This window comes from Staurois parvus, unplaced genomic scaffold (genome assembly GCF_062004578.1).
Source record: "Staurois parvus isolate SC_StPar_1 unplaced genomic scaffold, SC_StPar_1.0 ptg000985l, whole genome shotgun sequence".
Taxonomy (NCBI): Eukaryota; Metazoa; Chordata; class Amphibia; order Anura; family Ranidae; genus Staurois; species Staurois parvus.
Genome location: NW_028318781.1, coordinates 2,059,148 through 2,131,236, shown reverse-complemented (window position 1 = coordinate 2,131,236; position 72,089 = coordinate 2,059,148). Strand labels below are relative to the sequence as shown.

Here is a 72,089-nt window from a genome sequence, read left to right as displayed (position 1 = left end):
AAAAAATTAGTCGCAAAAAACAGGCTGATCTGTAAAGGAAACCAATGCTGAGAAACATCGGTTGCCACCAAACATCTCAAAATGCACATTGCCTGGCCACCCTACATTACTTTCTGAGTCACTAAGTCAGAGCTCCAAGTGCATCCCAGCTGTTGATCAGTCTCGGGATTGAAGAGTTCAAAACAGAATGACGGCCAGGCAACTAGCATTGTCAGAGGGCAATGGCAGCTTCTATATTCTCTCAGCACAGGCTTCCTTACAAAAGACAGAAGGGCGCAGAATCCGAGGTCCCTCCTAAGCAGGTTTTAGCAAACAGCAGTGTGCCAATTACTGGTGAACTACAAGTCCCAAGTGTCCTGCCACTTATAGTTCCACAGGAACAGATACACTGCAAGCCGCCAAGCCTGCTCAATAGAATATTTATTTATTTATATATGTACAAGTCTATATACAGTTCAGGAGACCGCCCCTGTTAACCCTGAAGAGGACAGTTGCTTGTGAGCAAACCAGTAACACATTGCACAGCAACACACTACTGGGGACACGAGCAATAGAGGGGCCAACGGCACAAAGCATTGCTACCCCATCTCAAGATGGACCACCACAATTATAAACATAACATGCAAAGACCTTGGGAGTCCCCTGGATAAGAAGGTAGTGTCATTCAGGTCACTAAAGAGGGGTGGACCCCCTCCCCTGGCACAATAGAGAGGCTCAGTCTATCTATACAGGGGGAATACTGCTTGACAGGGTGCAGCACTATTGTGGGGTAAACAGCAGTCAGTCATGGAGGGAGGGAGAGATGTGACCTCCAGGATGGGAGACCCCCCAATCTCCTGAGCATTGGCAGTCCTCGGTTCACAGAAGGGGGCTTGGGTGATCCCCCAATCTCCTGATGAATGTAGTTCTCCAATCATGATGGGCTTAGACCCTAATGTGAGGAACGCAGTTTTCAAATTGGGGGGGAACCAAAAGGTGGTAATGTCCCAAGCATCAGAAAAAGTCTAGTCTTCAAGTGATACAATGGGGGGCTTGGGTGACCTCTAAGATGGGAGACCCCCAACCTCCAGATGAATACAGGTCTCAAGTCACAAAGTGGAGGTACCATGATGGTAAAGTCTAGTGCATCAGGAAGAAATCAGTCCTTGGGTCACACAACAGTGGGCTTGGATGACCTTCAGGATGAGAAACCCCAATCTGATGAATGCAGCTCTTAGGTCACAGTGGAGGATGGGGGGGGGGGGGGGCAAGGTGACCACCAATGCCCAAAGCATCAGAATGAATGCCATCTTCAGGTGCCACAAGGGGGTGGGAGTGTTCTTCGGTGACCTGTAGAATGGGACACCCAAATCTTTAGATGAATGGCCCTCAGATGACAAGACTTGGTGAGCTCTAGGAGATCCCCCAATCTACAGCTGAATGCAGCACTTAGGTGAAACAATGGGGGGCCTCTAGGATGAGGCACCTCAATCTGGCAAATTTAGCTCTCAAATGGGGGCGCCAAGGTAGTAATGTCCCAAGCATCAGGAAAGGTGTAGCCATCAGGTGACACAATGGGGGGGGGGCCTGGGTGACCTCTAGGACGAGATACCTCAATCTCTAGATGGATGCAGTCCTCAGATGACCCTATGATGGAGACCCCAATCTCATGATGCAGTTCTTAGGTCATGGTGGATGGACCAAGGTGACCACCAAGGTCTCAAGCATCAGAATGAATGCAGAAGGGTGTTGGGATGGACGAAACCACCCCAAGTTTGGTGCATCAGGATTACTACAGTTCTCCAGCTGATCTGTGACCAGAATAAAGACGCCACCACATCAGATGCCCTCCGCTCCTGAGTGGCCCCTGGTGGTAGCACCAGACTCAGGGGCCCCGTTAGCACCATCCAGTCCATCAGACACAGGGTGGGGTGGGAGGCTCATAGCAGCTTGCAGCAACTGATGCACTCCCCGCTGGGGCCGTGCCTCTTCTGTAGCGCCGCCCTGGTGGCAGTCTCGAACACCTCCCTGACGCCATCCTTGGTCTTGGCGGAGCACTCCAGGTACTCGTAGGCGGAGATGCGGATGGCCATGGCGCGGCCATCGTCGGTGCGGACGGGCTCCTGCTTCATGCGGGCCAGTTCGTTGCGGATGTGCTCGTCGTTGCGCAGGTCCTTCTTGTTGGCCACCAGGATGATGGGCACGTTGGGACAGAAGTGTTTGACCTCCGGCACCCACTTCTCCGGGATGTTCTCCAGCGAGTCCGGGCTGTCCACCGAGAAGCACATGAGGATGACGTCGGTGTCCGGGTAGGAGAGGGGCCGGAGGCGGTCATAGTCCTCCTGGCCCGCCGTGTCCCACAGGGCCAGCTCCACCTGCTTGCCGTCCACCTCGATGTCGGCCACGTAGTTCTCGAACACGGTGGGCACATAGACCTCGGGGAACTCGTCCTTACTGAAGACGATCAGCAGGCACGTCTTCCCGCATGCCCCGTCCCCGACCACCACCAGCTTCTTCCGGATCGCTGCCATCGCCACTCCGCTACTGCCGGCCGCCCGGCGCTTCCTCAGCTTGCCTATGGTTCTAATGGTGACGGGAGGAGGAGGGGCCGGCTCTCCGCTACGATACCAGACACAGCGTAACTCCCAAGCGCAACTCTCCGGGATCCTTCACTGCCGGCCACGCTGCGCCCAGGCTATATAAAGGCTCAGGCTGCCTTCTTAATATAGCTGGCCAATGGCACGGCCGCTGGTGACGTTATGCTACGGGAAGCCGCGCTCTGATTGGCGGAGGCGGGGAGGGCGGGGTCTCCTGCGGCTGACACAGACTGATTCCTTCCTTAGTTGCAGCAGCCTGGGAAAGCTGGGGGAGAGGGAGGGGCTGCATGGAGGAGGCAGAGGGAGACAGGGCTGCATGGAGGAGGCAGGATGAGACGGGGCTCCATGGAGGAGGCATGATAAGACGGGACTGCATGGAGGAGGAAGAGGGAGACGGGGCTCCATGGAGGAGGCAGGATGAGACGGGGCTGCATAGAGTAGGCAGGGGGAGACGAGACTGCATGGATGGGACAGGGCTGCATGGAGGAGGCAGGGGAAGATGGGGGCTGCATAGAGGAGGCAGGATAAGACAGAGCTCCATGGAGAAGACAGGGCTGCATGGAGGAGGAAGGGGGAGACAGGGCCGTATGGAGGAGGCAGGGGGAAATGGGTCTGCATGGGGGAGGCAGGATAAAATGGCTACATGAAGGAGGCAGGGGGATACAGGGCTGTATGGAAGAGGCAGGGAGAGATGGGGCTGCATGGAGGAGGCAGGATAAGACGAAGCTGTATGGAGGAGGCAAAATGAGAAAGGGCTGCATGGAGTGGACAGGCAGGCTGGGGGGTAAAGCTGCACTCTGTATGGAATGTGTCTGCAGTAGAGGAGAATGGAAGTCCTGGAGCTAAAGTAGAACTCTAGATGAAACGTTTTGTTCCATTTTGGATATATTAAGGGAGTTATAACCCTGGTCATCTTTTTTTGTTTTGCCATCTGTGTCCCATTGCTGAGATTTCCCTTCACTTCCAGTCCCATGGCCAAAATAGGAAGTGAGAGGAAATCCCGGGGTGTCACCGGAACTGTTGTCCCCATTGGAACATCTCCCCTCTCTCCCTGTTCTGGGGACAACCCAACATTTAGGATTTTCTTTCACATGTGGGGGTAACAGTAAACAGGGCAGACAGAGCGGGTGACTTTCCCTAACGGGGGCACAGAGGGAGATAATGGTCTGATGGGTTCTAATCCCTTTCCTCTGTCCAAAGCTAAGACAAATACCTTTAGTTATACTTTAAAGAAGAACTCCAGAGTCATTTTTTTATTGTACTCTTTTTTTTTTTCCTAATCCACCTCAACCAAGAAGTAGGAGAATGAAGTGTCCTTCTGAAGTTTCCTGGGACGTGCAGGTGACACATCCCAGGGGCTGCAGGAGCAGAGTGACACAGCACCCGGTGTACAGCAGAGGGGTAAGAGGAGTCCTTTAAAGAGGAACTCCACTGCTCATGTACATTTTTCTTTTTCATTGCCCTCTTGTCTTGTCCACTGGTTTGTTGTCAGAAAAGGTTATCCTGCTGTGATCCACTGAACCACTGCTGCACGCCACATCCCTCACCTCCATCTTCTTTTATGACATCATCAGGAGCCATCTGTCTTGGTTTCAGGCTGATGACCCCTTGCTTACCTGCCACCAGGTCCACCCTCCTGCTGTGTGGAAGCCAAGGCCCTGGCACAGGAGGAGGACTCTACACATGTCCCAGGTACAGACACCAGTGTAAGCAGCCAACTTCCCAATGACATCCAATTGGAGGGGTCACTTCTACACTGACCACCAATGTAAAGGGGCCTTTCCCCAATGACCACCAATGTAAAGGGGCCTTTCCCCAATGACCACCAATGTAAAGGGGCCTTTCCCCAATGACCACCAATGTAAAGGGGCCTTTCCCCAATGACCACCAATGTAAAGGGGCTTTTCTCCAATGACCACCAATGAAAAAGGAATTTTCTCCAATGATCACCAATAAAATGGGCTCTTCTTGAATGACCACCAATGAAAAGTTGCTTTTCTCCAATGACCACCAATGAAAAGTCACTTTTATCCAATGACCACCAATGAAAAGGGGCTTTTATCCATTGACAACCAATGAAAAGGGGCTTTTATCCATTGACCACCAATGAAAAAGGGCTTTTATCCATTGACCACCAATGAAGGGGGGCTTGTATCCATTGACCACCAATGAAGAGGGGCTTTTATCCATTGACCACCAATGAAGAGGGGCTTTTATCCATTGACCACCAATGAAGAGGGGCTTTTATCCATTGACCACCAATGAAAAGGAGCTACACCACCAAAAAGGATATTTCACCTCATAGGCTAACAACGGCAGTATTTATTCTGGATGTAAAAAATATACTACAAACGTATCAATGCATGTCCCCAAGCCCAGTCCACCCCTTCCCCAACCAATCCCTCCAGCTGAACCCTACATCTACCTCCCCCTGGATAGACCAACTCTAGGGCACCTGGGGTCACCACTACTCACACCTCCCTTTTCTTCCCCAAGCGGGGTGACATCTGGTACAATTTAACATTAGGACATTCACTGCGTTCTCATTACCTGTGTACATAAGCCGGGCATTATTATCTATATGGACTTTTACCATTCTACACCAGTATTGGCACTGCTCCAGAGGGATCCTATGGAAGACATTGCCCAGCTTTCTTATGATAGGGGGACCAGGGGAATGCAGGGAGGAGTAGGTGGTGGGTCTGGGAGCCCTAGAGATAGGTAGGGGTCTATCCGGGTGGTTCAGGTGGAGGGATCAATTGGGGGTGAAGGGGTGGATTGGGCTTGGGGACATGCATTGATATGTTTGTAGTACATTTTTTATGTCCCGAATAAATACTGCCGTTGTTAGCCTATGAGGTGCAATATCCTTTTTGGTGGTTTTTGTTGTACATGTTTTTTGGATGCATTTCCCTGATGTAGAGTCAGGCACTGCCAGGTATACCATTCCCAGGACAATTCATTTGCTGTGGGGTTTATATATATTTTATGCATTGGCCACCAATGAAAAGGGGCTTTTCTCCAATGACCGCCAATGAAAACAGGCTTTTTTTTTCCAATGCCCACCAATGAAAAATGGCTTTATTTTCCAATGCCCACCAATGAAAAATGGCTTTTTTCCCAATGCCCACCAATGAAAAGGGGCTTTTCTCCATTGATCAGGTGCTGGTGATACTTGTGAGCTAATATGGTGATGATCAAAAAAAGTGCTTAAATAAATCAATCAAAAATCCCTGCACATGTGGTTCACTAGCTCCTTACACTAACTGATAAATAGTGTTAAAAACCTCAATCCAAATATTAGTGCTGCGCTCCCGTGCTATTATTAATGTTTACCCTTGATATAATGTGATCATAAAATGAATACAAAATGAACTTATATATATCTGTGACTAGTATTCATATGCAAATAATAAACCTGATTATTAATCTAAACCAAGAAATACATGATTTGTGATAAAGAAAAAAAATATATATATATATAATTCAATAAAAATCCAATAAACCAAATAAACAATTATAGCTCAAAAAATGTCCATATTAGGTGAGTAGTCCTCTCAATCTATTGAACAATCTTGTGACATCCAATGAGTGAAAGACCAATGAATACTGATATATTATGCGCTCACCTCCTTTTTAGCCCAATAAATTTAGGCTAAAATCGCTTTTTGTCCTGGGAGGACAGATGTAACTATTCCTGCTCCAAAAATCCTTTACAGGTGATTCCTCCTGGTGATATATTGGTAATCCACCTGGTGATTCTCCAAAAAGAGACTCCCTGTACTGGATATGGATGGATATCTCACTTCCAGGGGTCTATCTCTCCTTATATCCCCTCCAGAGCTCCACTGTGGAACCTAAGGGGTCCCACTATAAGTCGCTAATTACTAGTGGAAAAAAACATCCCATTATATATACCGCCCTTTGTAAATGCTATAACTTTCACGGAAACCAATTCATTTAAACGCTTTGGGATTTTTTTTTAGCAAAGACATGTAGCAGAATATATTTTGGCCTAAATTTATGACGAAATTTGATTTTTTAATTTTTTTTTTACCGGACATGTTTAATAGCAAAAAGTCAAAAATGTGCTTTTTTTTCTCAAAACTGACGGTCTTTTTTTTTTTTTTAATAGCACAAAAAACAAAAACCGCACAGGTGATCAAATACCACTGAAATAAAGCTCAATTCGTGGGAAAAAAAAGACAAATTTCATTGGGTGCAGCGTTGCATGACCATGCAATTGTCAGTTAAAGTAACGCAGCGCCTTAACACAAAAAATGTCAGGAAGGGGGGTAAATCTTCTGGAGGGCAAACTGTAGTGCATTTCTGCAAAAAAACGCATAGGTATAAACCAAGGGTAAAACATTCTACAACTTACTAATTATTCTAATGAACAGGTACCTGTAGACAGGGGCGGAGTGACCATTTGGAAACTCGGGCACTGCCTGAGGGCCCGGGGTCAGTAGGGGGCCCCATGAGATGTCCCTGGTACCTTTTTCATAGGCTTTTTTGAGTTTGGGCAAGGACACAGGGGCCCCATGATCCCCAATTGCCCAGGGGCCCCATGAGTTGTCAGTCCACCCCTGCCTGTAGATATCATTTTTTAGTGGAGGCTCCCTGAGGCGTTAATTATTTGAAGGGTTCCTCTGCGGCAGGGGTAGGCAACCTGAGGCTCTCTAGCTGTTGTGGAACTACATTTCCCATGAGGCATTGCAACATTACAAAACTGACAGTTACAGCTATGACTTGCAGAGGCATGATGGAACTTGTAGTCCTGCAACAGCTGGAGAGCCGCAGGTTGCCTACCCCTGCTCTGGGGTAAAATGTTTGAAAAAAGCTTCAATGGGAAGCTTTCAGTTTCAACATTTTTGGGACATAATCTGACCACAGACAACTCTCTCACACTGACGATGATGGACAACGAGAGACCGGCTTCCTGGGTTCTAGGCAATATTTATTATTATTATACAGGATTTATATAGCGCCAACAGTTTGCTCAGCGCTTTACAATATAACGGGAGACAATACAGCAACAATACAGTTCAATACAAGAGGGTTAGGAGGGCCCTGCTCCTTGGAGCTTACAATCTAAGATTCGCCTGACCTGAGCCGTTCAGCAAAGGGTCACCTAGAGACTTTTGAAATGTTTCAGAAATTGTTTTTTAGTGCATGGAAATCTTTTTCAACATTCCTGCAGATGTGAGGGTGGCTACAGACATGGGTTGGTATTCTTTCTAGCTGGAGTTGCTCTTTAATCTCAGTCCAGCCTTGTCAGGATGTATAGTTTCTCCAGAGTGGGAGAAGACTAGTTTGGGTCTTGCTATATACAGTGTATATCTATTGCCTGATCCTCCCAAATCACGTGCTGTGTTCCACATTATTATTAGCAGAGATGTGACTGTTCTTTCCAGACCTTCTCCCATTTCCTGTACACTTCCCTGTTTTCTTGGCCTTCACTCCGAGCCGCAGTGAATCATCCCAGACAGTTGGGTTTGTTTCATGCTCTGGCTGCTGTGCAGAGAGTGTATGCTGTATCCAAACAGGGAGCCTCCCTTCCCACAGTTCACCCCGGCACCCCCTTTTATATGGTGTTACACCCGAATCACATGTCTGGGAGGAAGATTTCTAACCAATCTACAGAAATGAATGTTTCATTGGAAATGAAAGCAGAACTAAACTCATTTAAATGTTTACCAAAACAGTTACATTGAATGAAAACTGTCACAGTTGCTTGTGCAACCTATCATGCTGTCATATCAGACCACATGAGCAGCACCATGGCAACAGCAGATCAAACAGAGACTAAGATGGTAACTTCCTTGGTTGTAAAGGATAGAATGGTTTAATTCCAATGTAATCTGTATACCATAAACCAAAAGATGTGCAGCTCATGTAATCTGATTTGGAAAACATAGCTCACCTGCAAAAAGTCCTGATCTCTATACTGATGTATATTGAAGCAGCACACCCCTACTGCAAGGTCCAGATATGACTTTATTATAATAAAGATCATGGGGACAATGGAAAGCGTATCTAACATGTTTCGGGGTATCCAAAACCACCTCCTTCATCAGGACTTGAAAACAATATATAGAGCCTAGAAGTGGACAATTGAAAAAGTATGCAATGTGTTTCGCCGGGGAGGGGGGGTCCAAAACCACCTCCTTCATCAAGACTTGAACACAATAAGTATAGCCTAGAAGTGGACATGTTTCCAGGTATCCAAAACCACCTCCTTCATCAAGACTTGAACACAATATGTATAGCCTAGAAGTGGACATGTTTCGGGTATCCAAACACAGCTCCTTCATCAGGACTTGAAAACAATATGTATAGCCTAGAAGTAGACATGTTTCGGGGTATCCAAAACACCTCCTTCATCAAGACTTGAAACAATATGTATAGCCTGAAAGTGGACATGTTTTGGGGGTACCCAAAACCTCCTCCTTCATCAAGACTTGAAAACAATATGTATAGCCTAGAAGTGGACATGTTTCGGGGTATCCAAAACCACCTCCTTCATCAGGACTTGAAAGCAATATGTATAGCCTAGAAGTGGACATGTTTCGGGGTATCCAAAACCACCTCCTTCATCAAGACTTGAAAACAATATGTATAGCCTAGAAGTGGACATGTTTCGGGGTATCCAAAACCACCTCCTTCATCAAGACTTGAAAACAATATGTATAGCCTAGAAGTGGACATGTTTCGGGGTATCCAAAACCTCCTCCTTCATCAAGACTTGAAAACAATATGTATAGCCTAGAAGTGGACATGTTTCGGGGGCTCCAAAACCACCTTCTTCATCAGTACTTGAAAACAATATGTATAGCCTAGAAGTGGACAATCGATAAATTATGCAATGTGTTTCAGGGAGTCCAAAACCACCTCCTTCATCAGGCCTTGAGGCGTGCATACTTTTTCGATTGCCTCCCTGACCTTTATTGGAATAAAATTACAGTATAGCTGGACCTTTTTAGCAGTGGTGGGGAGCTTCAGTTTACATGTTCATTACGTTACACAAGGCAAAGTGATTGTGGAGATCCTCTGAGGTGTAGAGGCAGTTTGCCTGGGAACCAGATCATCTTCATCAACATCAACACTTTATGATAGATTCAACAGGAAGAAAGACACCGCTCAAACCAGCCCGAAGTTATGGTGTTGGCCTCAGCCACTGCTCTGGCCATGCTCCCTGCCCACTGTAGCTTGGCCACTGAAAAAGACCTCTGTAATCAAAGACCCAGTGCGTGGGGCTAAACGCGTTAGTGGCACAGCCGGAGCAGCAGCTGAGGTCAACACCGTAACGTTGGGCTGGTTTGAGCGGTGTCCTTCTTCCTAATGAATCTACACTTCTGAATTGGTGCATTGACACTCGCTCCCATGTTCTGAGCCCCGACGGGGAGATCTCACATCCTTGGCTTTGAGCGTTGGTACAAGTATCCCTGGATCACAATACTTCAGGATATCAATACTAATTAGATAACCTTATAGGCTCAACACTATTTTTCCACTTTGCTTAACTGATCTATGCATTGCATCCATTCACCGGTCCAGGTTGTCTTTTTGTTTATATGTTTGTGGTTGCTACCATCCTCATCTTCTACATGACCTCTGTCATTGCAGGTTCACTTGCTGGTTCCAGTTCCACTTTTACTCAATAAGACACCTACAGCCTTATCTAAACACACTTGAGCATGAGAGGGAGGTTGCACAACACAATCTTAATACTCCATAGACATCGGATGACAGTCTCCTGGCTAGACTGGGAGATGACCTAATGTGTGTGATCTACTGCCAGACACTATTGGTAATGGCTTATATGGGGAAATTGTGGTCAGATAGGATAACCTTTTCTGATTTGTTTAGCGTTTTCTTCTTGATAAACTTCCCGTGCAGGTGCAGTACTTCTCCATAGGCTTAAACACAAATGGCCAACGAGGGCCAACCATGTTTTTTGTTTAGGGACCAGTGCCGTGACAAGGTCCATTTGCACCCAAGGAACAAAGCATAGGTTGTAGGTATTTGCTATTTTTTCACCCCCCTCCTGTATATGCACCATAGGTAACATCCCTGTTTGGCAGGTAGCAGTTGGCAGAGATGCCAAAAAGCACCTTTATGTCATGTCTTGTGGTGTTGGCCAGTTAAGCTGTCCTGTCCAGAAGCAGTGTGAAAAGTCTACTTATTTTATCTGCAGCACAATATATCCGCAGCACTCTATCAGAGTATATTAGGAGGACTTAAAGTGTTACTAAACACAGGACCCTGCATTCACTATATCTGGTCTCCCACAGTACACACAACATGGAAATGAAATTATTTTAGTAAATATAAACTGCTAAATACCTTTTCTCATCAGCAGTTAGAGCAGTCTTGTGACTTCTATCAGTGTCCAGTCAAGCACTGGTTAAAGCTTGGATGAGGAGTTTTCTTTCTGCTCTAGGGGGATGCAGAACCCCTGACCTCTATTTGGACAGTGCTGATTGGCCCTGTACTGATCACATGCACTCTCCCAAGAAAAAGAAAAACCTCTCTAGCAATACACACCAAACTTAGCATGTGCAGAGTGTCCCCACACAATATGTCTTATCAAGAGATAAGAGGGGGACACTGGAAAGAGTATCAGAGAAGACAGAATCAAACAGCATTTTTACACAGTGCATAGGATTAACCCCTTAGATTCCACAGTGAGTATAACAAGCATGCTTTACTGTGTATACAGACTGATTTTACTGTTGTGGGTTTAGTATTAATTTAAGCCATTCTTGGCTCAGATTTGTTTTTTTTTTCAGCCAGCGGGCCGAACGAAAAAAACTGATTCAATTCCCCCATCCACAATTCGAGGTGGATGTGGGAGTGTTCCCCGCTGTGTCATTGTGTTCTGACAGCGGGACTCCCCTGCCATCAGAATACACTAATCAACGCTGCGGCCGATTGGCTGCATGCGCCGATTGAAGCAAAATTTTTCAGCTAGCCAGTTTATGAGCAGTCAATTAACAAACGAAACCAGCGCTCAAAGCTTCATGCAGACTAGAAGGAATTCATAATGCCAAACGGGGAGGTGCTGCCCTTCAAAGACCTGGAAATCTAGATATTGATGAACAAAAGTAAAGAAGGGCGCACTCTCATCGTGCATTACCGTGGTACACCACGTGTTTATTGTGAAATCAAATAGATATATACTCACAAACCAAAGGAGAATAAAAGCAGAATAGGTGGTCCGCAATGGCAGTCCAATAGAGTGCTGTGCCCTAATTAGGGATATGTGACGCGTTTCGGGAGACAAACCCCCTTTAGCTCTGAAGAAGGGGGTTCATCTCCCGAAACGCGTCAAACTATCCCTAAGCACTGTATTGGACTGCCATTGCGGACCACCTATTCTGCTTTTATTCTCCTTTGGTTTGTAAGTATATATCTATTTGATTTCACAATAAACACGTGGTGTACCACGGTAATGTATGATGAGAGTGCGCCCTTCTTTACTTTTGTTCATCAATGAGCAGTCAATTGTTTGATCAAGTTCTCATGAACAGGAGTAGCCATAGATGAATTGAAATTCAGCCAGTCTCTGCTGCACCGGTATGGCCAACTTTAAACTTACTATTTGATCTGGATAGCTTTAGAAGTTCATTGGGAGTTACTGTTGTCTTTTTACTTGTTTTTGCTGTGGTTGCTTCTCCTCTCCAGACCTGTTTTCCTAAAAATACTATACAGATTAATCTTAAAGTTGTCCATTCAGATACCCCCATATCCTCAAAATACTGAAATGAGTGATCCCAATGTTCACAATCTCTATCTGATGTTCATGAAACTTGTTCAATCATCTTGTCATTTCCTTTACTTGTGATAACTGGTTTATGGACTGAGGATTGTTGTGGTGTGTTGCCATCTAGTGTTCATAGACTCTACTTACCTTTTTGTGGCAGAGATGATGATTATTATTATACAGGATTTATATAGCGCCAACAGTTTGCTCAGCGCTTTACAATATAACTGGAGACAATACAGCAACAATACAGTTCAATACAAGAGGGATAGGAGGGCCCTGCTCCTTGGAGCTTGCAATATAGGATGAGTTTTTTATTTTAAAGGATATTAAATTAGGGGGATTACAGAGCAATTCATTGATTTTATGGGGTAATAATAAACAGTTTAAACCCTCTGTGGATTGAAAGTGTCAAAATGATGTTCTACTGTAAATATTATCATTGTTTTAACCGATTCAGAACCTACGGTACAACGTACATGTATTGACATTGAACAGAAATCGTTGGTTTTTAACACAATGAGATAATATGATGGAATGCTCATTATAAAGTGGTGTTTATATACAGACATTCTCTTACTCAAAATTATAGTAAAGGCAATTTTTTTTTAATTACAATAAAAAAAGGTTATACAATATTTCAGAGTGTCCCCTTAGTTTCTCTTTGGAGGTCCCCCACTGGCTCTGTCTGCTTCTGATTCCTCTGGGTTTCCCCTTAGCAAGCCATGTGTTATGGGGGCACCAGTGCAAGTGTGCTCCTGATGCAGTCTTCTGTGTGTGTCCATAGACACACACAGCGCCAGTAAGCTATACCCCCACCCCTTAGGAATGTACTCACTTTTGTTGCCAGCAGTTTAGACATTAATGGCTGTGTGTTGAGTTATTTTGAGGGGACAGCAAATTTACACTGTTATACAAGCTGTACACTCACTACGTCACATTGTAGCAAAGTGTCATTTCTGCAGTGTTGTCACATGAAAAGATATAAAAAAGTATTTACAAAAATGTGAGGGGTGTACTCACTTCTGTGAGATACTTTATAAAGAAATGCCATATTTGATGTCACGTTTCACGCAGAATGCCTAGTTCATTCTCATAGCTGAATATAAAGCCATAATAGTATACAATGGAAATGAGTGGACTGACCATTCGAGCACTCAGGCACTGCCCGAAGGGCCCAGGGTCAGTAGGGGGCCCCATGAGATGCCCCTGGTACCTTTCATTGGCTTTTTCATAGGCTTTTTTGGGTGTGTGTAAGGACACAGGGGCCCCATGATCCCCTATTGCCCGGGGACCCATGAGTTGTCAGTCTGCCCCTGAATGGAAAGCAGTTAGGAGCCCATGCAGCCTGCAAGGGAAGAGTTTTAAGTTTTATGGAGTTAGGCTGTAAAGGAGCTAGCTTGCGCACACACTGTAAAAGGGAGCTATGCACCCAAATCAAATGCACACGCATGCAAAGGATTTTATATTGTATGTTATCCAGAGTGACAAAAATATGGAGGTTGCCACTTCTGACCCTTGAAAATGCTTGTTGCCTGGTAGTCCAATGGTTTCAGTTAGGGATGCACTGAGAGTTCGGTGGCCGAAACGCTGAAAACACCCCTATTGGCCTTTGGCCGATATGAAAATAAGCACCGTTACACGTGCTGAAAATAACCCAGCCCGTCGCTGCTGCCGCCCCTTGCCACCGCTGCCGCCACCCGCCGCTGCTCGGTGGTTCTCAGCCTTTCCTGAGCAACCACTGAACAATCCTGGCACTGGGCATAGAGATAAGTGAAGGAAAGATGGCATCCACTCATCTCTATGCCTTTTTTTTTAAACAAGGCCTTTTTTAAAAAAACACTAGATCAATGCTTTTTTGATCTAATGCCTTACATTGTAGAGGAGAGATGTGGGGTCTTACTGACCCCATATCTCTCCATAAAGAGGACCTGTCACTACTTATTTCTATCACAAGGGATGCATGCATTCCTTGTGATAGGAATAAAAGTGATACTTTTTTTTATTTAAAGGGACAGTGTAAAAAAAAATTAAGTAAATAAAAAAAAAAAAGTTTAACGTTCCCCCGTGCTTTTGCATAGTGGTGAATGCATTCGTAGGCCACGCCCACATATGTAAGTGGTGTTCAAACCACACATGTGAGGTATCGCCATGAACGTTAGAGCAGGAGCAGTAATTCTCACACTAGACCTCCTCTGTAACTTTAAACTGGTAACCTGTAGAAATGTTTAAGGCCTCACCCATGGAGATTAAGTGCCGTAGTTTGTTGCCATTCCACAAGCGTGCGCAATTTTAAAGCTTGACATGTTGGGTATCTATTTACTCGGCGTAATGTCCTCTTTCATATTTTACAAATTGATAGGGATATACATTGTTTTTTTTTTTAATCTTTAACCGCATGCCGCCCAGCCACTGTACATATACGGTGGCAGGGCGGCACTCACAGGCAAAACAACGTTTTAAAACGTGCGTTTTGTAAACAAATAGGGGGCGCGCGCGAGGCGCGCTGCCGCCCTATTTGTCCTGTGGATCACCGCCGCAGATGTCAGTTGCCGGGTCACAGCCGCTCATTAGCGGCTATGTCCCGGCGATCAGCGGTAAACGGTGACAGAGAGCACAGCTGCAGTAGCTGTGCTGTCTGTCACCTCTCTGTCAGCTCGAGGATGAGCTGATCGAGAAAGAATAGTTTCACTTTCTCGATCAGCCCCGCCCCCTAGTAAAACACTCCCCTCACTCCTATAACCCTTCCCTGCAAAATAAAGTTAACCCCTTCCTCCCCATTGCCATTAGTACAGTGTCAGTTTTTTTTTTTTTTGCACTGATCACTGTATTAGTGTTTTTGGGGATGTCAGTGACCCCAAGTCAGTACCCCCCAATGTCAGAATGTCCGCCGCAGTCCCGCAGTCCCGCCATAAGTCGCTGGTCGCTGCCATAAGTCCCTGATCGCCGCCATTATTAGTATAAAAAAAACCCTAAAAATCCCAGTATCTTTCCCGCCATTTGTAAACGCTATAACTTTCACGTAAACCAATTAATTTACACGTATTGGGTTTTTTTTTAGCAAAGACATGTTGCAGAATACATTTTGGCAGAAATTTATGACTAAATTTGATTTTTGCATTTTTTTTTTACTGGACATGTTTTATAGCAAAAAGTCCAAAATATTGTTTTTTTTTCCTCAAAATTGTCAGTCTTTTTTTTTATAGAGCAAAAAATAAAAACCGCAAAGGCGATCAATTACCACCAAAAGAAAGCCCAATTTGTGGGGGGAAAAAGGATGTAAATTTCATTTATGTACCATATTGCATGACCGCGCAATTGTCCGTTAAACTAGCGCAGCACTGTATAGCAGAAAAATGGCGTAAATTGCAGTATTTATACCATAGTTTGTAGACGCTATAACTTCCACACAAAGCAATCAATATACACTTATTGGGATTTTTTTTATCAAAAACATGTAGCAGAATACATTTTGGCCTAAATTTATAACCAACTTTGAGTTTACTATATATTTTTTATAGCTGAAAATAAAAAATATTGTTTTTCTTCAAAATTTTTGGCGTTTTTTTGTTTATAGCGTGAAAAATAAAAAGCGCACAGGTGATCAAATTACACCGAAAGAAAGCTCTATTTGTGTGAAAAAAAGGACGTAAATTTCGTTTGGGTGCAGCATTGCATGACCGCGCAATTATCAGTTGAATTAGTGCAGCACCAAGTAGCAAAAAGAGGCCTGGTCATTAAGGGGGGTAAATCCTCAGGAGCTCAAGTGGTTAAAGTGTATTTTTTCCCCAAAAAAATTGCGTTCGAAAAATATATTAATTTTTAAAAACTGTCCATTTTGGTTTTGGTTTTTGACCAAGTGCATCCTGAATTTTCGGTAGCAGAATTTTCATTTCGGTGCACCACTAATTTCAATAACTTCCTAGGAACAGACCCAAGAGGAAGTATTTACAGGAGGAATTCTGACTTTCCAATCTAATCTGCTTGTTTGTTCCAGGCCAGTGTTTCTAAAAGCATTGAAGCCATTGGAGAAGCACAACAGCCTGGCAATCATCATTGTAAAAGGAGGTCCGTCCCGCATTTCCCACTTGTAAATGGCAACAGACAGTGAAGGAACCGCAATTTTACACGTTAAAAAAAAAAACAATTAAAACATTCTTTTGCTTGGATAATGCTTGAAGGGTGAATATGGCTTGGACAATGATTGAAGGGTGAATATGGCTTGGACAATGATTGAGAATGGTGAAAGCTTAGATAATGTTTGCTCAGCATTTGTCAAATCTCCATCACCATACTTCCCAGTTCCTCAATGGCCTTGTGAAGGTCAGTCCCCCGTCTAGTCATATTTCACATATAATTCCCACAGCTGAATGTAGCACTAATGATGTCTTAGGCTAAACGCTCGTTAGTTATAATTCCGTTGATAAATTATGTAATTGCGTGTAATTATCATGGGAACTCCAAGGCCACCATATTCCTCCCATCAAGGGACAGCTGTTTAAATAAGCCACTTACAATGACAAATGACATTCGCAGGCAACAGGAAAGTTCACTTCTTCTAGCAAGGTCCTATAAAGAGAACCGGTCATAAACAGGCTTATGGTAAAACTGTAATATTTAGTTGTAAAGGGGAAAAAAACAAATTTGTGCCGTTAGATTTGGGCTAATGTTTGTTACTTTTGTTTTAGCCTAGGTTCACACTTTGAAATGAGTTGTTCATTCCTGTGCAATTCAGTGCCATTCGATTTGAGCCCATTCAGCGCTGGTTCACACGTGGTGCAGGAAACGCAGCAATCCCTGCGCATCTCCTTCACCTCATTGCAATCGCACTGTGTTTGCAATCTGCTGTGGGTGTCAAGCCAAAGTTAACCACACCCCAAATGCATCACAATGTGGTTCGCCCGCACCAGATCGCTTTTTAAAAGAAAAAAATCCAAAAAAATGGTGCCTGCACTTCTATTGTGCGATGCGGTGCAATTTCAGCCATTTAAATGAATGGACTCAAATTACACCACGCATCAATTAATTGCATGTGAATTGCACAGAAATGTGGTGTGGTGTGACCTGAGCTCTTTCAAATGAATGGGATCAAATCACACCGTACAGAATTGCATGAGAATTGCACAGAATGCGGTGTGGTTCCAGTGGGATTCACATCCGAGCTATAGTGTGAATCCTGGTGTATTCTGAATGGGCTCAAATGGCACCGCACCAAAGTAGTGCATGCATTCATTTTAGAAACGCACTGCAACTGGTTCGCATGGTCTTTTTTGCACCGTGCAATCCGGTGCAGGCAAAGGCAACCTGCATTTGGGGCGTTGTTCACATTGCACTGACTCCCGCTGTAGATTGCAAGGGCAGTGCGATTTAAATGCGGTGCATAGATCGTGTGTTTCCAACAACGCATTCTAGTGTGAACCGGGGCTCAGTGTTAGATAGAGCAGGAAAAGGTTTCAGCAAAACTCCAGCCAGGTTGCAGAACACAGAGAGAGAATGCAGCTTCACAGTGGGGACATAGCAATAAGAATCAGACAGGGATTTTAAATACTTAAAAAAATAGATAAAGGTTTACTTACAGAACATTTTACATTTTAATAACAAAAACAGGTAAACAAATACCATTTCCATACTAAACCTAGACCATCCAGAATCTGTTGCAGCTCTGCATAGAAACCAATCAGCTTCCAGGTTTTAGGCTGGATTCACACTTGAGTGTAGCATCTTTGAGCGATTTTTGCAAATTTTTTGCATAACTTTATTGCATTTATGCTCGTCTTCATATAGCATTTTTCAGCTGTTTTTGAGCTTTGGCATTTTTTATTAGTCAGTAGAGAAAAATATCGTCTGTTACATCATTTGTTGCTATGTTTTTCAGCTTCTTTAGCTTTTACGTCAGCTTTTCTTTCTTTTTTTGTTTTTTAATTATTATTCATTTATTATAATTTTTTGTTGGTAGAGTAGAGTAGAGCGAGATTAATATTTTATGTCTTGTCTCATTATTATTTAATTTATTCTTGTAAGGTTTGGGTGGTAATAATAATAATGAATAAATAAATGTAAAATAAGTAAAAATAATCATAAAGAAATACAATAAATGAATAATATGTAATAATAAATAATAATTAACCCCCTAACCCTTAAAACCCTTACTATTATTATTATTATTATTATTATTATTAATAATAATAATAATAATAATAATAAAACACCCTAACACAAATAAATCAATAATATTAACAATACATTATTATTATTATTATTAATAATAATAATAATAATAATAATAATAATAATAATAATTTTTTAGTTTTGTCTTTTTTTAGGGTTAGGGGGTTAAGTTTAGGGATTAATAACCATTTATTTATTTATTATTACATATTCTTAATGTATTTAATTTATTATTTATTTATGATTATTTTAATTTATTTTTGTATTTATTTTACATTTATTTATGCATATATTATTACTATTTAAAAAAAAAGTTTTTTCATTTGAGCAGAAAATCGCACATAAATGCGCCAATCCAGCATTTCCATTCATTCCTATGGAATTAAAAACACTCAAAAGCACGAAAATCTTCCCAAATTGAGCGACAAATAAAGATCCAGAACATGTTTAAGCTTCGGGCGTTTGGCTTCAGGCGACATGGAGTGGAGATGTGAACCATCTCCATGGAGAATAATTGATTTTTTTCTCTCCAGGCATTTTTGAGCTTCAAGCTAAAAATCGCTCAATTGTGAATCCAGCCTTATTGTCAAAGTTTAAGTGAACAAGCTGAGGTTAGATGCTAATTGGTTACCATGCACATCTGCACCAGATTCTGTCAGCACCATTTTAGTAAATCCCCCCCAATATGTCTGGAAATGTTTAAAGCTGAAGTTTAGGTATGGCAATGTTTACATATTTACATAGGTCCAATGTAAATAGGTAAGTTCCATACCTGTGGGATCCCCCTGGAAGCTGGAAATCATCGTGGTAGACACCGCTATTACAGTGATTGCCACTAGCTTCCAGATCGCATGCTGAGTGGCTCCCTAGCTACATTGTGAACACAGGAGGTCACTTCCTCGACACAGGTGCCAATCAGAAAACATTTTCCATTATTGCAATGGATTGAAGTAATTTTCTGATTGGATGAGGTGGTGAGAAAGGGGCAGTGACATCACAATCATCCAATCAGAGAAAGCTTTGTGTTTATTGAGAAAATGCAAAGTGTTCTCTGACCCTAGGTTCACATCTAAGCATTTTCCGCAGCGTTTTGCAGAAACGCACTACAATCCATTTAACATGATTTCCTATGGGACACGTTCACATCTTCGCGTTTTCACTCAGTGTGTTTTTTTGTTAAAGGGGCAGGAACTTTTTTGAACTCAAAAAGTTGCGTTTTTGGTTCTATAGAGTTCAATGGAAATGCTGCAGAAAAGTATGTAGTGCATTTTTTCTGCGTTTTATATCTACCTAGCAACAAGAAAAAAATCAAATAAAAACGCGTAAAAAATGCAGGTGCAAAAACACTACGCAAAACACAATGCAGAAATGGGTCAAACGCAAACTGCATAGGTGTGACCCTAGCCTTAATGGCACCCCTGCTAAGCGACCTCCTATTTTCCCAAGGAGAGAGGCAGCAGGCAGCACTGGGACCCAGAAGCTAGTGGTAAATGCTGTAGTAGCGGCATCTACTACAGTGATTTCCAGCTTCCAGGGGGATCCCACAGGTATGGCTCAGACATACTCCATGACATGCTCCAAGCTGGACCAATGTAACTATGTAAAACCTGCCATACCTAATCTCCAGCTTGAAAGTTACAGCTAGTGACCTGCATCATTTTAAACATTTTAAGACCCCTAAATATTTTCCAGTCCCGTATTTTAAAGCGATCCACCACCATGTGTGTCATTGCATATTATAATCAAATGTTCTAGTCTAATAATCTGGGACACAGAGAAGCCTTGTTCCCTGCCTGAGAACCTATACTATAGCCAGTGTGTGAAATCTCACATGGCGGAATATGTGGGCAGGCCATAGAAGAGGGCAGAATGTCAGTGACAGCGGGGCACACTGCTATATACAGGCTTTGTCCTGGACCAGGCTGAGACTTCGCCAGTGACAGAGATGACTGTGTGCTATGTGTTGCCTGACATGAGAACTGGGGAATTGTCCCACACTGGCTTCTGAATTACTGCTGGCTTTCCTGTGTATTTACCAGTATGTTGCTGATAGGAAAACTATACAAAATCAGTAAGAACATATTACTTTTTCAACACGCTAAGGCAATCCATAGACAGATCAGTTTTTTCCTTCAACCATAAATAAAAAGATTTGATTTCCCCATCCACACTTTCAATGGAATCCCTTCCTGCAGAGCTATTGTGTTCTGACAGTGGGGAGACTTCCCCGCCATCAGAATATACTGGTCAAGGTTGCAGTGTTGATCAAGCAGGTAAAACCCAAAAGGTCGACTGTACAGAAGTAGTTTAGTAGATTGAAAAAAAAAAAGTCCCGCACTATTAGTACTCACAACAATAAATAAGTTCATAAAAGAAAACGTCAAATTAAGATAACTTGAATCAGGAAAGCAGTTGCCACCATATGGGACGCTCACATCGGGCTATAGGTTTTTATATATATATATATATATTGGACTATATATATATATATATATATTGGAATATACATTATACATTTTATATATATATATATATATATATATATATATATATATACACACGTTTTACAGTATATAGTTAGTCTGGCTGAACAAAGTCAAAAGTCTATTCAGTTCAACCATAACAATAAAAAAAAAAAAAGTTATCTTATACCCACAGTTGATCCAAAGGAAGGCAAAAAAGCCCAGCAAAGCATGATCCAATTTGCTCCTGCAGGGAAAAAATTCCTTCCTTATCCCCCGAGAGGCATTCGGTTATTCCCTGGATCAGCTTTACCTATAAATGATAGTATCCACTTATATTCTGTGTATCCAAGAAGGAATCCAGGACTTTTTTAAAGCAATCCACTGAGCTGGCCAGAACCAATTCTTGAGGGAGTCAATTTCACATTTTCACAGCTCTCACTGTGAAGAAACTGTGTTTGGCAATTAAATTTCTTTTCCTCCTGACGTAAAGAGTGCCCCCTTGTCCTCTGTGATGCCTCAGGGTGAATAGCTCTACACCGAGTTCACTATATGAACCACTGATGTATTTATACATGTTGATCATATCCCCCCTTAATCTCCTCTTCTCAAGAGAGAATACATTCAGTTCCTCTAATCTTTCCTCATAGCTGAGCTCCTCCATGCCTCATATCAATTTGGTTGCCCTTCTCTGTACTTTCTCCAGTTCCCCAATGTTCTTTTTGTGAATTGGTGCCCAAAACTGAACTGCATATTCCAGATGAGGTGTTACTAATGATTTGTACCGGGGTAATATGATATCTCTCTCTCTGGAGTCTATACCTCTTTTAATACAAGAGAGGATTTTGCTCGCTTTAGAAACCACAGCTTGGCATTGCATGCCATTATTAAACTTGTGATCTACCAGAACCCCCAGATCCTTCTCCACCCTTGATTCCCCCAGTTGTACCCCCCTAGTATGTATGATGCATGCAGATTCTTAGCCCCCAAGTGCAGAACCTTACATTTATCAACATTAAACCTCATTAGCCGCATAGTTGCCCAATTAAACAGTGCATTGAGGTCGGCTTGTAAGTTGGAGACATCCTGTAAGGACGTTATTCCACTGCACAGCTTGGTGTCATCTGCAAAGACTGAAATGGGATTTATAATCCCAGACCCTATATCATTTATATATATATTAAAAAGTGAGGGTCCCAACACTGAACCTTGGGGTACACCACTGATGACCCCAGACCATCCAGAGTATGAATCATTAACCACTACTCTCTGAATACGATCTTTTAGTCAGTTTTCTATCCATTTACATACAGATTTTTCCAAGCCCGTAGACTTTACCTTACACATTAGCTGTGTGTGGGGAACTGTGCCAAATGCTTTTGCAAAATCCAAGTATACCACATCCACCGCCACCCCTCTGTCCAAGGTTTTGCTCACCTCCTCATAAAAAGAAATCAGATTTGTTTGACAACTTCTGTCTTTAATGAATCCATGCTGTCTGTTACTTAAAATATTTTTTCCAGCAAGAACTCATCTATGTGATCTTTTATTAAACTCTCCAGTATCTTCCCAACTATAGAAGTTAAACTAACAGGTCTATAATGTACAGCGCTGAGCAAACCTTTTGGCGCTATATAAATACTGTATAATAATATAATTACTTGGTAAAGATTTTGACCCCTTTTTAAATATTGGCACCACATTGGCCTTATGCCAATCCAATGGTACTATGCTAGTCATTAAAGAGTCCCTATATATAATTTATTTATATGTTTATATATAAATATTGGACTATGGTGTGTATGTGTGTATATATATATATACAGTTGTGTTCAAAATAATAGCAGTCAGACATCACTAACCTGATCAATCACTGTTTTTGGTAGAAATGATATTTCTACATGGCAAATAATTTACTAGCAGGTGTAGTAGAATAATAGAAATCCAACAGATCCAACAGTCATGACATGCATGCTGCTGATTCTGTGTAATTGAATCACTAATTGAAAGGGGCATGTTCAAAATAATAGCAGTGTGGAGTTCTATTAGTGAGGTCATTCATTCTTTGAAAAACAGGTGGCAATTATTGCCCTTATTTATGGAAGGAAGGCAGCAAATGTACATGCTGGTTACAGTGCATTTCTCTCTGAAATTCTGAGGAAAATGGGTCGTTCCAGACATTGTTCAGAAGATACAGCGTACCTTGATTAAAAAGTTGATTGGAGAGGGGAAAACATATAAAGAAGTGCAGAAAATGATAGGCTGCTCAGCTAAAATGATCGCAAATGCTTTAAAATGGCAACCAAAACCTGAAAGACGTAGAAGAAAGCGAAAAAATACCATTCGAATGGATAAAAGAATAGCCAAAATGGCAACAATCAGCTCCAGGAAGATGAAATAAGGTCTAAAGTTACCTGTGAGTACTGTTACAATTAGAAGACGCCTATGTGAAGCCAAGCTATCTGCAAGAAGCCCCCGCAAAGTCCCACTGTTGAAAAAAGACGTGCTGAAGAGGTTACAATTTGCCAAAGAGCACATTGACTGGCCTAAAGAGAAATGGCGCAACATTTTGTGGACTGATGAAAGTAAGATTGTTCTTTTTGGGTCTAGTGGCCGGAGACAGTTTGTCAGACGACCCCCAAACACTGAATTCAAGCCATAGTACACTGTGAAGACAGTGAAGCATGGTTGCGCAAGCATCATGATATGGGGATGTTTCCCATACTACGGTGTTGGGCCTATTTATCGCATACCAGGGATCATGGATCAGTTTGAATACATCAGAATACTTGAAGAGGTCATGCTGCCTTATGCTGAAGAGGAAATGCCCTTGAAATGGGTGTTCCAACAAGACAACGACCCCAAACACACCAGTAAACTTGCAACATCTTGGTTCCAGACCAACAAGATTGACATTATGGAGTGGCCAGCCCAATCCCCGGATCTTAATCCAATAGAAAACTTGTGGGGTGACATCAAAAATGCAGTTTCTGAGGCAAAACCAAGAAATAGAGAAGAACTGTGGTCCAATCATCCTGGGCTGGAATACCTGTTCACAGGTGCCAGAAGTTGGGTGACTCCATGCAACACAGATGTACAGCAGTTCTCAGAAACAGTGCTTATACAACTAAATATTCATTAAGCGATTCAAAGGAAAGCAAAATCTTCAAATATTTTTTAGTTTATATAGTGAATGTTTGAGTTTGTAAAGAAGAATACAAACACTGCTATTTTTTTGAACAGTCTAATATTCACTTTTCTTCATTTTTTTACAGGAACAACACAAATTTGATATATTATTCTTCACGTTTTGATTTGGAATAGAATGTGTAGTGTTCCCAATGCATTTGTGTGTATGGAAATAAAAGCTATTAGAAGGATTTTGAGCTTTATTCACTTTTTTCAACACACTGCTATTATTTTGAACACAACTGTATGTATATATATATATATATGTATATATATATATATATATATATATATATATATATATACTGTTTTATTTTTTTTAGCACATTCACAAAAGGATACTGAATACTGGAGGGATCTGTTTATGATAAATGGTTATGGTATGAGGTTATATGATATTTGATTTGTTATGTCGTACTGGAAGCGCTTTACCAGTATTTGATTTTGATCAGTAGATTGACTTCTGTACGACCTCCCTGCCAGTGGCGTCACGAGGCAGGTGCTGGGGGTGCGGTCCACACCGGGTGACACCGACCGCACGAGGTGACACCGGACCCGCTCCCCAAAAAAGGTAAGTTGTAAATCAAGCCGACAATCCCCGCAGGATGGATCGAATCCATCCTGCGGGGATCGTTGGCTTTCTTTACAACTTACCTTTTCTTGGAGCGGGTCTGGTGTCACCCCGTATAGGTTGCATGCCAACGATCCTCATCGGCATGCAACCTATACGGGGTGACACCGGACCCGCTCCAAGAAAAGGTAAGTTGTAAAGAAAGCCGACGATCCCCGCAGGATGCATCGGATCTGCGGATTGAGCATAATGGATCGGAGTCCGATTCATTATGCTCAATCCGCAGATCCGATCCATTCTGTGGGGATCGTCGGAGGGGTTGTCACCAAGTGTTACCGCACCGGGTGACACCTACCCTAGGGACGCCTCTGCTCCCTGCCCATATATGGATTGAAATTCAGCCAGTCCCTGCTGAACTATTTGAATTTTGATCCATGTATGATCGGCTTAAAGTGGTTGTAAAGACTGTACATTCTATGCATGAAGGTGAAAAAATCTATGTGCAGCTGCCCCCCAGCCGGCCTAATACTTACCTGGAGCTATTGACTCCCTCTTCTGTCAATCACAGTGGGCCAATGAGGAGTGGGTGGGGCCATGCCATGGCTCTGTGTGTGAATGGACATGCAGAGCAGCGGCTTGGGAGCAAGCCTGCTTGGGTGCACCCATAGCACACTGGGGGCAGTAAGGAGGGACCAGGAGTGCCATGGCTTCATGTGTGAATGGACACCTGGCGCAGCGGCTGGGGAGTGTGCATGCTTGGGTGCCCCCCTGCTTGCTGTGGGGGAACCCAACAGGAGGGAGGGGCCAGGAGCACCGGCGGGGGACCCGAAAAGAGGAGAATCCAGGCTGCTTTGTGCAAAACCACTGCACACAGCAGGTAAGTATAGATATGTTTGTAAACAAAAAAGATCCCTTACAATTACTTTAACTTTAACTCTTTGTGGACTCTGTGTACTTCTTCCTAACACTGGGTACCCTACTCCTGGCTCCGCCAACACATTTACACGTGCAATAGATTTTTTTAAAATAACAAACATGTCATATTTACCTGCTGTGTGCAGTGGTTTTGCACAGAGCAGCCCTGATCCTCCTCTTATGGGGCCCCCGCTGGCACTTCTGGCTCCTTATCCCTGCTGAATACCCCCTACCACTTGCTAATGGTACACTCATACGGGGTTGGTCCCGAGCCACACTGTGTGTGTCTATTGACACACACACAGTGCAGCTTGGATCTGCCCCCTGCTCCCTTGTCAAAGGATTAGATTGACAGGAATAGGAGCCAATGGCCCCCACTGCTCTAACTGAGCCCAGTGAGGAGGGAAAGAAAGAGCAGTGCTACTGCTCTTGAACACTGTGCTGGATCGAAATCAAGCTCAGATAAGTGCAAAGGGGGGGCTAGGGAAGAGCTGCAACTTAAAGGCTTTTTACCCTAATGCAGAGAATGCATTAGCCCAGGTTCACACTATGCTGTGTGGAACACTGCATGTAATTAACACGGGAATAGTACTGCATTCCTGTGCGAATTACATGCAAATGTCTGTGCTGTGCAATGTGCGGTGCGATATAAGCCGTACACTTTGTATGGCTCAAATCGAATCGCATCTGCACCAAATAGGTGCAGGACCCTTTTTAACTCCTCACCCAAATCACGTCGCATAGGTGTTCTCACCCATGTGATGTGATTTCTGGCAATTGAATCGCGTTTTGCGATCTGTTTCGGGGTGTCATTAATTTATCATTTTCAGATTGGACGAGGAGGAGAGGAGAGACAGTAACATTGTTCAATCATAGACAGCACAGTGGCTAAATGCACTTGCGCCTGGCAGTACTAGGGTTGTTGGTTCAAATCTCAACCACAGCACCACCTGCCTGGAGTTTGCATGTTCTCCCTGTGCCTGCGTGCGTTTCCTCCCTGTCACAGTCGTGCATACAAGAGCCAGGCACGGCTCTCCCTGTATTAACCTCCTTAGCGGTGTTCCCGAGTGTAGCTCGGGGTAAAATTTCTATACCAAAAGCGGTAACCCCGAGCTACACTCGGGCTTACCATGCGGCGCTGTTCTGGGGGTCCCTGCAGCACTTACCTTGTCCTTTGCTCCCGCGATGTGTCCCCTCCAGCGTCCCCGGCCATCTCCTCCGGCCGATGCCAGCACCCGGCTCCTGTGTTCCGGGCCCTGTGACGTCGGGACGTACGGGCGCCGGAACCGGCGGGAAATTTGAATTTTTTAAAAAATGTCATTTTTGCTGTCATTGCTATTTCAATGCATTTCACATATATTTTGTCCCTACTGCTTTGTCCTGTGCCCTGCCTGCATTTTTACTGTTCTTTCTGCCTGGAAACTTAGAAAAGTCCATGGCGTCCAAAAAGCATCCCTTTACGTCAAAAGCGGTTTTAGAACAGCGATAGTAAATCACAACCACTTGCAGAATTGAGTGATAATGATTTGTGGGAAAATTCGTCATCAGACACTGAAAACGATTTTGCGACTTTGCTCAGCGATGTGCGAATTTGCCTCTTTATTTCAAATTTCAGTGTTTTTGGTTTGATTATATTATTGAATTAAATTTATTATTATTATATTATTATTTTTTATGATTATTTATTAAATTATAATTTATGATTTCGTGTTTCAAATTTTATCATATCCGGAATGTTTAATAGACTCTTGTTCGGACAGATTTCAGTGAGTTATTCCTAAAAATTACAGCCTACAATAAAAAACTACATATTTCCATGCAAAAAAATGGTACCGCTTTCAGCACAAAAAATCGGAAAGAATCATACCACCAAGGAGGTTAAGAAGTCTTCATGTATCCCCTCATTCCCCCTCCCTCAGGAATGCGATCAGCGTGTGATGCTGAGCCCCGGCCTAACAATTCTTTGCCAAATAAGGCTTGGCTTGTCCGTTGAGGGAAGAGACGCCCAGTTGATTTTGTGTAGAGAAAAGAAGCTGTTTTTTTTTGTGTGTAGTCAGAGAAGTGAGGACTTTTGGCGTTTTACCATCTCTCATTCCGAAAGTAAAGGAGAATCGCGCTGTACCAACGAAACTGAGTCCGAGACCAGAAATCCCTTTTTAGCCCAATCAGACTTGAAACTGCTTAACCCCAGGCATTTATTTGGCAAGTACTTATTTACCTAAACTTCTTTCTGTTATCTGTTTGCTGTGCTGTTGTGCTCTGTATATTTATATATATATATTGGTTACATCTTCTTTCTATAAATATTTTTACTGCAACCTTTCGACCTTTTGGTAATAAATCTTACTTTCTAAAAGTGTTGAACTGTTTCTATAGCTCCAGAATGTAACTTACGAATCCCTGCCGCTGAAGAGCGCTACTATGAGTATATAACCCTCTGTATAACCGGTCTGTAGAGATAGCGGGATACTGACGGTTAACCAATCATTCTAGTCTGTTGCTGAGTTTCCTCTTTCTCTGTATAAAAAGGAGGTGGTGGCAGTGTGAAGGGTTAATTGCGTAATTAACCTGACCCAGTAACAATCGCATGCAGGCTGCCGGTACGTCGATTGTGGTCCAATTAGCTGGAAAATCGGTGTGCAGGGTGCAGCTGGGTGTGGCATTGTTACGCACGTGACATCTTGGTTTTAGATTGGCTAGTCCTTTGGTCACGAGTTTGGTGAGAAGGGCTGGGGTCTGACGCCACGCCCGTCACACTCCCATATTCCAAAGGCATGCTGGTAGGTTAAATGGATCCTGTCTAAACTGGCCCTTGTATGTATGAATATAAATTAGGAACCTTAGATTGTACGCCCCTTGAGGATTAGGGACTGATGTGAATGTACAATACTGTATATATGTATGTAAAGCGCTGTGTAAATTGACGGCACTATATAAGTACCTATAATAAATAAATTGGACACGTGAATGTGCGCGAGCATGTATGTCAACCTGCATCTATGCCCAGAGATTTGTATTGAGAAGACATCTTGCCTACTGGCATGCCCTTCCCGACCCATGGCTTAGCTGCCAGTTTTTACTGCCCCCAACCGCTCGTCTAAAAGAGCACTTAGCACTTATGGAAAATCGTAGAGCTTTACCTAGAATTTGAATCGTTAGCGATGTGTGTCTTGCCAATGAGGACCACACCCTTCCTCAGGAACAAAAGAGCTCCTTGCTATGATGATCCAAGCTTTATTTAACACAAGAGTAAGAACAATAAAAAGAAGAAATGTTCTGATCTTTACATTGAATGTATACATTTAGAAGTTATGTGGACACAGAATGCATTTTATATGAAGCAAGTTAAAGAACAAATTCTATTTACAAGGTCTAGTTTACAGTATTGCATTTGTCTCAGATGCAGAGTAATATTCAAAATAAAGCTGCAGAAGTCCAGAGGAACTGGAAGTAGTGATATCTGCTCTCAGACAAGGGGCCCGCAGATGTCTCCAGGCTCCAGGCCTCCTCTCAGTCATTTCTCCCAGCTGGAGAAACTTCCAGGAGCAGCTGCAGATAAAGAGTGATGGATCGGAAATATCTGGGAGACCATTTATAATGGACCACAGGAATGTAAACAATAACTCCACTGAGGATAAAAAGCACAACGTATAGATACTCCATCTGAGGACTGTCAATGATGGGTGCCAAGACCAAGTACACTGCGGCGATAAGTACAATTCCTGGGATAACGATCGGAACCTGAAATAAAAATAATGTGATGGTTATGAGGAAAATCCTGATTCATATCTTCAACTTTCATTAGAATTGTTGGATGAAGAACAGAAACGGATGAGGATTATTTTCATTTTTATTCTGGTTTTCTGTAACCCCTTTCACAATGGAGACCCTGTAAGTGGGCCTTTATGCCCAGGGAGAAGGATGGACTTTCTGGTCTCCTAACCATTGTGATTGGCTGTCACAGTGAGGGAGAATGTCACCAGCACACCGAGGATCACCAATATGGGTCCAAAAGCTTGAATGAACGATTACATAGTTACAGCAAGGCAACATTTCGGAGTCTCGCAGAACCCCTTCATCAGGCTTGTACACGTCCAAAAGTTTTAATGAATGATCATGTAGTTACAGTAAGGCGACGTTTCGGAGTCTCGCAGGACCCCTTCATCAGAGGTCACATGCCTGATGAAGGGGTCCTGCGAGACCCCGAAACATTGCCTTGCTGTAAATATGTGATCGTTCATTAAAATGTTTAGACCCATATTTGTGATCCTCGGTGTGCTGGTGACATTCTCCTGCCAATTCTGTTCAGTTCCAGCCAACAGTCGCTGCAGCACACACTTAGACACACAGCCATTTTTAATGCAGTAACGTGTGCATTAGGATTGTACACTTGCATTCTGGCTGTCACAGTGGTCATTTGATCGTGAGCCCATACCACCAGCTTCTGATCATGACTAAAGACAAAGAGATCTGCCAGCTCAGTCACTGTGCTGGGAGCGCGCACTGTCCATGGAAGCAAAGTGTGGTGTGTGGGTGTTAAAACCCACCCTCTTTGGCGCTGCACAAATGTATTACATGGGTGGCAAAAGGTTAAAGAACAGTTTTGGTTAGAGTGAAGTCATAAACATTAGCAATATCCTAAAGTCAACATTATTTGGAGTGGAACTCCACGCAAATATAATCCAATGTTTTGTCCAGTTATACTGTATATTTATCTACTTGCCGCCAAATCATCTACATGTACGTGATTGGCTTTAAGTGGCTATACTGGGGTTATGGCTGCCACTGTATGCCATAACCCTGAATAGTTTTTTCACCCGGCGATGCTCTTTCACCTAAAAGCAATCCTAGAGGGGCTAGTTAGGTGCTGGATTGCTTTTACAGGAGGGGACGTCTCTACGGGCTCTCCTGTGCGATCGCGGTGCCGGTTTCCAATCCGGGTTTCCGCCGTGTTATGATAGAGCATTACATCACTTCCGGTTAGGGCAGATGTAAAACACTGCCATTTTGCGGGAAAGCATGAGATCAAAGTTTGTTTTTTGTTTTTTTTTTAATGTCATGCCTTCCAGGGTAGAGGAGAGATCTGGGGTCCTATAGATCCCAGATGTCTCCATAAAGAGGACCTGTCATGCCTTATTTCTATCACAAGGAATGTTTACATTTCTTGTGATAGGAATAAAAGTGATTTTAAAAAAAGTTAAAGGGACAGTGTAAAAATAAAAAAGAAATTAATAAAATAAGCACCGCTGTGCTCAAATGCAGTGGCAAACACATATGTAGGTTGTAAACGGTGTTCGCACTACACATGTACACATGTGAGGTATCGCCACAAACGTTGTAGCAAGAGCAATGATTCTAGTGCTAGGCCTCCTCTGTAACTGGTGACCTGTATTTTTAAATCGGTGCCTATGGAGATTTTAAAGTCGCCATTCCACGAACGTGCGCAATTTTAAAGTGTGACATGTTAGGTATCTATTTACATAGTGTAACCTCATCTTTTATATTTCACCAAAAAAAATGTATTTTTTTGCATTAAAATTCTTTAAAGTGTATTTTTTCCAACAATTTGCGTTTGAAAAAATGCTGCGTAAAAATGTATAAATATCGAATGGACATCAGACCGCTGATGCTACCCAGAGCCTGGTTAATATCATACATCTAGCTAATAAAAATAGAATGCCTTTTCTGCTCCTTGCTTTGGAAGCAGAGAAGGCATTTGATAGAATCCATTGGGATTACCTGGCCCAAGTGCTTACCAGTTTGGGTTCACAGGATTTACTCAGCCATAATGGCCTTGTATGTCAACTCCTCTGCCCAAGTATGCATATCTGGAATGCCATCATCCCCTTTTAACCACTTCCCAGCCACCCTATAGCAGTTTTACTGCTACAGGGCGTCCGCCCTGCGCAAAATCACGTAAATTTCCGTGACTTTGCATTTCCGAGTAGGCACGCGCGCCACCCTACCTGTGCTGTCTTTGGCTCCCAAAGATGTCAATCATTGGTCCCCAGCCAGCGATTCGTGGCCAGTGGTGATTGGCAGAGCAGCTGACAAGGGAGAGGTCTGTGAGTGTTAACAAAACAGATCTCTCTCCTGTCAGCAGAGATATGCTCTCTGCAAAGCAGTACAGTGTACATTGTTGCATGACCATGCAATTGTCAGTTAAAGTAGCACAGTGCCATATATCAAAAAATGGCCTGATCATAAGGGGGGTAAATCTTTTGGAGGGCAAGTGGTTAATATATCCAATGGTACTCGCCAAGTGTGCTTTTTGTCACCACTCATCTTCAACCTATTGATGAAACCTATGAAATGTATACAGTATATGTTCTCATCCCCATATTCTGGGCTTCCCGGTGGGAGACAGAAGGCATACAATCAGTCTTTTCACAGACGCCATCATTTTGATGCTAACTGACATGGAGTCCTCTCTGGCTTCGATACATCAAGCATTACAACTCTTTAATAGAGTGTCATACTACAAAGTAAACGAGACAAAATTGTATGTCCTTAATCTGGCAGAGTCAGCTAGAATCCAAAACTGCCTTAAAAACACCTTTCCCTATGTGTGTAAAGACCGGGGAATTACATATCTAGGTATTATCCTTACTCCTCGGGTTGATGACCTTGACCTTGTAAATGAGAACTGTACCCCTTTTCTGAACTCTTTTCGTTTCAAATTGGATAAGCTAGCCCAATATGAACCATCATGTCAGGGTGTTTGGCAGTCTTCAAGATGCAGCTACTCCCACAATTGCCATATTTATTTAGAATTTTACCTATCCCTGTACCAGATTCTTACTTTGTGTCACTGCAATCCATACTGAATACATTTCTATGGCAGGGCATGAAAGCACGGTGTCCATTTAGCAAACTAGTTAAGTCAAGAAATAGCAAACTTGCTGATTCTTAGCTGCTGTGTGCAGTGGTTTTGCACAGAGCAGCCCGGATCCTCCTCTTCTCAGGTCCCCCGCCGGTGCTCCTGGCCCCTCCTTCCTGTCGGGTACCCCACAGGAAGCAGCTAGCAATGGGGGCATCCGAGCATGCGCACTCCCCAGCCGCTGTGCCAGGTGTCCATTCACACATGGAGCCATGGCTCAGCCCTGCTCCTTCTCTCTTCTCTTTGGATCACGGGCTGTAATTGACAGCAGCGAGAGCCAATGAGGAGAGAAAGTCCCAGGATAGCCAAGACTTCAGTGCACATTGCTGGGTCCAGAGGGGGCTTAGGTGAGTATTAGGGGGGCTGGAGGAGCTGCTGCTGTATAGAATGCATGAAGGTAAAAAAAACCTTCAGCCTTTACAACCACTTTTAGCTAAAGTTAAGGTGCTTTGGTTCAAGGGGCTCCTGGAAAACACCAAGTTAAGGTGGAAATAAGTGACTTTTACATCTTGATGATTAATTTTGTTTGGGTGATTTTTTTTTTTTCCCTGGATGATAGGTTCATTTTCAGTAAGTTATTCATGATGTTGTACTATTCTTTTTCTCATATACTTTGTACATTGTGGATATAGCTAAGAAGCTAAACATTTTACCACTTACTTTATATGGCCGGCGAATATCTGGCTTCTTAATCTTTATATATATGAGGCCAGCAATCGTTGTACCATAGAACAGCCAGGCCAGAAAGCTAAATGTAGACAAGGGAACAAGATTACAGTAATCAGAAAATATCACTGCGTATAGTGAAATGTTCAGGCAGAATAAAGAACAGAGATTTCTGCAATAAGGACAAGGTAATATAAGAAACAAGCACCTTTCCCATACGGAAGAAAAATATATTTGGAATATATTTTAAAAATATTCTTCCCAAATATATTGACATATATTTGAAATACTACAATTTTGGCCATATTCAATATATTTAAAAAACAAAATTATATATATGGGCAGCACAGTGGCTAAATGGTTAGTACTTCCGCCTGGCAGTACTAGGGTCATTGGTTCAAATCCCAGCCACGGCACCACCTGCCTGGAGTTTGCATGTTCTCCCTGTGCCTGTGTGGGTTTCCTCCCACCTCCAAAGACATGCTGGTAGGTTAATTGGCTCCAGTCTAAATTGTCCCTAGTATGTGTATGTATGAATGTGAGTTAGGGACCTTAGATTGTACGCCCCTTGAGAGTTAGGGATTGATGTGCATGCACAATATATGTATGTAAAGCGCTGCGTGAATTGACGACGCTATACAAGTACCTGAAATAAATAAATAAATATATACAGGTGAAACTCGAAAAATTAGAATATCATGCAAAAGTTCAATTATTTCAGTAATGCAACTTAAAAGGTGAAACTAATGTATGAGATAGACTCATTACATGCAAAGCAAGATAGTTCAAGCCGTGATTTGTCATAATTGTGATGATTATGGCTTACAGCTCATGAAAACCCCAAATCCACAATCTCAGAAAATTAGAATATTACATGCAATCAATAAAACAAGGATTGTAAATAGAACAATATCGGACCTCGGAAAAGTATAAACATGCATATGTACTCAGTACTTGGTTTGGGCCCCTTTTGCAGCAATTACTGCCTCAATGCGGCGTGGCATGGAAGCTATCAGCCTGTGGCACTGCTGAGGTGTTATGGAAGATCAGGATGCTTCAATAGCGGCCTTCAGCTCTTCTGCATTGTTCGGTCTCATGTCTCTCATCTTTCTTTTGACAATTCCCCATAGATTCTCTATGGGGTTCAGGTCAGGCGAGTTTGCTGGCCAATCAAGCACAGTAATCCCACGGTCATTGAACCAGGTTTTGGTGCTTTTGGCAGTGTGGGCAGGTGCCAAGTCCTGCTGGAAAATTAAGTCAGCATCCCCATAAAGCTCATCTGAGGAAGGAATCCTCCTGGTAGACGGCTGCGTTGACCCTGGACTTAATGAAGCACAGTGGACCAACACCAGCAGATGACATGGCTCCCCAAATCAACACAGACTGTGGAAACCTCACACTGGACTTCAAGCATCTTGCAGTGTGTGCCTCTCCATTCTTCCTCCATACTCTGGATCCTTGGTTTCCAAATGAGAAGCAAAAGTTGCTCTCATCAGAAAAGAGGACTTTGGACCACTGAGCAACAGACCAGGTCTGTTTTTCTTTAGCCCAGGTAAGACGCTTCTGATGTTGTTTGTTGTTCAGGAGCGGCTTGACAAGAGGAAAATATATATATATATATATATATATATATATATATATATATATATATATATATATATATATATTATGCTGAAATGCGTTTTTATTACAAAATATATGAAAAATATTTTTAAAACTACATTTTCAAATATACTGTATGTCTTTAAAAATACAAATCCACATTTTTGGAATGCATTTACAAATATATGTAAAATATATGTTAAAAAGACTTTTTTATATGTTAAAAAAAATCTGAATATGTTTTAAAAAAATATATTTTTAAAAATATTCTTCAGATTTTTTTTAACATACAAAAGTCATTTTAACATATATTTTTACATATATTTGTAAATGCATTCCAAAAATGTGGATTTGTATTTTTAAAGACATACAGTATATTTGAAAATGTAGTTTTAAAAATATTTTTCATATATTTTGTAATAAAAACGCATTTCAGCATAATATATATATATATATATATATATATATATATATATATATATATATATTGAAATATATTGAATATGGCCAACATTGCAGTATTTCAAATATATGTCAATATATTTGGGAAGAATATTTTTAAAATATATTTCAAATATATTTTTCTTCCATGTGGGTTGCTGGCAGAGCTGGCTGAAGATCCTGCAGAAAATTTGCATGCAAAGTACTTTTGTTTAGACGAGTTTAGATGTGTACAGTATTCAGACACGTACAATTACTTTATTCAAATGAATGGATACACATTTTCCCGCATATGCGTTTAGGTACATTTATGTTCGTTTAGGGCGCATTTATGCATGTTCACACATAAAATCTGCAGATCTGTGTGGCCCTGGATGCAGAGGTGTCTTACTTTTTTTATTTACTTAGACAAACACAGCATACATTTTCACATGTACGCGCAGCTGTGTGTTTGGCCTCATTGATTGCTATAGTACTGCGGTTAGATTTGCACAAGTGCGCATCTAAACACAGTGTTTTTTTCTGCCATGTGTCATAAAGATAGCAATAACAAGGGGAAGATTTTTGCATGACTTACTAAATTGTAGGGGTATCCTGTGTGTCCTAAAATTGGTTTGCACTTTCCTTCCACTTGCTTTCTCCCCGAGGTGTAGGATTGCTGCAATTCTCTACTGCAGTCACTGGGGTCACTGGCACTCTGGGCAATAGCAATGGGGGTGGTGACAATATTGGGCTATTGAGAATTTATGTCCCTTCTGGCACCCACTAGGAGGTTCATGCCAGTGGTGCATGCTGAGGAAGACTATTGGTTTGCTTTATGAAAATTAAATCAAAATGTGCTTTTGTTGTAAAACTATGGAAGAAAAAAGCATATCAATGTATAAAAGTCATATAAAAATTACCTCAAGGTAAAGACTGTGATGTTAAGTAAAAAATATACCAACTGAAATGCACTATTGTTTCCCTTTAAACACCATGGCAGCCCCTGATGCCCCTAGAAGGTGTACTGAGCTACAAAAGATCGGCTATTTTGCAAGTTTGCCTTAATTTGCATGGCACCTTGTGCCAATTAGGGTTCTTGACATCATCTGACACATTCATATTGTTCTCCTAGGGGGTCACCCAGAGCCAGTTTGACACCACTCTCTTTTCATAGGTACAGCATATATATTTGTGAACAAGGATAAGTGCCTGGAAAATGAACATCTAAGAGACGAAAGGGATTCTGAAGACAAAATGAGTTCACCTACCTGGTGAAGTTTACAAGAGTGCTGAAATCGGAAGGAATGATCATTGATAACGAGATGGCAGATGTTAGGATGAGGGCAGGGGATGGTGTGAGCCGTTTAACATGAACCATCGAGAGAATATTTGGCTGTAAGTGAGATTATTCATAATGATTATATAAAATAAGAGGATTTTAAAAATATTGCTTAATAATAATCATAAAAAAAGAATGCCTACCAAGTGACCCTCTCTAGCTGCCACATAGCACACGCGCCCTCCAGTGAAGAAAATTCCATTTACTGAGCCGAAAGTAGAAAGTGCCGCACCTAGAGATATTAACCAAGTCCAACTTCCGAGAACCTTCAGGCTGCAATGCAAAATAACTGACATTAACACCAAGAAAGCAGATTCATTTTTAAATGGCAGGAGGCAGCAAAATATACATGCTCCTGTGCCTCCTTCACTTTACAAGGAAAGTTGCACATTGCAGGAAATTTCCCCCAGAACTTAATGAAGCTCTGCTGAGTTCCATCATCCAATCATGTGCAAGCAAATTTGCAAAGTGTAACTTCCTTTGCTAAATGAGCCTCCTATTTGCATTTAGTAAAAAAAAAACAACAACAACTCTCTGCATCCTGAAGTGAGTTCCTGACATCATTTCACACAATGAGTATTGATGAACGAACTATCATTAAAGCTGAAATTCAGCCTAAAAATGTTTAAATTCAAGAGCCAAATATAACACCTTTGTGAATTCATACTTAAATAGGTTGTTAAAAAAAAAGTTCTTCATGGCAGCATCAGAATACTAATTTGGAAATACGTACTCTATCGCCATTTTACTCCACTGAGTTACATACTATATATCGGATGTAACACCCTCGTAGCGTAGGTGGCTAGGCAAATTTAGCTTTGGTTCCTGTAATCAAGGAAGCAGCAATTGTTTTGTCTGACCTGTTCAGGGTCTTACAGGCTGGGAGTTTGATTGCTTCCCGCTCCCTCTGAAAGAAGCTTCCAAAGCTTAGGGTGGGAGATTCTTCAAATTGGCCAGCTTGAAAATGTATTGGGTTTTGGAGTGTAGATAAATAGTCTGAATAGTCTGAGACACTGGAGAGAAGGGTTCCTTCCCCAGAAGGATTCCAGAGGTGCAGGAACTGTTACTGTCAGGAAGTCCTTGGACTGAACAGCTGCTCTAGGAGGCTTTAGAGGGGCTAAAATCAGAGGCTCAAATGGACTTTGCTCAGAGCTGATTAGAGAACCACAGAACAAGGGATCTGGTCCTGATCTCAATAAATGGTTTGTGTCTGGAGGAAGCTGGAAGGAACAGTTGTCCTGGAGACTTATTTGTAGTAACCTTAAGTTGATGCATGAGACTGAACTGGGTACCAATAGTTGTGCACTGGCGCAGGGTAATCAGATGTCCAAAAATTTACCCCATGGTCTTCAGCTGTGGAGCCTTGGACTGTTCACTATTTAGCCACCACTACTACTACTAGAAAGACTGTCCTCTGATCACTTACTCTGATCAGTTACTACTGCTGAGAATTTTGGAGTATCCCTTGCCAAGTCCCCATCTAATGTTTCAAGTTTTACAAGCAATTATTAAAAAAAATGACAACCCCTAAACTGTTTATTGGAGCTGGAGTGAATGGACTGTTGCTTGATAGCTGGGGGCCTCTGTACTGTTTAGGGAGGAACCAGTACAAATTAGCAGCCCTTGTGGGAGTAGCTCTACAACATGAAAGCAAAATCTATCCTTGATTGATTAACCTCAAATATTCAGTGTTTTTGCAGTGTTTTTGTATACCAAGCTGCTATGCAGAAAGTAAACCCTTCTAGAAAAATGGCTGCAAAATCCTGCCGTGAATTGTATTTTGTATTATTTATCCAATAAAAATGTATTGAAACAGAAGAACACAAGTCCATCTAGATCAACCAACAGCAAACAATAAAAATAACCATATAGAAAACCTCCATATACAAAATCCTATACCCACAGTTGATCCAAAGGAAGGCAAAAAAAAAGCAATAAGCATGGTCCCCAGGAGGCATTCAGATATTCCCTATTACCTAATAATGTTAATATCCAATTATTGTATTTGCATTAGGAATACATCTAGCTCTGGCCAGAACTAGTTCTTGAGAGTCTATTCAACATTTTCACAGCTCTTCCTTTGAAGAAGCTTTTTCTTATGTGGACGTTAATTCTGTTTTCCTCCAGACATGAAGAGTGTCACAAGTTATCCTGCAGTTTCTTGTTTGTGTATTCTTACCTCCTTGCTGCAGTGCTGTTCCTGCTCCCTTTCACATGTGTGCTTGTCTGTGTTCACGTCTGCTGTTCTCTGGGTTTTATTTCTTTCCCTTCCATCACTTCCTAGCCCACCTCCTTGTTTGCCTTCCTATATAAGACATGCTCAGTCTAGGCCACTTTGCCTGAACAACTTCCTAGTTGTCTGAGCTCCTGTGTGCTGCTATCTCCTGTATCCTGCATTGACTACTCGTGTACTGACCCCGGCTTTGTGCTCTGACTGCTTATTTTCCTCCCGTCCTGACCTCGGCTAGTCTACTGGATTTCCATTTGTCTCCTCCCATTGTACTCTGCTCCTGCGAGCAGTCTCCTCATCCTCAGCTGGGCATACCTGGGGGCCGTGACCTGGTCCCAGCTTACTGCAAGTCCATCCCCACCATCAGGGGCTCTGGTGGAGAAGCAGGCTGGGGCTTAGACTCCGCACCCTGGGGAACTCCAAGTTGACTATCTACAAGGGCTCTTTACCACAGGTGCTGACAAAGAGTGCCTCCTTGTCCTCTGTAATGATCTGAAAGTGAATATCTCAACACCAAGTTTACTATATGGACCACCTATGTATTCATACATGATGATCCTATACCCCTTAATCACCTCTTCTCAAGAGAGAATAAATTCCATTCAGCTATTCTTTCCTCATAGCTGAGCTCCTCCATGCCTACTTGAATCTCTATGGCCTTTGTGTTTTTTTCCTGTAATAAAGACCGGTCCCTTGTGCTGTCTCTCCTTGTGCAAGGTGACTGGTTTTGTATCCACCTACCTGCAGTTATCTACAGGCAGCTTGTAGTAAGTGCCACCCAGAGATCTGCTTTGTCCGCAGTGCTGATGTCACAACTACTTGGGATTGGGTTGAATGAAACCGCAGTTGGACGAGTTGGAAATGTTTGTAGATCCAATGGGATCTAAAATCCAATGTCTTATGATTTTACAATCCTACATGCCACAATCGGGGGTGTACGTCTGTACACATAGACATGTTTATGCTCAGAGCTGCATATACACACATACAGCTGTATTCTGTAATTCACACCTGTAGCTCCCGGGTGGCAATATATGGGCTCATTTTACACCATATGCTCCAATACATCTACGTGTGTGAGCCTGTATAATACTTCTTTATTATTATGTAGCCAGGCAGTCAATTTCACCCACCCCACCTACCCTCCAGAGTATTGTAAACATAGGAGCTGTACGCAGCCAAGACACTCAGCATACAGTACCCCTTGAAATTTTCCACATTTTGTCATGTTACAACCATAAAAGTAAATGTATTTTATTGGGATTTTATGTGATAAACCAACACAAAGTGGCACATAATTGTGAAGTGGAAGGAAAATGATAAATGTTTTTCAAAATAAAATAAAAAAAAATATCTGAAAAGTGTGGCGTGCATTTGTATTCAACCCCCTTTACTCTAAAACCCCTAACTAAAATCTAGTGGAACCAATTGCCTTCAGATGTCACCTAATTAGTAAATAGAGTCCACCTGTTTGTTAGTTAATCTCAGTATAAATACAGCTGTTCTGTGAAGCCCTAAGAGGTTTGCTAGAGAACATTAGTGAAAAAACAGCATTATGAAGGCCAAGGAACACACCAGACAGGTCAGGGATAAAGTTGTGGAGAGGTTTAAAGCAAGGATAGGTTATAAAAAATATCCCATGCTTTGAACATCTCACGGAGCACTGTTCAATCCATCATCTGAAAATGGAAAGAGTATGGCACAACTGCAAACCTACCAAGACATGGCTGTCCACCGAAACTGACAGGCCAGGCAAGGAGAGCGTTAATCAGAGAAGAAGCCAAGAGGCCCATGGTAACCATGGAAGATCTGTAGAAATCCACAGCTCAGGTGCAAGAATCTGTCCACAGGGCAACTATTATTCATGCAGTCCACAAATCTGGCCTTTATGGAAGAGTGGCAAGAAGAAAGCCATTGTTGAAAGAAAGTCCCGTTTGCAGTTTGCAAGAAGCCATGTGGGGGACACAGCAAACATGTGGAAGAAGGTGCTCTGGTCAGATGAGACCAAAATTTAACTTTTTGGCCTAAAAGCAAAATGCTATGTGTGGTAGAAAACTAACACTGCACATCACCCCGAACACACCACACCCACCGTGAAACATGGTGGTGGCCGCATCATGTTGTGGGGATGCTTTTCTTCAGCAGGGACAGGGAAGCTGGTCAGAGATGATGGGAAGATGGATGGAGCCAAATACAGGGTAATCTTAGAAAAAAACCTGTTAGAGTCTGCATAAGACTTGAGACTGGGGTGGAGGTTCACCTTCCAGCAGAACAATGACCCTAAACATACAGCCAGAGCTACAATGGAATGGTTTAGATCAAAGCATATTCATGTGTTAGAATGGCCCAGTCAAAGTCCAGACCTAAATCCAATTGAGAATCTGTGGCAAGACTTGACAATTGCTGTTCACAGATGCCCTCTATCCAATCTGACATTTTTTAGCTATTTTGCAAAGAAGAATGGGCAAACATTTCACTTTCTAGATGTGCAAAGCTGGTAGAGACATTCCCAAAAAGATTTGCAGCTGTAATTGCAGCGAAAGTGGTTTCTACAAAGTATTGATTCAGGGGGGCTGAATACAAATGCACGCCACACTTTTTGAAAAATCTTGAAATTTATCATTTATCATTTTCCTTCCACTTCACAATTATGTGCCACTTTGTGCTGGTCACATCCAATCCCAATAAAATACATTTACGTTTTTGGCTGTAACGTAACAAAATGTGGAAAATCTCAAGGGGTATGAATACTTTTTCAAGGCACTGTATGTGTGTGTAGTGACAGGAGCAGGATGACTGTGCAGCCGTGAGTGTGTATGTGCAGACCTCGCTGCACAGTGACTGAAGTAAGGCAGCCCCTGTTTTTTTTCTCTCTTTGCAGGTAATGTGTTTTCTGCTTCTGCTTCTTCACACCAAGCAGGAGAGGCAGGGCTTCAGTTTGGGCAAAAGAGACATACTGAGGAACTTTTGTAGAGGGAAGTCGTGTTGAGAGGACCTGCAGCAGGACGTCCCACAGCCGATTCTAAGAGAGAGAGTCACACAGAGGGAACTTGCTACTTGAGCCTGACTGCATTTATCAGAGGGAGGACAGACTTGCTGCTGAGGCTGCCATAGCTGCCAGATATTACAAGTGTGTGATCCAGTGTTGAGAGTCTGAGCCTCCGGGACCAGATTCTGGGACTGCTAACTGCCATGTGTGTGAAACCAGAACTGCCGCCTTCCAGGAGTGGTGAGAGGAGACACAGCTTTAACCCCTGGCTACACTCAGTTTCACATAGACTGCTTGTTACTTAGCAGCCCTGCAGCTATACACACCTACTCTTAAAGAGACAGACTCTTGCGTGCCACCAACAGAAGGGCCCCACTGCAAGCCGGGTAACACTAATCTTAAAGCGGTAGTAAAGTATCTATGAGAAACTGAAATAATGTGCACCTCTGCAGGTTTAGGCCATAATGTACTAGTATGCACTGCATAATAGTACATTATGAGTGACTTACCTACAAATGTAGACCTATAACCCTGGGATGTCACGGCTCCCAAAAAGTCCCGAGCACCTCCATGTTAACCCGGTTCTACTTCTGAGTTCTGAATCTTTGGCAGCTCGATTGGCCAGGCTGCGGTGACATTACTCCCACACATGCACATGGGAGACACACTGCAGCAGCACGCAGAGTGGGCCGCAAATGCGATCTGAGCTGCACAGATCGCATTACCCGCTGATTTGTAAAGAACAGAGTTTACTACCACTTTAAGGTGCTAGGTGTTTGCTTCCATTGTATAGGGGTGCCCTGCTTAGGAACACTTAGGGATGCATGTATTTGGGGTATTCCTACAGTGTGCACTCAAGAACATTATAATTGAGTTATTTGGGTGTGATTTTACTCATTAATAGTTATTCTCCAATAAAGTTTGGACCAGCATTGATGTAGTTTAGGCATTTGCTCCTGTGGTAGGCTAGGTTTCACTTTATTAGTTTTGCGAATTTGAATTGTTTATTGCTTGATGCCATGTCTTGCTTTGATATAATACACTTAACTTATCATCTGGCAGTCTTTGGCCGTATTTCCTTGCATTATTATACACCTGTGACTTTCTAACTCTTAAAGGATAAGTTCACCTTTGGGAACATGTAACATATTCCCATACCCACAGCCCCCGCCCGCTGCCCACCCTTCCTCTGATAGATAGTATGGGGAGAAGTCTCTCCATACTATCTGTCAAATTTGGGAACAGTGTGGCTGTGCAAGGCTCCGCCCACATGGCCGCATTACTCATTCACAGAGTTCTATGAATGAGTGCCTCCAAGTCCTGGCAGCCTTAGCGACTGTCGGCTTGTAGTTCTCAATGAACTACCTGTGCTGTGGAGCGCCATTGTAGTTAATTGAAGCTTCCTGTCAGAATATCTGCTTGCTTGTACATCCCGTATGGCAAGCAGATATTCTGACAAGTCTGCAGAAGACCTGCATGGCATCAGCAATCTACTGATCACAGGTGCAATGCTTTCCAGGCTCCTGTAGGCAAAAATAATAAATGCACTTTTTTTACCTGCAAAAAAATGCACATTTATAATTTTTTTCTAAAAGGTGAACTTATCTTTTAAGTTAATCAGATGTGAGTGGTTCTCCACCTCTAACCGAGTGTGTCCGTGGGAACTGAGCGGTTATAAGTCATGGCAGAACAGAGGACCCATCATCACCAGCGTCTTCTTCGGGGGCAAGCACTAGAATTATAATTACAGTGCATGGGTTGTCCAATCTCACCCAATAATCCCCTGTACCCCTGTCAGTCAATAAAAGAAGGATCCCTGTTGGATGTCACTCACTAGTTGACCAGGTGTCAGCAAGCTGGGGCAATGTAAGTTCCAAGATTCAACGTGGGCTCCCAGAATTAACTTTGTCAGGGTCCAAAATATCCTTCTACTGCTGCACTCACTGAGCAGATAGTTTACCTTGTCGATCAAAAGAAGCCGTAGTGAAGATTTGTTTTCTATACGTCCCCCCAGTCTGAGTTGAATGTTGTTTTTAAGTATATCAATCAACTCCTCACTAAATAAGGATAGAGCATTTTTAATGAAAAAGTGCTTAAAATAAGAAAACTATTGGAAAAATAGGTGAGCATGTGTGATATGAGTAATAGGAGTGAACTAGCTTTAGTCCCAGACAAACAGAATTGTAATAATTGTGAATCTAACAGATAAACTGACCCCCAGCTGATGGCCACGGCATCTGAAGATAGAAATTCCTGTGGAGTCATCACTGTGAAATAGCTGACATTGACCAGGAGATAGATGCATGTTACTAGGGGAACTGCGATCATCACAGCTCGCGGGAGATTCACCTAAAACACAAGCAATAGTAATTTAAAAAATCATCATATTCTACTGGCATTATTATTAGTAATACAGCAGACCTAGAAAGTCATGGTAGGCCCAATTTATTCAGTCAGTAGTCATTAGGGAGGTGGGGTAGGGGCAATACGGTATACAACATTCTACCAATCAGCTGCAAAAAACATCTCATGTACCGTTCAGGTTCAAATCGCATGAGCTGTAACCCACATGTTAGGTCACATGACCTGTAGCTAGCAGAAGTAGTAATTCAGCATTGCAAATCCAAGCACCAGCAGAGTTTTCATGCACTTTAACTGAAGGCATTTGGAACATCTCACAACATTCTTTTACAATTAACCTCCCTGGCGGTATTCCCGAGTGTAGCTCAGGGTAAAATTTCAGTACCAAGAGCGGTAACCCCGAGCTACACTCGGGTTTACCATGCGGCGTTGCTCAGGGATTCCCTGCAGCGCTTACCTTGTCCTTCGCTCCCGCGATGTGTCCCCTGCAGCGTCCCCGGCCATCTCCTCCGGCCGATGCCGGCATCCGACTTCCGTGTTCCGGTCCCTGTGACGTCGGGATGTACGGGCACCGGAACAGGCGGCAAATTTGAAATTTTTAAAAAATGTAATTTTTTTAAAAAATGATTATTATATAGTAAAACATTGCTGTTTCAAACCATTTCACATACATTTTGTCCCGAGTGCTTTGTCCTGTGCCCTGCCTACATTTTGACTGTTCTTTCTGCCTGGAAACTTAGAAAAGTCCATGGCGTCCAAAAAGCGTCCCTTTATGTCAAAAGCGGTTTTAGACCAACTAGAGAACAGCGATAGTAAATCATAACCACTTGCAGAATTGAGTGATAATGATTTGTGGGGGAAATTCGTCATCAGACACTGAAAACGATTTTGCGACTTTGCTCAGCGATGTGCGAATTTGCCTCTGTATTTCAAATTTCAGTGTTTTTGGTTTGATTATATTATTGAATTAAATTTATTATTATATTATTATTTTTTATGATTATTAATTAACTTATAATTTATGATTTCGTGTTTCAAGTTTTATCATATGCGGAATGTTTACTAGACTCTTGTTCGGACAGATTTCAGTGAGTTATTCCTAAAAATTACAGCCTACAATAAAAAACTACATATTTCCATGCAAAAAAATGGTACCGCTTTCAGCACAAAAAATCAGAAATAATCATACCGCCAGGGAGGTTAAGCATCAAACATTCTCCTCCAGGTGGATCCATCCCCTATAGCTGGTCTGGTTTATCTTGCTGGCAGATAAGTACCTAAAATGAAGGATTTACGAAGCAACCAGACTGTGGAAAACTTTCTTCTAAATTTATTAAATGGCACTTGATACAGGCCTTACAAATTTCAATCTAACAAGCTTTTTTTTTTTTTCGTACATCTGCTGGCTAAAGTTTTCTATTTGTATAACATTGATTTAAGTAGATCCATATTTCCCTCTGCTCCAGTTTTCATAAATTCCCCAAGTGGCTTTCTTTATTTTTTTTTTAATTGTTTTCAATTTGTTTTCAACATTTAGAGGTTTTGACTAGAGATGAGCGAATTATTCAAAAATTCGATTCGGCTGATTCGCTGAATTTGCGGAATAAATTTGATTCGATGCGAATTTATTCGCTGCGAATTTAACTTATTAAAAGGGTTTCTAGGCTTCAGAGAGCCTTTATATTAGTGCAGAACACTGTACCTTTAATTTAAATGCCCTTGGAGTCTGCTGGGGAAGAGAAATAATACTGTCAGTCAGTATGACATGCAGATGAGTGCCGTCGATCTTAGAATCACCGCACACTTCACTCATTTGGGCAGTCACGGGGCACAACGAAGAAGATGAAGAAGAAGATGAAGATGAAGAAGAAGATGAAGAAGAAGATGAAGAAGAAGAAGAAGAAGATGAAGAAGAAGAAGAAGATGAAGAAGAAGATGAAGAAGAAGATGAAGAAGATGAAGAAGAAGATGAAGAAGATGAAGAAGAAGAAGATGAAGAAGAAGATGATGAAGAAGATGATGATGAAGAAGATGATGAAGAAGAAGATGATGAAGAAGAAGAAGATGAAGAAGAAGAAGAAGAAGATGAAGAAGAAGAAGAAGAAGAAGATGAGGATGAAGAAGAAGAAGATGAGGATGAAGAAGAAGAAGAAGAAGGAAAATAAGAAGAAGAAGAAGAAGATGAAGAAGAAGGAAAATAAGAAGAAGAAGAAGGAAAATAAGAAGAAGAAGAAGAAGAAGAAGAAGGAAAATAAGAAGAAGAAGAAGGAAAATAAGAAGAAAAAGAAGGAAAATAAGAAGAAGAAGAAAAATAAGAAGAAGAAGAAGAAGAAGAAGGAAAATAAGAAGAAGAAGAAGAAGAAGAAGGAAAATAAGAAGAAGAAGAAGAAGAAGAAGGAAAATAAGAAGAAGAAGAAGAAGGAAAATAAGAAGAAGAAGAAGAAGAAGAAGGAAAATAAGAAGAAGAAGAAGAAGGAAAATAAGAAGAAGAAGAAGGAAAATAAGAAGAAGAAGAAGAAGGAAAATAAGAAGAAGAAGAAGGAAAATAAGAAGAAGAAGAAGGAAAATAAGAAGAAGAAGAAGAAGAAGAAGAAGAAGGAAAATAATAAGAAGAAGAAGAAGAAGAAGATGAAGAAGAAGAAGAAGATGATGAAGAAGTTGATGAAGAAGAAGATGATGAAGAAGAAGATGATGAAGAAGAAGATGATGAAGAAGAAGAAGAAGATGAAGAAGAAAAAGAAGAAGAAGAAGAAGAAGATGAGGATGAAGAAGAAGATGAGGATGAAGAAGAAGAAGAAGAAGAAGGAAAATAAGAAGAAGAAGAAGATGAAGAAGAAGAAGAAGAAGATGAAGAAGTAGGAAAATAAGAAGAAGAAGAAGGAAAATAAGAAGAAGAAGAAGAAAAATAAGAAGAAGAAGAAGAAGGAAAATAAGAAGAAGAAGAAGAAGAAGAAGAAAAATAAGAAGAAGAAGAAGAAGAAGGAAAATAAGAAGAAGAAGAAGAAGAAGGAAAAGAAGAAGAAGAAGAAGGAAAATAAGAAGAAGAAGAAGAAGAAGAAGAAGGAAAATAAGAAGAAGAAGAAGGAAAATAAGAAGAAGAAGAAGGAAAATAAGAAGAAGAAGAAGAAGAAGAAGGAAAATAAGAAGAAGAAGAAAAAGAAGAAGAAGGAAAATAAGAAGAAGAAGAAGAAGGAAAATAAGAAGAAGAAGAAGGAAAATAAGAAGAAGAAGAAGAAGGAAAATAAGAAGAAGAAGAAGAAGAAGGAAAATAAGAAGAAGAAGAAGGAAAATAAGAAGAAGAAGAAGAAGAAGGAAAATAAGAAGAAGAAGAAGAAGGAAAATAAGAAGAAGAAGAAGAAGAAGGAAAATAATAATAAGAAGAAGAAGAAGGAAAATAAGAAGAAGAAGAAGAAGGAAAATAAGAAGAAGAAGAAGAAGAAGAAGGAAAATAAGAAGAAGAAGAAGAAGAAGAAGAAGAAGAAGAAGAAGAAGAAGAAGAAGAAGAAGAAGGAAAATAAGAAGAAGAAGAAGGAAAATAAGAAGAAGAAGAAGGAAAATAAGAAGAATGAAAATAAGAAGAAGAAGAAGAATGAAAATAAGAAGAAGAAGAAGAATGAAAAGTAGAAGGAGAAGAAGAAGGAGAAGAAGAATGAAAAGAAGAAGGAGAAGAAGAATGAAAAGAAGAAGGAGAAGAAGAATGAAAAGAAGAAGGAGAAGAAGAATGAAAAGAAGAAGAAGAAGAATGAAAATAAGAAGAAGAAGAAGAAGAAGAATGAAAATAAGAAGAAGAAGAAGAAGAATGAAAAGAAGAAGAAGAATGAAAAGAAGAAGAAGGAGAAGAAGAATGAAAAGAAGAAGGAGAAGAAGAATGAAAAGAAGAAGGAGAAGAAGAAGGAGAAGAAGAATGAAAATAAGAAGAAGAAGAAGGAGAATGAAAATAAGAAGAAGAATGAAAATAAGAAGAATTCCAGTACAGCAAAAAGTGTATCTGCAGAGAGCTCCGCTATTTCTGACAGTTCTCTGACAGTTCCTTCACATTTACAGCGGTTGAAACATTGTATCTATTTGTTTCCGAATAAAAACATCTGTATCCTAAATGGAAACAAATAGATACAATGTTTCAACCGCTGTAAATGTGAAGAAACTGTCAGAGAACTGTCAGAAATAGCGGAGCTCTCTGCAGGGACACTTTTTGCCGGCTGTAGAAGGGATGAAAATCGGCCGATCGGGAAAAATTCGATTCGTGCATCCGAAGTTTGCTAATTTTCGGATTCAGTGCGAATCGAATTTTTCCTAATATTCAAAACGAATTACACTTCGCCAAGTTCGATTCGCTCATCTCTAGTTTTGACATAACATTTAGAATTATTTGTAGAAAATCTTTAATTTAGAAATAAACCTAAACTTTATAAATTTAGAAATGAAATTAAATACAGCTTGTATAAATTACACATGTTTTACAAAGCATTCTGAGCTCTACAGGTGCCTGCTTGCTTGTTGACAGCCTGGGTATAACTAACCAAGCCACCCAAGCCATATTAAGGTGAAAAGAAAGTGTGCATCCCTCCTCTAAACTACATAGCAATCTACTGTATGTAACCTAACCCCCATTGCTCTTCCTTACAGTATATATTTTACAGCATATCTGTAAGATTTTCTATAGAAACCTGAGGACCTTACTTCTATCATCTACTGGCTGAAAAGGTTAAAGGGGTAAGTATGAAATATTCACATTTGACATTTACATTATTTCAAATAGACAATTTATTTTGCAGTTTGAAAAAAAAAGAGATTTCTTAAATATATTTTTACATATTATGCCTTTTTTATTGTTGAAGTGCAAATGTATTTATGAAAACTGGATAACAAGCTGATAAATATGTAGCAATCACACAGCATTCTTTCAAACAAATGAAATCTGGTATTGGTGGAAGAACCTCCAGTCTAATGGTAAGGTCCACTCCCTATTCCTTTAAGACTGTCTGTGTTTCATGAAAGCCAGCTCACTATCTTTGTTGATATCCATAATATACATTGATAGGATTTGAAGATAGTTTTGGGAAACTGCTCACTCAATATGAATTATGTTTCACTTACATTTGGATGCAGTCATGGCCTTCATTCACAAAAACCCAGAGAATTCCTGCAAATGCGAGTTTCCTAGCAATTATGTACTATTTATTGATTGTGTTTAGTGCATTAACTAACCTCTGGGTTTTTCAGTTCTTCTATCACAGGGTTCAGATTGTTCCATCCATCATAAGACCAGAGTCCTTGATAAAAAGCCACTCCAATGGGTCCAAAACCTACAGCTGTGTTTTCAAAGGCATTCTGGAACACATGAGTGTTTCCTTTGACCAAGAGAACCATACCACCCACAGTTATAACCAGCAAGACAATCAATTTGGCAGCTGTGAAGAAGTTCATCAAAGAAGCAGCAAGCCTGACATTGAGGCAGTTGATGACGCTCAGGACGAGGATACAGGCAGCCGCTGTGCACTTCACCACTACCTGAGGCAGTGGGCAGTCCTGGAAGAAAGCCGCCACCACATATTCTGAAAAACCGATTGAGATAGCAGCTATGCTGGCAGGTCTTACCACAAAGACTGATGTATATGCCAGAAGGAAGGCTGGTAAGATGCCAACATTCCGTAAAATATAAATGTATTCACCTCCAGACTCCTTAATGACAGTACCAAGTTCAGCATAGGAAAGGGCACCTAACATCGATAGAATGCCACAGGCTGCCCATATTAACAGGCTGGCTCCAGGGCTGCCCATGTAATAGAGGACCCACTGAGGAGACATGAAGATACCAGATCCAATCATGGTGCCAGCTAGCATAGACACAGCACTAACAATACCAAGTTCACGTTTGAGATGTAATTTCTGTGTCCCATGTTCCATTTTTCCATCACAGGATGTAGAGGAGTCTCTCTTTGTCTTTTGATGCATCATGGAACTCCAATCTTCTTTTCTCAGATTCTTCTAAAAAAATGCTCTATCACAGCTAAAGTGTGACAATTAACACCAACATTAATCATTACAAAGGATATCACAGATTTTGTAATACTGCTGTTAATGATCTATTAAGTTAAACCAGTTATGCATTTTTCCAAAAGTAATGAGGGAGCAAGCATGCAATGATCAGTTATGGCTTTGTGCTCTCAGTTTAGACTAATATTTTTTCATGTAAAAGTCTCTTCAGCTATGGAAAAATACAAATTCCAGCATGGATACATGGCAGAAGCTGTAGCTGTCCAAAAACAAGAGATATACAGCTTTCCTGTTTTCCAGCTATGTTAACTCTCCCACCATTGATTGGGACAAGTCCTTGTGGTCAGTGTGACTGTACGCTGACATTGTAGTTTAGGTGTTCACTATGCTGCCCTTATTTGGGTCTATCATCTGTAGAGCAACTTTTGAGACTGTAAACTGTCATGTGCAGGCTTACATGAATGTTAAATGTGTATGCAAAGCCAAAATTTTTTATTTTATTGCTGACAGAGTGGGGAAAGGTTATACATTTACTACATTATAAGTTTGTGTTCTGTTTCCCTACTGGGTAGATTCACCCTCTCTATCCACTTAAGGACCAGGCCTATTCTAAAACTTCTTGTTTACAAGTAAAAATCAGCGTTTTTTGATAGGAAATTACTTAGAGCCCCCAAACATATTATTAATTTTGTTAGAGGTACTAGAGAATAAAATGTCTGTCTTTGCCATTTTTTATCTCACATGGTATTTGCACAGCGGTTTTTCAAACGCAATTTAAAAAACAAATACACTTTAATGTGTTAAAAAAAACAAAAACACAATATATAACCAAAGTTTTTTGTAGAATATGAAAGATGATGTTACACTGGGTAAATAGATACCTAACACGTCATACTTTAAAATTGTGCATTCATAGAATGGTGCCAATCTATGGTACTTAAAAATCTCCATAGGCAGCTCTTTAAAGATTTTTACAGGTAGCCAATTTAGAGTTACAGAGGAGGTCTAGTAATAGAATTATTATTCTCACTCTGCCGTTCGCAGTGATACCTCACATGTGTGGTATGAACACGTTTTACCTATGTGGGCGGGACCAATGTCTGTGTTCACATTCCGCGTTAGCACAGGGGGATGGTGAGCTTTAAAAAAAATGTTATTACTTTTTTTTATTTTTACACTGTATATTCAAAAAAAAATTTTATAACTTTTATTTCTTTTGCAAGAATTGTAAATATCCCTTGCATTAACAATAGAGCATGACCCGCCCTCTTCATGGAGAGGTCTGGGGTTCATAAGACCCCACAACTCTCCTCTACAATGGAAAGCATTAGATAAAAAAAAACACTGATCCAGTGCTTTCCTAAACAAAAAATGGTCTTGTTTACATTCAGCTGCAACCAGAAGTGACGTCATGGTTCTCCTAAACCATAGAAACGAGCAAAGGCTATCTTTCCTCTGCTTATCTCTCTGACCAGCTGTTGCCAGCTCTAGATCGGTTCCTGGGTTCACTGATCAGGCAGGTAAGCCTGAGAACCACTGGAAAGTGGCGGGGGGGGGGAAACGCTGCTTCTAAAAGTGATCCAGCAGCTAATCAGCCATTCGGATCACTGGTATTGGAATGCCCTGCACCTAAGGGAAAGTTTTATACTGGGGTTATGGCATCTAGCTGCAGCCATAACCCCGGTATTTCCCTCCCTGCTCAAACATGCACAGGTTACCCCATACTTTAATAACCCTCGCTGGACCCCGTCTGTTTGAATAACTTAAGACCAGGGGCGGACTGACAACTCACGGGGCCCCCGGGCAATAGGGGATCATGGGGCCCCTGTGTTCTTGCCCAAACTCAATAAAGCCTATGAAAAAGGTACCAGGGGCATCTCATGGGGCCCCCTACTGACCCCGGGCCCTCGAGCAGTGCCCGAGTTTCCAAATGCTCAGTCCGCCCCTGCTTAAGACCCATCACCCTGCTCTCGTTTGCCTCCAAGCTTCTCCAGCACCTTGTTCACAAGCGTATGAATTGCTACCTCACCGACAACAACCTTCTCAATTCTCTATAGTCTAGCTTCTGCCCACAACATTCCATTGAAACTGCCCCACTTAAACTCACTAACAACCTACTAACTGCGAAAACCAATGACCATTACTCCATACTCAAACTCCTACACCTTTCTGCTGCCTTTGACACAGTTGACCACCCGCTCCTCCTCATTAAACTCCACTCCATTGGCCTCCATGACTCTGCTCTCTCCTGGTTCTCCTCTTACCTTTCTCAACGAACTTTCTGCGTCACAACAACAACTCCTCTGCTCCTCTTCCTCTTTCTGTTTGTGTACCCCAAGGCTCCGTCCTTGGGCCCCTCCTTTTCTCTCTCTACACCTCCTCCCTGGGCCAGTTGATAACCTCCCATGACTTCCAATACCACCTCTATGCTGACAACACCCAAATCTATCTCTCCACTCCCTAGCTCACCCCCTCAATCCCCTCATGTATCGCAATTCTACTAAGCGACATATCAGTATGGATGTCACACCACTCCCTTAAACTTAATCGTTCCAAAACCGAGCTTGTAATATTTCCTCCTCCCCGATCCCCCACTCATGACTTTACCATTAAGATCAACAGCACAACCATTGGTCCTTCCCTTCATGCCAGGGTGCTAGGCGTAATCCTAGACTCTGACCTCTCCTTTGGTCCCCACATCCACTCACTGGCTAAATCCTGCCGCCTCAACCTCCGGAACATTTCCAAAATCCACCCCTTTCTGACTAATGACACCACAAAACAACTTTCTTTTATCTATGCTAAACTAGAAAAAAAAAAGATGCACCTACAAACACACAGACATTCAGGTAGAAATTCTGTCCATTTTCTATTTATAATTATGTTTTGAAACACTATGGGGCTGATCTATCCTCACACAGGCTTTAACGGCTTCCCTACTGCCCACAACAGAATGACTGCTACAGGGTGGCAGGGCTGCTCAAAATCACGTATATATACGTGATTTTGTATTTCTGGGTAGGGGATGAATGCGCCACCCTACCCTCGCCACCAGTGGCGGCTTCAGCTGTCGATCTCCGGGTCCCGGCTGGAGATTCCCTGCCGATCGCTGAGGAATACTGACAGAGGAGAGGTCTGTATGTAAACAATACAGATCTCTCCCGTCAGCTCCAACACGCATAGCAGAGCAATACAAAGCAGTGTGCTTACACAGTAAAGCACACACAGACAACAAACAACACAGTAAAACAGCACACAGTTAACCCTTTGATCGCTCCAGATGTTAACCCCTTCCTGCTCAGTGCTATTAGTACAGTGTCAGTGCTTTTTATTAGCACTGATCACTGTATTAGTGTCAGTGGGGATGTCAGTGGCAGTTAGTCAGTTCCCCCCAGTGTCAGAATGCCCGCTGCAGTCCCGCAGTCCCGCTATAAGTTGTTGATCGCTGCCATTACTAGTATAAGAAAAACTTTTTTAAAAATGACAGTATATATATACCGCCATTTGTAGACGCTATAACTTTCATATAAAGTAATTAATTTACACATATTGGGATTTTTTTTTAGCAAAGACACGTAGCAGAACATTTTGGCCTAAATTTATGACGAAATTTGATTTTTTTAAACATTTTTTACTGGATATATTTTATAGCAAAAAGTTAAAAATGTTTTTTTTTTTCAAAAAATTGTCGATAGTTTTTTGTTTGTAGCGCAAAAAAGGAAAAATGCAGAAGCGATCAAATACCACCAAAAGAAAAGTGCATTTGTAGGAAAAAAAGGACATAAATTTCATTTGGGTACAGCGTTGCATGACCGCGCAGTTGTCAGTTAAAGAAATTTGATGCTGTTTTGCAAAAAATGGCCTGGTCAGGAGGGGGGAAAATCCTATGGAGGGCATGTGGTTATTAAAGTGTATGTCCAGCCAAAATATTTTGGTGTTTTAGACAAAGTGGGGAATAATTTTACTATCCGAGGCTTTAGATCTTTCCTGACTCTCTTGTTACAAGAAAGTGGATTTTTTTTTGGGGAACTTGAAGAGAACCTAAAATGACCTTAGGCTAAGTTTATTTTAAATAAGTTTATTTGGTGTTTTTAACCATTTTACAATTACAGTCCCCCCATTGAAATGCCAATTATGTCCCCATACCCCTCTGCCAGACTGTCAACATCATCACCAATCCTGTTAGGTGCTAGTTCAAGGTCAAAAGATGTCAATGACTTGGTTTTACTTTTACATAAGAATAGCTAAAACAGGACAGCTGAAAGAAAATCATAAGAATGTTATTCTATTTATTTTTATAAATATGGCCAATACACACAAAACCAAATAAAACAGTGCCACACAATATCTCTTATTTATCAAACCCATCAATTCCACCTCAGTGATATATAAATAAACATACCACATGAATATTTTTCAAATTTTTTGCAATAAACCTTTTCAAGTCCATCATGTATCAATGTCCATGTCTTTTATTGCCTCTGTAATACAGTTCTTTTATTTGACCAATCCACACCACGTTGCTCCTTCACATGCAATTGTGTGCCTTCATATCACTATACCGCTATACACTGTGCAACGCTGACACCACCAGTAGCATGCTCTCACTTTCTTCATCTGTTTTTTTTCCTTTGCAAACTCCTGGTTACATAATCCATCTTCATCCTCATCCATCCATGGGAAAGAATGCCACCATTCACTCAAAAAAAAAAAATCATAGTACTCTGCATTCCCAACATTATTTTATTAACCACTTCCAGTCCGGACACTTTTACCCCCTTCCTGCCCAGGCCAATTTTCAGCTTTCAGTGCTATCACACTTTGAATGACAATTGCGCGGTCATGCAACACTGTACCCATATGAATTTTTAGCATTTTTTTGAGACAGATAAAGCTTTATTTTGGTGGTATTTATTCACCACTGGGATTTTTTTTTTTTTTTTTGCTATTTAACCATTAGTCGCCCGGCCTATAGCCTTTTGGCAGCTGCAAAAATGCTGTAGATTTCTGGGGTATACGCCATTTGGCATCCTCCTGCATGCGCAGTTCACCCGGTTGCAGAGCCGCGCAGCGGTGCGATCTGTCACCGGCCGTGTACCTCGGACACAGTCGATGACAGATCTGAGTACCAGCCCCCGTTGCTGGTACCATGTGACCTGCTGTGACCAATCACAGCAGGTCACATGACAGTTGTATACAATGGATGGCTTCATTCATGCCATCCATTGTATACTAGTGTCTAGATGTGAATGGTCACAGCAGGTCACATGCACATGTCATGTGATTAGCTGTGGCCAAATCACAGCTAAGCACAAAAAAAAAAAAAAAACCTGAATGATTCGATGTCATTCGGGTAAATGCTTGCCTATAGCAAAGTAATTCTTTGCTATAAGCAAATTGTGTAAAAAAAAAAAATATGAAAAAAAAATCTTTAAAAAAACTTAAAAAAAATGTAATAAAAAATTAAAAATAATAAAATAAAAAAAAATATATATATATATATATTTTTTTTTTTTTCATACTGTCACCAGTCAGTGTCCCTGTTCACCGCTATGCCAGTTATATGATGACGCTGTACTGCACTGGTGACAGTATGTAAAAAAAAAATAGTGAAAATAATTTTTTTAATTTTTTAATTTTCCGAAAAATTATGACAAAAAAAATACAACTTCAAAAAACTCGCCATTCCTCTTATGAAGTACGTCGGACTGTCTACTCCTCAAAAAGGGGTCATTTGGGGGATATCTGTACTGTTCTGACATTCTTGGACCTCAAGAAATTAGATTGGCTGTCAGTACTTCAGGATTGATCAATTTTCAGATCTATACCATAGTTTGTGAACTCTATAACTTTCCTAAAACTAAATAATACATCCTAATTTGGGTTATTTTCACCAAAGACATGTAGCAGAATACATCTCGGCCTAAATTTATGAAGAACAATTATTTATTTGTAAACTTTTATAACAGAAACAAAGAAAAACTTTTTTTTTTTTCAAAATTTTTGGTCTTTTTTTGTTAATTTAGTAAAAAATAAAAACCCAAGCGGTGATTAAATACCACCAAAAGAAAGCTCTAGTTGTGTGAAGAAAATTATAAAATTTTAGTTTGGGTACAATGTTGTATGACCGCGCAATTGTCATTCAAAGTGTAAGAGCGCTGAAACGTGAAAACTGGCCTGGGCAGGAAGGTGTAAAATTGCCCGGTATTGAAATGGTTAAATTAAAAAGTCCAAAAAATTTTTAAAAAAGAGTTTTTCTTATAAAATTTTGCAAATAAATAGTATTTCATCATAAATCTTGGCCAAAATTTATTCCGTTATATTTTTAGAAAACAAAATAACCCAAATTAGTTTATAACCAAAAATTATAATTTTTAAACTTTTTTTACATATTTTTTAAATTTTTTTATATTATTATTTATTTATTTATTTTTACATACTGTCACCCTAGCACTTGTGAGGGGTGATGAAGATTTTTTTTTTTTTTTTTACACTGATTGCTTTTACACCATTGAGCCATTGAGAACTACTGAGTGAGCTGTGATTGGTCACAGCTTGTCACATGGTACAAGGCTGTTGTGAATAGCCTTGTACCATGTGACCTCTGTGATCATTCACAGATTTCACACGTAGTAAGCAGTGATGTCACAAGTGACATCTTGCTTACTACTCTGCATGTGATCACTGATTGGCCAATCAGTGATCACATGATCGGGACCTCGCACAAAGGTGCCGTCCAATGATCGGTGTTCCACTGTGTCCGGAGGACACAGCGGGCACCGGATCGCGGTGCTGCGCGCTCCCAGGGAGCGCGCACAAGCAGGGTGCGGGGAGGTCATTTATAAATGGCCACCCGACCCTGCACTGCCACCGTCTGGCCGTTTATATACAACAGCCGGACGGGAGGTGGTTAAAAATTTAGCTTGCATAAAATAGTGAACTAATATAGTGCACTTTAGAATAACAGCCTGTATTTCCCCTAAAGATATATAGTCTCCTGGCACCTCACAAGATGGAGTTATGCTTACTTCCGGTTGTGCAGCATGACATCATCAGCTCCTCCCTACACGTTACGTCACTATGTCATGTAACTTCATCAGGGGTATCCCCTGACACTGATACCTGGTGGACTGGAAAAAGTTTACTGCAATAAATTAGAAAAATATTTTCATGTATGTTTATTTATATATCATTCAGGTAGAATTAATTTTATTTTTTATTGTTTTTCATACTTGAGTATTATATACTGTATTTAACAAAAGGTTTGATAAATAGGCAATATTGCGCTGCACTGTTTTTTTTTAGATTTTTGGGCTATTGATCTATGTGGAAACACAGTGAGGTTTATTTATGAAAGCTGGTTCACTCAGAATCTGGTGCAGCTGTGCGTGGTAGCCAATCAGCTTCTAACCTCAGGTTGTTCATTTAAGTTTTAGTTTAAAAGTTAAGTTTAAAACCTGGAAGCTGATTGGTTTCTATGCAGAATTGCATGGATTCTAAGTGAACCAACTTTGGTAAATGAATCCCATTGAGTGTCAGTAGCAATAAATGTAATGTACTAAACAAACAACACAAGTGTATTTAGGTTTACATAATTGAGCTGGAGTTTTGTTTAATAATTTGTATGGCAAATACGCAATCTATTTAGAGCTGATAAGGTTTTTCTTTTTTTTTCTTCTTTTTTTTTGTGCAATCAAATGGAATGGATCTACAATTATTGACATGTCATATGACTGATCAAGTAAATTTCTCCACTTTGATTTCAGGTTCAATAATGCAAGGAATCCTGTTTCAGTTTTTTAAATAATTCATAAATCTAGTCCCATAGCCCCATCAATTGGTTTAAAAAATTGTAATGGGTGCATTCATAACACTCTGTTTGAAAAGCATGCTGGATTTATAATAAGAAAGCCCAGCGCTACATTTTTACTTTTTGGCAAACTGTGTCATTTAAATAATTTCTGTCTATAAAAAATATAGCTTCCCTTCAAGGCAGTCACAAGTCACTGCAAACTACGGACACATCCAGCTTGCCAGACTTTACCCCTTAGGAACTTTAACATTCATTTTTTAAATGACAGCTGTAACTGACACATACTGTACATACATATACACATTAACATAGACTGTCTAGTTTAGGCCTTAACTGAAATATTTGGTGAGTTACATATTAGGCCTTTAGGGATTATAAAAACATTAAAACGCCAAGGGAACAATATTAAAAACAATACAACTTGGAAATCATTATAACAGTGTTCCCGAAGAAACAGTTGAATCCAAAGATTAAACACCAAAAAGCTGACTTAGTTTTGACATGATGCAAATAGATAAAATAAGATATTCATTGATAATGACAGATAAAAGAAAACTTCAGCTGAGCAGGAAAGTGTGAGGATGAGACCAGTAGGAATAAAACAAGCTCACACAACAAACCAACCTTCTGAACCTGTCATGAGTAAAGATAAGACATTGGAGGACACTTGGAAACCAGGTCATTTAGATCTCAGTGGGTGTACATTATGGTGCATAGGGTGTTGTTCACCTGCTCTGCTGGCACTGTGCTTTCCAGTGAGAAGTTGTAGTTCTGGTGTCCACCAATGGGTATCTCCCAGCAGCCAGCAGATTCCAGTAATCAGTCTCCGCCTGATGCTGGCTGCTGGGAAGGTATATATTCCCTCCTCTACTATAACACTTCGCTTCAGTATTTTGCATTGCTAGCCAGATGCTGCTTGCCATTGATCCTGCTCCTGGTGTTGCTATTGCCCTGCATCCTGTACGCTGCACCCTGATGCCTTATATCTGCTCCCCTTGTTCCTGAACCCAGTCCTGGCTCCCTCCCTTCATCTCTGGCATTACCCTGTTTATATTTTGCTTGTTAGCTAGGATTTCTGTTACTCAGGTTACTTGTAGGCATTTTGATTAAATGGTTATTGTTCACTTGTAGCTTCCCGTTTTCTGTGTTTGCACTTTATTGAACTTTTTGCACAACACTGTGCATTGTAATGCATTGTACAGTGTGTTGCCTAAAATTATGGACATGTTGTACTTTTATGCAACATACACCAATGTATGGTGTGAACAGAGTACATAGGAAACAATTGTTTTCTCAGTGTCATTACATTGAGCCTGCATTGATCAATGCATATCAACGCAGCTCAATATACCTGATGTGAATTAGCCATTAGAGTTGGATTGAAGAACATTAGCCCTTCCCCAGTGCATGATGGAACCTCATGGGGCTTATGAATAGGATTGCCCCCATAACGTGTCCCAAAGTAACAGGCAGTCAACAGTGGAAGGAAAGGAAAGAAAACACAAGGGTAGAGAGAGGAAGCTCAGGAGAGGTGTGTAAAGATAGAAAACTAAAGCTAAACTCTTCCCAGCCTTGAACGAGTGGTAAGGCACATTCCTGGTCAATCTGGTCTGCCATGGATTTGGATTTACTTTAAGTGCATACACTACTATAAGATTGGAAATGTGGTTTGAAGGCCTCATACACAATGAAAGTTGAAGTCAAAACGCAATGAGAGGCTGAGAGTTGTTGCAGCCAGTGGTGTATTTAGGTTTTGTGCTGTCCTAGAGGTGATTGTAGCTGTATTAGTGCATTTGCAACAGAAACAATTGAGTACTGTCCGTGATACTTTTTTTATTTGCACTAACAAACAATTTTGAGGACAAGCTTTCAGGGGACGTCAAGTATCACGGACAGTACTCAATTGTGCTGTCCTAGGCAACACAAACATTGTCTGCCCCCACGGACACTGACCAACACCACTCCTCCCGCGGGAGAGAGCCTGACATTGACCAACAACACCCCTGCCCCCCACCTGGGAGAGCCCTCCACTACTACCCCCAGCACCCCCCCCCGTGGCGATAGAGAGAAAAACACTCATCTTTACAGCTCCTGACATCCCCGGGAACGAGAGTCAGGCTCTACATACACCATCAAGCAGCCCGCAGCCTCTCAGATCCCACCTGGTTCCCATGGTGTGCATATCCCTTCTTTCATCCCTTCTTCTGGGGAGAGGTGCTGCCCCCCCCTGAAAAATGCCACCCTAGGCAAATGTCTTGTTTGCCTTGTGGTAAATATGCCCCTGGTTGCAGCTGGATGGTGAATTGAGCAGTACTAATGTTTAGGGTACTATGAGCCCGGGAAGAATAACTAGAACACAGGCAGTCTGTGTTCTGAGCATTCATTCCTGGGCACTTACTGACACAACGTTAGTACCGCTCGGTAAACTGTCCAACCACAGCAGCTGGCAGCCTCTCATAGAAGTTTACAGGAAGCAGAGGGACTGGACAATGTTCCTGTGAATTTCACCCTTAGCTCAGTATACTTTCCTGCTATGATGATATTGTGAGAGCCTTTTATGCAAGGAAAGTGTGTCTTATCCAGGTCCATTTTTTTGGGCTATACTCATGCTTTTGATCTGACTGGTGACCCCTCAAGTTATGTAGGCTTTATACCTACTAATTACAATGCGTGAGGGAGGTTGGGATGTGTGAAACAATCTAAAGGGCTTGGAGTGTTCTCATGAGGTCTCCTCTAGACCATGTTGGTTAAGGACTGTGGAGGAATCCTCTATTTTTTTGGACTAGTGGACTTTTCTGGGATATTTGCTGTTCCAGGACTTTGTGGGACTTTATAGCCAAATTACTAAGCTCATACGTTTTCATTTGGACCAGGAAGCTGAGCATGGATATTTACTGAACTTGCTGTCATATAAGAGAGGACTGCTCCCACTTACATTAATGGAACTGCGTGTACCTTTCCCTCTTGTATCTTAGAGGGCTAATAGCCATAATTTTCAGCATCATACACAAGAGACCAAGAAAGAAAAAGTGCTCCCAAATCAGCAGCAAACTAACATGTTTCACTCCTTGAACTGTTACTAAAAGCAGGACCCTGCATTCACTATATCTGGTCTCCAACAGTACACAGAACATGAAAGTGCAATTATTTTAGTAAATATAAACTGCTAAATACCTTTTCTCATCAGCAGTTAGAGCAGTCTTAAAAAAAATTACTTGAATAGTGAGTTGGTGTTGCGCTACTCAGTTCATAAATAAATGGACAATAAACATAAAAATAAATGGAATAAAGTGTTAAGATGAAATAAACCCTAGGTGTGAAGATGAAAAAATGCTGAAACAGCAACAAATTTAAAAACAGCGATAAGTGTAACAAATGGCAACAGGAGTAAAAACGTATTCAAAATTACTTAAAGCACACAACAAAACATCCACATAACCACAAAGTGTAATCAAACATCTGAATGAGTGATCAACAAATACATATAAATATATATATGAACGTGACACTTTAAATAAAAAGTCCCAAAAACATCAGAGACCGTGAATCTGCAGCACAAGCCATGAGACATCCAGTGGTCACTGCAAACGAGCAATCCTCCACCAGCTAGTGTGTGCGCTCACCTTTAGACTTCGACCCACCAGGGGTCAAAAGGAATATAACCAGACCGATGATCTCAATAAGGGTTGACCTCAGTAGTAAACAAAACAGGGACTCCTCTCCAGAAAAAATGGCAAGCACTCACAGGCGTAATCAGATGTCCTTAAAAGTCTATGACCATAGATCTCTTTCTCCTCCAATATCCCCACATGAAAGATCAAAAAAGGAAAACTTCCCATACTGTAGTAAGTTTGAAATAATTTATTGTAAAAAATACACAGGAAATCTACTTACATTGCAGACCCATACAGGCAAAACACTGCAACAAACTGCAAAAGGTGTATGTGGTAAGCATTACCAAGATGGCACCTGCCATCCATACCAGAAATGACGCCACGCTTCCGTCCTATGTGTTATGTCACAAGTCATATGACTTTATCAGGGCTCCAGAAGTCTTGTGACTTCTGTCAGTGTCCAGCAGAGCACTGGGTAAAGCTTGTAGGAGGAGTTTCCATTCTGTAGGAAGATGCAGAACGAGGAAAGACAAAACAGAGGGCGCACAGGCCTAGTGCATTACCATAAAAAATGTTTAATAAAAAATAAAGTATGTGTTGTACTCACAAACGACAATATAGTCAGGGCACATCATAAAGAACAGCTGGGTCAACACCGTAACAATCCGCAATAGGGAGTTTAGACATCCAAAAGGCTGACGCGTTTCAAGGACTTGCCTCTTCCTCAGAGCCAACTGACCAAATGTCTGCTCCCTCTTTTATTCACATTGAGAAGCTCAAAAATGTTTGTTGAGCTACAGGAGTTTTCTGAAACAAAACACGACTTATCAGTATACACGATGTAACAAAGGAGACAGCTTCTAATGATAACTAAACCTTTGAACAACCACAGCATATCATACCATTGGATGTATCCAGCAAAACTGTTAATCACAAAAAAGGATGCCACTCATGCTGTTACGTTGAGCATATAAAAGAGGGAGCAGACATTTGGTTGACCCAGCTGTTCTGTATGAAGTAGATTTCCTGTGTATTTTTTACAATAAATTATTTCAAACTTACTACAGTATGGGAAGTTTTCCTTTTTTGATCTTTCATGTGGGGATATTGGAGGAGAAAGAGATCTATGGTCATAGACTTTTAAGGACATCTGATTACGCCTGTGAGTGCTTGCCATTTTTTCTGGAGAGGAGTCCCTGTTTTGTTTACTACTGAGGTCAACCCTTATTGAAATCATCGGTCTGGTTATATTCCTTTTGACCCCTGGTGGGTCGCAGTCTGAAGGTGAGCGCACACACTAGCTAGAAAATGGAAATGGCGTCCTATTGTTTCTTTTCCTCCCATTCATAGACTGGCCAGTCATAATGGCCGCCAAGTACGTTGCGATGTTGAGACGTCATTGTGTGCATCATAATGTCACGAGGCATGTTACTTTATCGTGCATGCTCCCTTCTATACCATACAAAACCAGCTACGGATGGCCATCTAATGGACAAACAATGGAGTAAACCAGCACAATAACCTTATGCATATATTTCTATTGTGATAAGCTAACTTGACTGGATAAAAGTACATGCCAAATAGCATCCACACTTCATGTATACTTATATTGAAAATTACAACTATTCCTTATAAAGTACAAAAACATTATTTAAAGAGGCAAGTAGACAAAACATCTGAGACTTATCAATCACAGATAAATGGGAGAAAGGTAAAGCCTTCATTCAGACCATGGGGGAACGTGAATTTAGGCAGAAAAATCCACCTGGCTGCCAATTTTAACAGATGTTTATCAAGATCCCCCTTTCTTGCACCCAACACAAACTGATCAACTATCCAAAATTCCAAAAACTTCGGCTTTGCCTCCATGTTTTTCAAGGACCTGTCTAGCTATAGGTCTATCTCTCTCCTGGGCAATATCATTCACATGTTTTGGTACATCTGAAATTACAAGTAGTTTTTCCCAAATATAAACGTTGGCAAGGGCATTTCATGATGTAGATTACCCCGTTAGTACTGCAATTATAGAAATGTGATATTTTGCTAATCTCACCATTTTTGGAATTCACAAATTCAACTTACAGTGGGGATAAAAGGACAAGCTTTACAATGTCCACCTCCATGGCTACCCTGCGGATTCCTAGGTGACCATGTTGGAATGGTCTTTACTGGCACTTTCTCTAAATGACTATGCACAAGCATGTCTCTAAGGTTTCTCCCTCATCTATAAGTAATCATAGGATTCTTGGGGAGAATTTTGCAAAGATCTTTGTTTTTAACAGTTTATTGGATGGCAACAAAATTCCAGCCAAAGCATAAAGGTAACAAAGAAAATTGTCAAGTTTACAATACCAAAATGGGACAGATATTAATGGCAAGTGGACAGATCAGTGCAAAAAAGCTGTGTACAACATATCATTCTACAATGCAATTAAACTCATAGAACAGAATAGTAAAACATTCAAATATACAGGTCATCCCCAGGTAGTGAGACAGAAAAAAGGAGAGAGGGAGAAGAAGGGAGGAGAGGAAGGGGGAAAGGGAGAAGAGAAAAAGGGGGGGCAGAGGAGGTAATCCTGTGGCAATCAGAATAGAGTAATTCGCAAAAGTAATAGCAGTAGGTCATAGCGTTAAGTCTATGGCCTTGATCCAGGTTCCCCATATCTTTTGAAATTTCTTGGGGCAGTTACAACCCAGATGAGTGAATTTATATAAAGGAAAAACTTGGTTAACCAAAATATGCCATTATTGCAGTGTGGGGGTGTAGCAAGCGTGCACACAGAGATGGATACGAACCTCCATTTTGGCAAAGGACCATCCATCTTGTATAATTATCTCTCTCTCCCTCTTTCCTCATCCCCCTCCCTCTCTGTTGAGTGACATGTGGTCTGTGTGTGTTTTGCAGAGATCACAGGCACCAAACTCAGTGGGAGGGTGTTCTGGCTATAAAACCTCACTAGCTAGGTGCCACTCTGTCTAAGAAACTCTTGCTTGGAAAGATATCATAAAAGTGTAAACCAAGTCCCTCACTGAACTTCAAAAGACCTTCCAAGGGGTTGTAAAAACAGACTTACTTTTACAAACTCACTTTTTCATATAAGTTGATATCTTCACGTAGGACATAATTACCTAAACATGGAGCCCATATTCGGACGGCTCAATTTGAGACCATTCTCCTGGTATGTTGCACCCCTTATCTGACACATGTAAGAGAGCAGAAAATTGTATCTCCTGAACCATTCAAGTAAATGTCATATTTCATATGTAGACATTCAGCAGACGATTCTGCGTATTAATCTACCTGTGGGTGGAATGTTACATATACCTAGGAAAAGTTATGGGCCATAATATAAGCTAGAAAGGATTTTTGTTCTAGCTTGGGTCTCCGCCCCAACACCCCTCCCCAAATAAGGTGATTGGTTCTCTGCTGTAAGGAGACACCCTTCTGAGATCCTATAAAAAGGCTGTTATGCTTGGAGTTGGTGTGTGCGAGAGTTGAAGAGTCTCCCTTTAACATCGAAACTAACAGTGGGAGATCAAAGCATCCTTTTGGCTCTGAAACTTGGAAGCTGCTTAACCCTGGACATGTGGCAAGTAATTTAACCCTCTAACTTCTCTCTGTTATCTCCTTGCTGTGCTATTGTTCTCTGTATATTTACAGTGGGGATCGAAAGTTTGGGCACCCCAGCTAAAAATTTGTATTAATGTGCATAGAGAAGCCAAGAAAAGATGGAAAAATCTCCAAAAGGCATCAAATTACAGATTAGACATTCGTATAATATGTCAACAAAAGTTAGATTTTATTTCCATCATTTACACTTTCAAAATAACAGAAAACAAATAAATGGCGTCTGCAAAAGTTTGGGCACCCTGCAGAGTTAATATCTTGTACTGCCCCCTTTGGCAAGTATCACAGCTTGTAAACGCTTTTTGTAGCCAGCCAAGAGTCTTTCAATTCTTGTTTGAGGTATCTTTGCCCATTCTTCCTTACAAAAGTCTTCCAGTTCTTTGAGATTTCTGCGCTGTCTGTCACGCACTGCTCTTTTAAGGTCTATCCATAGATTTTCAATTATGTTGAGGTCAGAAGATTGTGAAGGCCATGGCAAAACCTTCAGTTTATGCCTCTTGATGTAATCCCCCGTGGATTTCGAGGTGTGTTTAGGATCATTATCCATTTGTAGAAGCCATCCTCTCTTTAACTTCAGCTTTTTCACATATGGCATCAAGTTACCATCCAAAATTTGCTGAAATTTTATTGAATCCATTTTTCCTTCTACTCGTGAGATGTTCCCTGTGCCACTGGCTGCAACACAACCCCAAAGCATGATTGATCCAACCCCATGCTTAATAGTTGGACAGAGGTTCTTTTCATTAAATTCTGTGCCCCTTCTTCTCCAAACGTACCTTTGCTCATTGTGGCCAAAAAGTTCAATTTTAACCTCATCGGTCCACAGAACTTGTTTCCAAAATGCATCAGGCTTGTCTATATGTTCATTTGCAAAGTTCAAACGATGATTTTTGTGGTAAGGACGTAGAAGAGGTTTTCTTCTGATGACTCTTCCATGAAGACCATATTTGTACAAGTATCTCTTTATAGTGGAATAGTGTACCACAACTCCAGTGTCTGCCAGATCTTTCTGGAGGGATTGTGCAGTCAAACGTGGGTTTTGAATTGTTTTTCTCACAATCCTGCGAGCTGTTCTGTCTGATATTTTTCTTGGTCTTCCAGATCTTGCTTTAACTTCCACTGTTCCTGATGACTGCCATTTCTTAATTACATTCCTGACAGAGGATATTGACATCTGAAAACGCTTTGCTATCTTCTTATAGCCTTCTCCAGCTTTGTGAGCGTCAACTATTTTCAGTTTCAGTTTTCTAGACAACTGCTTAGAAGAACCCATGGTGCTGATTGTTGGGGCAAGGTCAGATGAGTCTGGGCATTTAAAACCTTTGAGATTGACATCATCTGGTCTTCCCAGACGATGATTGAGAACAATCCATGACACTGGCAGGTCTCAGCTTTGCAAAGGGGGCAGTGCCTGCTATAAATTCTGCAGGGTGCCCAAACTTTTGCAGACGCCATTTTTTTGTTTTCTGTTATTTTGAAAGTGTAAATGATGGAAATAAAATCTAACTTTTGTTGACATATTATAAGAATGTCTAATCTGTAATTTGATGCCTTTTGGAGATTTTTCCATGTTTCCTTGGCTTCTTTATGCACATTAATACAAATTTTTGGCTGGGGTGCCCAAACTTTCGATCCCCACTGTATATATATATATATATATATATATATATATATATATATATATATATATATATATGTATATATATATATATATATATATATATTGGCTACATCTTTTTCTGTAAATATTTTTATTGCACCCTTTTGACCCTTTAGTAATAAATCTTACTTTCTGAAAGTGTTGAACTGTTTCTAACACCTTTAATGCAAACTACGAATTCCTGCCGCTGAAGAGCGCTACTGTGTGTGTTTAACCCTCTGTATAACCTGCCTGCGGTGACAGTGGCATACAGATGATTATCTGACCATCATAGTGTATTGCTAATATTGCAGAGTTTCCTCTCTCTGTACAAAAAGGAGGTGGTGGCAGTGTGAAGGGGTAATTGTGTAATTAACCTGACCCAGTAACAATCGCGCTCAGGCTGCAGGTACATCGATTGTGGTCCATTAGCTGGAAAATCATTGTGCAGGGTGCAGCTGGGCATGGCATTGTTACGCACGTGACAGCGCGGTTTTAGATTGGCTAGTCCTTCGGTCACGAGTTTGGTGAGAAGGGCTGGGGTCTGACGCCACAATCGTCACAGGGGGGAATATCTAGCTTCCATTTAAGAAGTAGATTTCCTAGCATAATACAATGCATAAAACAAAAACAATCTTTTGTAATGGATAGTATTAAATTTATCACATATGCCAAAGAGGAGGATTAATGAGTCCAAAAGTACCACCAATACACTTAAGGCACTCAGGTCATATCAACTCACTCCAAAAAAATTGTATAGAAGGGCAAGACCAGATCATGTGTCTAAAGATACCAAAATCCATCTTACATTTAGGAGAAGTGGGATCTAGCGTAGGGCATATCGAAGAGAGATGTTGGGGAAAATAGTATACCCTATGTAGAAATTCAAGTTGAATCCATCTATCCCTAGCAGAGATCATAAGGGGGATATATTTCTGAATACCCTCTTCCCAATCCCCATCCGAGAAAGTGCCAATAATTCTCATTCCCACATTGTCATCTGAAACTTTGAGTGAATAGAGTTTCTCTTGGGACTGTATTCGCTTTCTGATATGATCTCATTCAATCACGGACATGATAACCATGCCTGCCAGATCTCTTCAACAACTGTAAGCTTTCATCCTGAAAAGCTTTTTATGTCGAATAATTTCTTTTGGCTCTCATAAATTGTCCAGTTGAGATGCCTTTTTTTTGAGTGATAGTGGATGTTGGCTATCCCAAAAGAGCAGACTGTTAGTAGATGTCGGTTTATGGTAAATTGCTGTCTAAATAGTACTGTCCTCTCTCATGATCTTGAGATTAAGAAAGTTAATAGAAAAGAGTCATAATTGATCTCACTTGTGAAATACATCCCAAGGTCATTTTTATTCAACTCAGTAACAAAATCTTCAAAATTCTCTTTTGATCTCTGCCACAGGATGAAGATGTCATCTATGAAGCAAACACAGGGTAAAATACACATAGTGTATTGTTCCATTTGTTCTGAAAAAACTCTGGTAGGCTCCCACCAACCCAGGAACAAATTAACATATGTTCTTGCACAGGATGAGCCCATTCCATTGCCTTTGCATTGTTTATAAATCCTCCCATCAAAGAGGAAAAAATTGTGTTCCAGAACAAACTGCAAAGGTTGAAGAACAAACTCAGTATGTTTGTGAAAATCTGCACTTCTAAAATCCAGGAAATACAAGCTTTTAGACCCAAGTCATGTCTGATGTTACTGTAGAGGACTTTTACATCAAGACTAACCAGGCAGATATCATTATCTAAAGTAATATCAGATAGTTTATTAACCACTTCAAGACTGCCCCATAGCAGATATCCTGCTACAGGACAGGCCCGCTGCGCAAAATCACGTAAATATATGTGATTTTGCATTTCCTGGTAGGGGATACATGCGAGTGTGTGCTGCCCTACCTGCTCTACCATTGACTCCTGGGGATGTCAGTCACTGGGTCCTAGCCGGCGATTCCCGGCTGGGACTCGGTGATTGTCGGCGAAGCTGAGAGGGTAGAGATCGGTGTGTAGACAACACAGATCTCTCTCCTGTCAGCATGGGTGTGCTGCTGTCTATCTCTCTGCACAGCACAGCAGAGAGATAGAAAGCAGTAGGTCTCCCTACTAAAACAGCGCATACTTTACACAGTAAAACACACACAGCACACAGTTAACCCTTTGATCGCCCCAGATGTTAACCGCTTTCTGCCCAGCGTCATTAGTACAGTGTCAGTGCTTTTTATTAGCATTGATCACTGTATTGGTGTCACTGGAGATATCAGTAGCAGTTAGTCAATTCCCACCCAGTGTCAGAATGCCTTCCGCAGTCCCAAGATAATTCGCTGATCACTGACCGTTACTAGTAAGAAAAAATTCCAGTATATATACCGCCATTTGTAGACGCTATAACTTTCATGCAAACCAATTAATATACACTTATTGGGACTTTTTTTAGCAGGACGTGTAACATAATACATTTTGGCCTAAAGTTATGAAGAAATTTAATTTTTTTTATTGTAATTGGATATGTTTTATAGCAAAAAGTTAAAAATATTGGGGATTTTTTTATCAAAGTTGTCAGACTTTTGTTTAAGACGCAAAAACTAAAAACTGTTGAGGTGATCAAATAGCACTGAAAGAAAGCTCTATTTGTGTGAAAAAAATGACAAATTTAATTTATGTACAGCATTGCATTACTGCACAGTTGCCAGTTAAAATAACGCAGTGCAATATCGCAAAAAATGGCCTGGTCATAAAGGTAAATCTTCCAGAGCTGAAGTGGTTAACAAAGTCTTGAGTATCCTCAATGTAGGATGACAAGCTATAAACATGAGGGCGTAAGGTGTAATCAATATGTTTGCTGGCTCCCTCAGTTACTAAATTCTGATTTCCCGATAGGGTACTATTGGGTGACCTGGAGGTCTTTCTTGGTTTTTGTGCACTTTTTGTAGTGCTAAAAAGTTGCAATTACCTGATGATTATTCAGGATGAAAGAGCACTCGTTCTTTGAGAGTACTCCTGCATCTGTACCTCTTTTAAGGATAAGTCTCAATTCAACCAGATATTCCCTAGTCGGGTCCTTAATAAGAATTTTATCATTTTCTTCATTGATCAAGATGTCATAACACATTTTTAGAAAGAATGCTCTGTTCATTAGAACTATATTTCCCCCCTTGTCTGCTGATTTGATAATCAGTTATTATTATTATTATACAGTATTTATATAGCGCCAACAGTTCGCTCAGCGCTGTACATAATCAGTTCTTTGTTCTTTTGCAGTTCCTCTAGAGCAGGGGTCTCCAAACTTTCTAAGCAAAGGGCCAGGTTGCTGTCCTTCAGGCTTTAGGGGTGCTAGACTGCGGCCAGTGGAAGTAGAATATGCCCTGGCAACAGTGCCCCATCATTGGTTTTAATGGGAGGAATAGTGCCCCATTGTTAATATCAATGAGAAGAACAGTGCCCCATTGATGGTGCCAGTAGGGGGAATGGTGCTCCATCATTGGTTTCAGTTGGTGGAATAGTGACCCCAGGGCCAGATAACGGCAAGCAAAGGGCCATACCTGGCCCTAGAACTACAGTTTGGAGACCACTGCTCTAGTGACTCCTAGGTTTAAACATGGGAACCTGACTTTGTGGGGTGGAAGAATACCCGTATTTATGGGGACAGAAATGTAATCATTCCTAGAGAGGTATTTTTGTGGATATGTGGAATATGGGGCTTGTCCGTTAGTGGTGTGTTTACATCAGGGGTGGACTGACAACTCATGGGGCCCCTGGGCAGTAAGAGATAATGGGCCCCCCTATGCCCCCGCCTACACTCAAGCACACCCACACAACACCCTACCTACATATTGCAGCTCAGCTGCATAGAAGGGGCATTTAAATATTTACTGCAGCAAAGACTGCAGGAATGTTCCCGGCTTCTTTCCGTAGAAGCCACTGGGCACTTTCAGGTTTAAAGATGGCTGCCATGTGGGGGAAGTGAAAGAGAGAGGGGAGTGAGAGGGTGAAAAAGAGGGAGAGAGAGAGAAAGGGATGACAGAGGAGGGGTGTGTTTTAAATTGTGCTAAAAATTGGGCATGGCTTAAAGGGGGTGTGGTTAAATAGCGTCTGAGATGACTTATATAGTGCAGAATGAGGTAATGTTAAATAGGGAATGTACAGTGTGGAGTGCATTACAGTGGGTAGTATGTACAGGGAGAGGAGTGCGGAGTGTATGGCGGTGGGTAGTATCTGTAGGATGGTGTCAGTAGTTCTTCATTTTTATTAGTATTATTTTTTTTTTCTTACAGTTTTATGATTTGTTTTTTTTTTACATATTAAGGTTTTATTATTTTTATCATTTTTTTTCAAAATGCTTTTGGGTGGCCAGTGGATGGTGTCATTAGAGCAATGGCGTGGGTGTCAGAATTTTTTAATTTTTATTATCTAATTTTGAAATTTTTTTTTACAATTTATTTCTGTATTTTTTTCACAATGCTTTTGTGGGGGCAGTGGACAGTGTCAGTAGGGAGTGAACAGGAAGCACTAGTATATGTTGGGCTGTTATTAGATTGGAATGAATAAACAGAACCTGTACCCCCATATATCGGAAGGAAGGGAATGGATGGAGGAAAGGAAGGAAGGAAGAAAGAAAAGGGAGGGAGGCAGGGAATGGATGGAGGAAGAAAGGGGAGGGAAGGAAGGAGGGGTGGGAGGAAAGAATGAAGGGAGGGGAGGGAGGAAGGAAGGGAAAGAAGAAAAGGGAGGGAGGGAATGGATGGAGGAAGGAAGGAAAGAAAATGGATGGATAAAGTAATGAAGGTAAAGGAGGGATGGAAGGAAGGGAAGAAGGAAGGAAGAAAAGAGAGGGAATAGATGGAGGGAGGAAGGAAGGAAATGGATGGAGGAAGGAATGAAGGAAAGGGAGGGAGGGAAGGAGGGGAGGGAGGAAGGAAGGAAATGAAGGAGGGGAGGGAGGAAAGAATGAAGGGAGGGGATGGAGGAAAGAAGGGAGGGGATGGAGGAAAGAAGGGAGGGGATGGAGGAAAGAAGGGAGGGGATGGAGGAAAGAAGGGAGGGGATGGAGGAAAGAAGGGAGGGAGGAAGGGAGAAAGGAAAGAAGGACTGAAGAAAGGGGATGAAGGGGGAAAGAAGGAAGGAATGATTGAAAGATGAGGAGGAAGGAAGGAAGGAAGGAAATGAAAGGAGGGGAAGAAGGAAAGAATGAAGGGAGGGGATGGAGGAAGGAAGGAAGGAAGGAAGGAAGGAAGGGAGGGAAGTAG

The 72,089-nt window shown here is 41.3% G+C and overlaps 2 protein-coding genes across 2 annotated transcripts in view; both read right to left on the bottom strand.

Moving 5' to 3' along the window:
- The window catches only part of RHOB (ras homolog family member B), a 3,204-nt gene extending 529 nt beyond the window's left edge, over positions 1-2,675 (bottom strand). The window contains exon 1 of the mRNA XM_089657350.1: positions 1-2,675. This exon is cut by the window's left edge and continues 529 nt beyond it. Within this exon, the coding sequence (XP_089513476.1) occupies positions 1,920-2,510 (591 nt within the window). The 5' untranslated portion in view covers positions 2,511-2,675 and the 3' untranslated portion in view covers positions 1-1,919.
- Positions 2,676-28,865: 26,190 nt separating this feature from the next.
- On the bottom strand, positions 28,866-50,092 carry LOC149441430 (b(0,+)-type amino acid transporter 1-like). The gene is made up of 6 exons (XM_089657359.1): positions 49,346-50,092; positions 43,992-44,125; positions 36,701-36,830; positions 36,487-36,611; positions 33,188-33,275; positions 28,866-29,388 (listed from the first exon to the last, which is right to left on the bottom strand). The coding sequence occupies exons 1-6, from the start codon at positions 50,090-50,092 to the stop codon at positions 29,158-29,160; spliced, it is 1,455 nt and encodes a 484-aa protein (XP_089513485.1). The 3' UTR covers positions 28,866-29,157.
- Between the last annotated feature and the right edge of the window lie 21,997 nt (positions 50,093-72,089).

Excerpts from the sequence above, each read along its gene's own strand:
- LOC149441430 (XM_089657359.1), bottom strand. The coding sequence starts at position 50,092 with ATGCATCAAAAGACAAAGAGAGACTCCTCTACATCCTGTGATGGAAAA. Across the intron at positions 33,276-36,486 it reads ACTCTTGTAAACTTCACCAG|CTTTCTGGCCTGGCTGTTCT; the intron begins GTAGGTGAACTC and ends GTCTACATTTAG. Across the intron at positions 29,389-33,187 it reads ATATTCGCCGGCCATATAAA|GTTCCGATCGTTATCCCAGG; the intron begins GTAAGTGGTAAA and ends TTTTTATTTCAG.